This window comes from Onychomys torridus, chromosome 9 (genome assembly GCF_903995425.1).
Source record: "Onychomys torridus chromosome 9, mOncTor1.1, whole genome shotgun sequence".
Taxonomy (NCBI): Eukaryota; Metazoa; Chordata; class Mammalia; order Rodentia; family Cricetidae; genus Onychomys; species Onychomys torridus.
Genome location: NC_050451.1, coordinates 19933151 through 20005239, shown reverse-complemented (window position 1 = coordinate 20005239; position 72089 = coordinate 19933151).

The window sequence follows — 72089 nt, the reverse complement described above, 5'->3', positions numbered from 1 at the left end:
GTCTGTCATGGACTCACTTTATAATGACATGGGCACAACTGACTTTATTCATATCTGGGACAAAATATAATTTAGTATTTCCTTATTTGGAGAAATTTAGTTTATATAACAAAAAATAAAATTACATATTTCTTGTCAGTAATTATACTCTTACTCCCACTGATGCCAAATGATGAGTTTGTTAGGGTTGGCGTTCAAAACAGAGAGCTCCACTCAGATATCGGGTCACAAATGAAGCTTTACTTTAACACGAGCTCGTGGGACACCAGCGCGAGGAGTAGCTGGTGACCCCGAGTTTGAGGCTCACAGGCCTTTTATGAGGCAGTTCTACCAGGGCAGGGGAGTGGGGTCACCCAGAGTGCAGACACCTGGACGCCAGATGTCTCCGCCGGTCTTTCTCAGAGTCTGGGTAGGTAAACGAATTCCAAGCTTATCTAGCAAGGGGTTATTTGGCAAGCATTCTCCTCAAGCAATTTATCTTGCAAACACAACCCCAGGGGTCATCCTGCAAGCATCCTATTAGCATAGCATGATGGGCTAACTTTTCTGGTATGGGGCATGGGGGCAGAGTGCAGTATTTTCCACTGAATCAGCAATTAGCAGAGCTAGTGGGGGGGGGGGGCTTTGTTTCCCTTACAATGGCCCTTTCATTCCACCCTTTCTCTTGTGCTGACCTTTAATCCTAAAGGTCACTGCCAGATACCGGCTGGTACCGTTGTCTCAGGACCATCATCTTAACCCCATTTACTTGGGATCGTACAAAAGCCGAGATTTGATTGAGGATACATGGTCCAATCATGAGGATAAGAATTAATACAACAAGTGGTCCTGTAAGGGCTGACAATAATGGAGTTAGCCATGGGGATTGATTATACCATCCCTCAAACCAGCTTTGAGAGCCTCGTAAGTTCTTTTTTTTTTCTGGCATCTAATCTTTTTTTTTTTAAAGTTTTGTCATTGATTTCCTTATTACACCTGTATTTTTTTCATTATATTTACAAGTTCCCTTTTTATCCTGACAGACGGCTGGCGATCTAGGGTTCCTAGGGTCAGTTGTAGGGATATCCCAGTCATGTGACCCTGCTGCTAGCTGGCAGAGGTCTGGGTGCAAGTCAGGCCATCAGCCCCATAGTGGGTGCTGATTAGAGGTAATTTTTTATACAATTTTCTCTTGGCCTGATATAACCTGCCAAGTCTGAGACATTGGTTGATGTGGGCTACTTGCGGTCGCACTGGCGACGAATCTGAAGCTTAAGAGGATGGTCAGTCCGTTCCGCAGTCCAGGAGTCTTCTGGCACTTTGGCTGGCTCGAGGTGGGAGGCATGGATCCAGGCGGCGATTCTGTCCACCTTGACCGCCGTTGGAGTGGTCAGCAGGACTTGGTATGGTCCCTTCCACCGGGGTTCCAAAGTCTGATGCTGGTGTCTGCGGACGTATACGAAGTCCCCCACGTGGAACTGATGGGCAGCGCTGTCCCCGCCGGGTTGGTACGCAGCGGACAGTTGCTTCTACAGTGTATGCTGGACAGATGCTAAGGCTTGCAGCCTGTCAGACAGAGGGGAAGGCATGATTTCTCTTTGCTGGAGGGTTAGGTTCTTAACTGGGGGTGCACACCCAAGGAGCAGTTCAAAGGGGGTAAGACCCATGAAAGGAGGGGTATTTCTAGCTCTAAAGAGGGCATACGATAGGAACATCATCCAATCTCTAGAGCCAATCTCCATGGTCAATTTGGTTAAGGTCTCCTTAATTGTTCTCCTGTCCTGAGCTCTGGGGTCTATAGACATAATGTAATTTTTAATCAATCCCCAGTATTTTTGTTAGTCCCTGACTTACCTGGGCCACGAACGCTGGTCCATTATCTGACCCAATTACCTCAGGCAGTCCAAATCTTGGGAAGATGTCTTTTAAGATTTTTTTTTTTTTTTTTTTGGCAACCACGATCACCGTTTCTCTCTTGGTGGGGTAGGCTTCTACCCATCCTGTAAAGATATCTACAAACATTAGCAGGTACTTCAGGCCATACTTAGCTGGCTTTACCTCGGTGAAGTCTGCTTCTCAATGCTGGCCAGGGCGGGTTCCTCGTAGCCTTTTTCCGGGGGCCAGTTTCCCAGGATATGTATTTACCTGCTGGCCGGCCCGGCAAGCAGCTACCATCTTTTCTGCCATTTGTTTCTTTTTAGATGGGGAGAGGGTCTTATCTTTTGTAGTCAGCTGGATCAATTTTCTGCTGCCCAGATGGGTTAATTTGTGGATCCTTTCCAGAGTGTCTTTCAGAAGTTCCGGGGGTAGAGCCTCTTCAGGAGCTGAATCCTCCAGAGTCGAGGCGTGAAAGGCCAGGCTCCTTGGATCCCTGAGGGCAGCCTCCTTTGTCTCTTGATCGGCCTTCCTGTTTCCCGCTGCCACTGGGGAGTCTCTTTTTTGGTGCCCAGGGCAATGTACGATGGCCAGCTCTCGGGGTAACATTACAGTCTCTAATAGGGCCTTAATCTCTTTTTTAGTTTTGATTTTTTTTTAAGCCGATGTTAGTAGCCCTTTTTTTCAATATATTGTCCCATGTACACGTGTTGTTGCGAACGCATACCGGCTGTCAGTATAGATTGTGGCCCGTTTCCCTGCAGCCATGGTAAGAGCTCCAGTGAGTGCTATCAGTTCTGCTTTCTGGGCTGAAGTTCCTTCCGGGAGGCTACTAGGCCAAATTACCCGATTTTTGTCCACTATGGCTATTCCCGCTTTTCTCTGCCCCACCCCTCAGGAAGCTGCTGCCATCCGTATACCATATCAGATCAGAGTGGGCTAGAGGCTGGTCTGTTAGGTCCTTTCGGACCCCGGTCTCTTAGGCTAGGATGGCCTCGCAGTTATGGACTAGTTTATTTTTACCCTCCTCCGGGGAGGTTGGGAGGCCAGATTTAAAATGGACGGGGGCCCGAATGTGATGCGGTCTCGGTCTAGTATCCTTGTCTGGTAATAGGTGGCCCAGGCATTGCTCAGCCATCGTTCGAGAGTCTGGCGAACAATGCTCTCTAGCGAATGGGGAGCAATGATGGTCAGGTGCTGCCCCAGAGTCAATTTGTCCGCGTCTCTCACCAGAGTCGCTGCTGTCATTGCCCAGAGGCAAGTGGGCCACCCTCTAGCCACTGGGTGGAGTCGTTTGGATAAGAAGGCGACGGGCCATTTTCAGGGTCCGAGAGCTTGCGCTAGTACACCAACCACCACCCCCTTTTTCTCGTGGAGGTATAGGGTGAAGGGCTTACTCACATCAGGAAGGGCGAGGGCAGGTGCCGACAGGAGTGTCTTCTTCAGCGTCTCGAACACTGTCTGGTGTTTCTCTTGCCAGACAAAAGGTCCCCCCCCCCCCCCCGAGCCGGAACTGTTGTGGGTTTAAAGGTAACCACAACGGGTGGCTGTTCTACTGCCTGTCCAGGTCCCCCCCGTCTCTGCCCAAGCCTCCGGGAACCTGTGGGTCCATTCTTTATTTCCCAGTCCTGTAGGGACCATAGTCAGTTGGGCCACGGGGATGGTGGTCCCATATAGCCAATATTCCTCTGTTGCTGGGAGTTCTTTCCCCAAGTTGACTGTTCTCTGAGTGGTCCAGGGTCTCTCTCTATTCCTGTTGGCCCCTTGGACTAGAGACTTGTGGGAAGATAGTGGCTCGAGTGGTTGTTGTATGGCTGAAAAGACTGCCCCCACATCTACTTTAAAGTCGACTGGGGTCCCCTCCATTTCAAAGGTTACCTAGAGCTCGGGGAGGGTTTCTGAACCCTGACTTTCTCAGTCCTCAAGGGCCAAGACTGACCGGCCTCGTCTTTTTTGTTTGTTTTTTTTTTATAATAAACCTTTTTTGCTTCCTTGACTAAATCTCTCAAACTCAGTTCCTGCAAACCATCTAATCTCTGTAACTTGTGTCTTATGTCTGCAGCTGACTGTCCTATAAAGGCCATCGCTACCGCCCCCTTCTGTTCTTCAGACTGTGGATCGAAAGGCATATACCTCCTGTATGTTTCCATGAGCCTTTCAAGGAAGGCAGAGGGGGTTTCGTCAGGCCCTTGGAAAACCTCACCTACCTTAGCCAAATTAGTGGGCCTTCTGGCCGCCGCATGGAGACCCGCCATTAGAGTCTGGCGATAGAGGGACAGATGATCCCTACCTTCCGGGGTATTTGGGTCCCAGGTTGGTTGTCTCAGTGGGAAGCACTCATCAATCAGGGTGGGGAGTTGAGTCGGTCGCCCATCTGGCCCGGGGACTAGTTTCCTGGCTTCCAGGACAATGCGCTCTCTCTCTTCCATAGTGAAGAGGATCCCCAGGAGCTGCTGGCAATCGTCCCAAGTAGGTTGGTGGGAATACATGATGGAATCTAAGAGACCTGTTAATCTGGAGGGGTCCTCAGAAAATGGAGGGTTATTATTTTTCCAGTTATACAAGTCAGATGAGGAAAAGGGCCAGTATTGGAGAGCGGGCATGTCACCCCCGGCCCCATCATCGACCACTTCCCCAATGGGGCGCAAAGGCAGTGTGATAGCCAGGGGTGTCTCATCCAGGGGCCTTGCTCTCCTCTGGCGAGTTCCCTGTGCTGGACCCGACGGGAAGACCAAGACAGACTCGGGCCCAGTCTCTGCCAGTGGTCGTGGTTCGGGCCAATAGGGAGGCGGCCGCGGTGGTGGCGGGAAATGAGGTCATTCTGAGATTCAGGTACGGGGGGGGGGGGTTGAGGAGGGGGGGGAGTTGGTAATGGAGTCAATTGGGAAGGTTTGGTCACGAGAATTGGAGCAGAAGTTAGTGAAGGCGCTATAGGAGCAGTCAGGAAGGGTCGGACACACTTAGGAGGGTCAGTCACCAGATCTTCCCATACCCAAATGTAGGCCTGCTGGTCTGGGTGTCCATGTGAACCTGGAATGAAAATCTTTTGTTTGACTGCCCTGATTATATTAAGATCAAAAGTACCATCTACTGGCCACCCGACTCTGAAGGTGGGCCATTCAGACGAACAGAAAGTCTGCCATTTTTTTCTTTCTCACCCGAACCGCCAGGTTCAACGCGCGGTCCGTCACTGCCGACCAATGAGAGAGGGTTAGGGACAAAGGGGTGGAGGCAGACTTGGCGGCCTACTGTCCCATTCCAAACAAGTATAAACAGACACAGAAGGTCATAAAAATCGAGACACAACACATAAACAAGACAAGCCGGCAAAATGGTAGGGAAAAATGAAGCCAAAAAAAAATTGTCTATTGGCCTGGGCCACCTGAAAAATCTCCTAGACAAAAGGGAACCAGACGGGGCCCCTGTCTCAGGGTCCCCACACTCCAGAGCGTCCTCCAGAGCTGCAGCCTATGGGTTCAGGACACGTCTGTCCCCCACCGTCCAAGGGTCCTCACTGGCCGCTTGAACAGCTGCTTCCCCGCCGACTCACCACCATCCTTACCAATCTCGGTGGGACCTCCAAAATGTTAGGGTTGGCGTTCAAAAAAGAGAGCTCCACTCAGATATCGGGTCACAAATGAAGCTTTACTTTAGCACGAGCTCGTGGGACACCAGTGCGAGGAGTAGCTGGTGACCCCGAGTTTGAGGCTCACAGGCCTTTTATGAGGCAGTTCTACCAGGGCAGGGGAGTGGGGTCACCCCGAGTGCAGATACCTGGACGCCAGATGTCTCCGCCGGTCTTTCTCAGAGTCTGGGTAGGTAAACAAATTCCAAGCTTATCTAGCAAGGGGTTATTTGGCAAGCATTCTCCTCAAGCAATTTATCTTGCAAACACAACCGCAGGGGTCATCCTGCAAGCATCCTGTTAGCATAGCATGATGGGCTAACTTTCTGGTATGGGGCGTGGGGGCAGAGTGCAGTATTTTCCACTGAATCTGCAATTAGCAGAGCTAGTGGAGAGGGGGGCTTTGTTTCCCTTACAATGGCCCTTTCAAGTTTATATTATATTCCCTACAAGCAAAAAATGCAGACCACCCAAAAGTCATCAAGAAAAAATGGAGCTAGCTTATGGCACAAGCCTCTAATGCAGCTGTGAAAACACACAGTTCTAAACTGTGTTCACATGCAACATGATTTTACACACACAAATTTTTCCAGTATTTTATTAGAACTAAAAAGTTCAGTAAAATGGCAGGACACAAGGTCAATTCACGAAAATTAGTTGCCTTTATTTATAAAAACAAAGAACCTCCAGCAAAGTGATAGGATACAACATTAACATACAAAAATTAGTAGCTTTCTTATCCACCAATAAAAAATATGCTGAGGAAGAAATCCAACAGACAATCTCATTTACAACTGCCCCAAAAGATGAAAGATAAAAATACCTTGTAAGTAGCCTAAGAAGGAAAGGAAACCCCCACAGGAAAGCCTGAACATGCTGAAGAAGGAAGTTGAAGAAGACTCTAGAGGTTGGAAGGACACAGGATTAATGTAGTAAATAACATCTACCAGAACTGGTCAACAGACTCAATGCAGCTCCCAATAAAATTCCAATTATAGTCTTCACAGAAATAGAAAAAATAGTGTGTGTAGAATGATCCCAACAGCCAGAGCAATCCTGAGAAAAAAGAACATGATTTCAAATTGTACTGCAGGAACTACAGGGAGAAAGTGGCGTGGTATTGGCCTGTGAATAGACACCCAGATCAGTGGAGAAAATACAGGGCCCAAATAAAAACCCACGTAATTTTTTACAAAGATGTCCAAAATATTCAAATGTGTGACCAACCTTCCAGCCCTCAATTGCTAAGTGCTGGGAGTGTGGGTATGCACCACCACACCCAGCCTGCCTCCTTCCCTTTCATTAGTATCTATCACTCAACAGTAGTTTTCAAAGACTATGTGGAGCACATTTTGTAAATTCCAAGTCCAGCCCCAGTGGACTACAGAACCCATAGGCACTGAGTACCTGCTGAGTCATCCTTGTCCATGTGCTCTCTCTGGTGGGGTGCTCCTGTAGACCAAAGTTCACACGGGAACCATGTCTGCTCAGCACTTTGACTAACCTGTATGAGCTCTGGATCTTATCCCTTGTGAAGTTGGGTGTGATCCAATCTTAGGATGCTGCACTGGTCCCTAGGACCACCCACACTCATGGCCACCTGTATAAACCCTCTTTTTGTCTGTGTTCAGCAATATAAAGGCTGAACCTGAGGGATCAGTGTACCTTTACATTTGTCAGAACTCTCTGGTCTTTGAACTCTTCTGATCATGCTCACAGCTCCCTCCAGGCTGCTCAAACACAAATTCTACACTGTGGCAGTACAGATCTAGGCCCTATGAAGAACCTGGGAGCTGTAAGGGTGGTTTAAAGTTTTCCTAACCATGGAAAAACCTGTCAAGAGTCTCCTGGTCAGGGCTGAATGAGTGATGCCTCTCTGATGGGAATGTCGTTCTGTATGCTGTGAATGTGTGTTGCTCTGATTTGGCTGATAAATAAAATGCTAACTGTGTTCTAACTGTGTCTACACTGTGTTCACATGCCACACTTTTCCCCAAACAGGAGGCAACTGGAGTATAGCATCTTCATTAGTGAAGGGATCTGAGCTAGAGAGGGGCCAGTCAGAACCCTTCTTTCCGGGTCCTGCCACATCTCCTTTGCACTTGTCCCTAATTCAACTGTTCCTTCTCCTCTGATTATAATATGGCAGCTTTGCCTCGCTGTCCAGCTCATGTGTACCTTGACTGACATCCTGACAGACCTTAAGCTTTGTTCACCAATCCAGCTTTGCCATCACTGGTCCCTATTCAGAGAAACTAGGGAAGGGAGACCATAGACCAGGTAATCCAAACTCCATCAGGGACAACACCCACAGGAAGAGAGCAATTCTGTCATCGATGGATTACTTCCCTTATTGCCTTTAAGGATTAAGGTAAGGAAAGTGGGTAAAGTTCACTTAAAGTTTGCAGAGTTCTTGGTACACAGCTTATACTAAGAGGCATGCAGTTTGGAAACTGTGAACATCAAATGTCCCCCAAATGAAGCAAAAGTTAGGGATACATATAAAAATTTGAAGAGATGAACCACTAAAAAGCTAGTTAATGAATGCCTTGAAAATGCATCCTTTCTTTGAGAGTTCACCTGGGACTCTGTGTCCATTTACCCTCAAGCTGAATGACAGGCTTCAGTGTCACCACAAATGACAATAACAGGACTCACAGCCCACTGTGCAGAGGAAGCTAGTGAAGCACACTGGGCTCAATGGGACAGGAGTCTAACAGTTGGAGAGCAGTACTGTTGTCAAGAGATGGGTGTGAAGCTGGAAGAGCCACCCACATTGAAATGCAATCCACTGGAGTGTGTTATATAACACAAACACTTCACCAGCAACAAGAGTATCCAAGGAAACACTGGAGATCATGCCCATAATTCTATAGCGTCCAAGACATATTCCGCAAGACCTGGTTGTAGTTTGTAATATGAGAAAGAAATGGAAAACTTTAAATATCTCTATTTAGAGGGATTCAAAGAAAATAGAATCTAAAACAAGGTAGGACCCTTAAAGAACAAATGGAAAACTGGATTATAGAATGAGACCAAGTGCAGAATTCTGTATGTGAGTTGAACTGTGTGTTGGGGACTGTGGAGACGATGTAGCTTTGATCGTGGATATTCCAGAGTTGTGTAGCTATTGCTTTGACTTGAGACATTTCCCTCTGGATGAAGGAGGGAGGCTCACAAGACTCGGAGAGACCAGTGGAAGGACCTTGTGGCTAAGTGCTTGTTCTGCAAGCCTGATGACCAGAGTTCCATCCCCAGAACCCAGGGTGGAAGGAGAGAACCAACTCCCAGAAGCTGTCAGCTCACCTCTATGTGCACACTGACACCTGGTGTGTGTGTGTGTGTGTGTGTGTGTGTGTGTGTGTGTGTGTGTGTGACTCAGCGAGCTATGGACTTTTACCAAAGTCTCAGGAAGCTCAGAAAGTTGCAGGATTTACTACCCTCCATCCCCACCCCCGCCTCCCTACAATTATAAAAGCAGTTAGCAGCTGTTGGAGGAGAGGAGACTTTGGTGGAGCTACCTACAAGTTACTCCAGGAAATCCAGGGTTGTCACCATGTGAGTGGGCTTTTTGGAGACAATTATTTTTGAGACAACTATGCTCCTGGAAGTGTTTCTGTGGTTAGCTTTTGAGGTCCTATCTTGGTTGAATAGATGCTCATGTCTCCCCCAAAGTCACACAAGACCCTATCACGACCCATGTAATGCACGGCTTAGTCCCACAGTACCATTATTGGGAAGTGACAGAACAGTCAAAGGTGAAGTCCAGTGAGGAGATCTTTAGAAGATTGGAGAAGTGCCTTACAAAGGCATAACAGGGCCCCACCTCTTCCTCTTCCGGCCTTGTGGCTCCTGATCATGGCTGAATGGTTTTAACGGTCATGCATTCACCAAGATCTGCTACCTTGTCATTGGCCCAAACAGCACATGATAAATCAACCACAGATTGAACCTCCAAGATCAACCTTTTATCCACTGTGACTCTCCAGTGCCTAGTTCCACTGTGATCCCACAACTCAGGAGCACCAGCTCACCCCAGCCTTTCAGTTGACAAAGTGTGACAAAGAAGGAAAGAAAGGCACAGGTAGGCACACATGTGCCAAGAAGGAGTTCAAACTGCACAGGAAGCAGAGCCATGTAGGCCTCTCCCATGATGTGGAATTTTGGTGGAAAATTGTGTGACCAGAAATGAGAAATACCCCCTTGTACCGCCCCAGTCCTTGCACCCAAATTTACTTTTTGATGATCTTCCTGAATTTCTTAGGCTTCTCCACAAGGAATCTTTTCTCCCTCCCTCAAACAAAAAGAATGTTCAAGAAGCTGGGGTTCTGTGCCTTTCAAAATGGAGCTGTTGAAAGCTACTTTAATCTGCAGTGGCTTTCTTCATTGGAAAATGCTTCTCGGGATGCCTTGTCTACACTGGTCTAAGCTACTCTGCCCCCGTCTCAGTATGCATTCAGATTGCCATCAGCCTTTGCCAGGTTGATGCTCAGCTTCCACCCTTGGGCAGCATTCCTTAAGGTTTCGCAATACCCGAAAATAACATCTGAGTGAGCAGAGTTCCCTGGAGCGGAGTTGTAACCAACCATTCACAAGCTGGCTTCTCCATGGACCCAGGAAAAATAGTAAGCTGCTTTTCTTTAACTTTCATCTCCAGTGTCAGTGTCCTGGCTCCTGACACACTGAGTCACATGAAAAGACCCTGTAAAGTACCCAAGGAGTCAACACAAGTTTTTGTGAACCTGTGAATTCCTGAACCTCTGCAAATGATGCAGTAGATTTTATCATCATAGAGAGATTAAAACAGGATCTTAACCTCAATCCATTCTGTTCCCTAGCCTGTGGACTGCTGAGGAAGCTCCCCCTTCACTGTGCTCATGGAAGTGTTTAAAGACATGATGTTTGCAGAGGCCCCAGGGCATTGACTACAGACACTATATTTGTTAAGCCGGTTGCCATTCCAGATGTGTGTTTTTAGTTTATCATCTGCATAGATGAAAAGAAAATAAAGTCAATGGGTTCTCAGAAACTCTGGCACAGAACTATCAATAATTTATAGGAAGCCCCCCGCAAAAAAAAAAAAAAAAAAAAAAAAAAATACAGAGCAGAATTGAGAGGCACAATCCACAAGCTTGCTAATAGCACACAGAGGCCGTGACACCCATACTTTGTTGCAAACGTCTGCAGAAAATTACTAAAGTTGAATTTGTATTGGAACAGCAAGTGATACTATACACAGTGACAGGAAATGAATGAAATGTGACCACTGGTGCTAATCTGAATGAATCTTTAGACAAGAAATAAACTTTGAAAAGCTGGGTGTTCGCATGAAGTTAGACTCTCCATGTGGCTTTGAAGGCATGTAAGGAAATGAGGTAAAGGAGGTGTCCAGAGTTCTGCTCAGTACCTGGGACTTGTTTGATGAGAATTTTCATGTTAGGTTAACTCAAAGTGTGCACCAATGATGCTCCCATAAGTTTATTAGCAACAACAAAACCCTCCAGCGCACCCAGCTAATAAGTGGTAGAGCTGGCATTCCAATCAGGCTGCAGAACCTCTGAACCTGGAGTGTCTGCAGGGCTTCTGTGTCAGGGAAACCATCTCAAGCATTTCTGGGTTTCTCCTTTGTTGAGCTTTCTCCAGAAGGTCTAGGGAGACATATGGCATCATATGGATACCTGTCCCTAAACTTCTCTTTGATTCAAGGTTTGTTTCTTTATGACTTTTTATGAGGATGAGCTATCCCTGTGTTGGTTAGTGTCATCTGTCCACTTGATAGAATCTAGATGGGCCTGGGAGGTGGGCTCTGGAGATGCCTATGTTAACTGATGTAAGAAGCTCCATCTTAATTGTATGGGACTATTTCCTGAGCAGGTAATCCTGGCCTATACAATGGAGAAAGCTAACCAAGTATGCATTTCATTGCTCTCTGTTTCTAGCTGTGGGCATGATGTAACAGTTGCTTCAAGCCCCGCTGTCTTGACTTCCCTCCACGATGGAGTGGACCTTAAACTATGAGCTAAAAAAAGCTGCTTCCCTCCTGAGCCTCACTGTATTTTATCACAGCAAGGGAGGAAAAAACCAAAGTGGTTACCATTGTTTCAGTAGTCTGGAGAGCTGAAAGCTGTCCATGATATGACATATACATAACATAAATGGAGAGCTGGGGCCAGGGAGAGGGTTCAGGAGTCAAAAGCACTTGCTGTTCGTACAAAGGGCCCAGGTTCAGTTCCCAGCACTCACATCTGGTGCCTTACCTATAACTCTCATTCCAGGGTATCCAATGCCCTTCTTTGGCCTTTTCAAGCTCTGCACACATGTGGGACACATACAGACAAACAGGTATACACACATACATTAAAAGTAAATAAATGAACTTAGAAAGTTGAGAGCAGACGTGCCTCGTCTTGCCTACCCAGTTATGTAGGTTTAACACTCAGTTCATTAGCAGTGCTGAGGAGACACGGTGGTGACTTAGCACCAATAAAGTGGAAATAATGATTGTATATGGTCATGGAGACTGCATTAGACAAAAGATGGCATAAAGAACACTGTGCTCAGAACAGTAAGCATGAAACACATCTCTGTCACAGTTATACCTTCCACAACTTAGCCATCTCCATGTATGTGTAAGTGGAAGAGACTGGGCTCTGAACACTAGCACAAAGTGAACAGGAAGAAAAGAAAGGAGATCGTGTTTCTAATTGGACAGCACTTGGAGTTCATGAATGAGGCATATCCCAGTTCACTAACAGCTGACCTTGCTAACAGGCTGGTGGACCCATCCCCCCTCACATCTACAGAAACCACAGTGAGCTAAACTGCCTCTGGTTTCCTAGAGTGCAGAGCTGCTCCAGATGGTAAGTCAAGACAGCCACATGCTGCTCTGAACTCTGAACTCTGAACTATGAGGAGCGCTTTTCAGGAGTGCACTCTTGTGTCTCTGTTAGACCGGAGCCTCTACACCTACACTGCTTAAACCTCCACAGCTGCATCTGTTCAATGCCTTGCCCGACCCCAAGGAGCCTTTGCTTTACACTTTTTTTTTTAAATCTGCAATGCTGGATGGAGTCTTTGTCCTACTAAGCTTCAGAATAATCCTGGCTAGAATTGGAAAGGGCTGCTGCCCTTGCCATTGTGAGGGGCACGGGAGAGGCACTAGACTTTTCTCTCTTTCTGTGGCCATGGAGGCCTCATAAGGATGCTTGTCAGAGTCAGTTTTTGAGGTCAACATTATAATGTAAGTTTTCCAAATAGCAGCCACACACTATTGAAGAGTTTCCTACTCTGTGCACCTGACTCACTAATGCAGAAACAATGTGAACAATCACTTTCTACCTTCTTGTCCACTCCTAGCATAATGCAGAAGGGAATCCTGAAGATGGAACCACACAGACATTAGCAAGCAGTTTTCAGAAAGTGTACATCACAAATACTCCAGACATGGTATTCACATCCACTTCCCCTGTCCTTGCAAACAGTATCGCCACAACCAGCTAGTCATCACTTATTAAAGCTAAAAAGACATGTAGACAGAAGTTTTGCTGTGTCCTACAGCCATTCAGTCCCAAATAAACACACAGAGGCTTATATTAATTACAAGCTGTTTGGTCTGTGGTCCAGGCTTATTATTAACTAGCTCATTCATTTTAAATTATCCCATTTCTGTTAATCCGTGTTTTGCCACATGTCTTGTGGCTTTACTTGAGTTCCATTACATCTTGCTTCTCAGGTGGCAGCTCAAAGCAGCTCCTCTGACCCTACCTTCTTCTCCCTGTATCTCTCTTGGATTTCTCACCTGGCTGTCTCCTGTCTTGTCATAGGTCAAAGCAGCTTCTTTATTAACCAATGGTAGCAACATATATTCACAGCACACTTGTCTCTGCTGCTTTCTGGGAATACTTGCGGTGTCAGCACAGAGCCCCCTTTACAAATTAATGGATGATAGAAAGCATTAGCGCCTAGGAAGGAGGATGATTTTAATATCCTGGGCAGTTTCTCAGGAGTATCACCAGTGATGCTTTCCGGGAGGCTTTTTGTCATTAGCAGCTGCCCTCAATGCTGGAGGTGCTTACAGCATCGCTGGCTGATGCTCAGGTTCCCATTTATGACAACCAAAAATGTTCAGATGCCTCTTAGCATACAGAAATATCCTTAGCTGAGAACTACTGGTCTAAAGAAACAGAAAAGAGAATTTAGGAATCTTCAATATCAAAAAATCAGACAGGAGAATCTCAGACAGAGTGACTAAAATTTAGGCACAGTATCCAGAAAAGAGGATGAACACATCCATCAGGATTCCACTAGTCAAAAGTCAGCCTAAATCAAAGTGATATGAGAAACTGCCAAATGAACAACACATAAGTAGTTTAGAGATGCAAACTTCAGGTCTAGCAGGTGGTAGAAATTCAACCCTGTCATCAGGACTCAGTTTCTCTCCACTGTTGATCACTGCGCTGCTGCATAAAGGTGCCTCCTTGTGGTGGCAAAGTGCTCAGCCCTCTATGTCAGGAAAGAGCATCCTGCAGAATTCTAAAGGAGACAAATTCCCACCATGGAGGTTCTTGGGACCATCCCAGAGCATGTGTCCACCCCGAACTCAGAAGCCCTGAGGGGCTGTCCAGTAGTGAAACGCTGAGTGAACGGGTCTCCTGCAAAGTGGAAACCAGGAATAGACCAGTCCCACGCCCAAAACTGAGATTAATGTTGGGGTGCAGAATGGTCTCCAACACCTCAAGAAAATGCTAGTGATTGGGTGGTGATAGAAACTGGCCGTGGCAGTGCAAACCAGCAGCCTATGCACAGAGAAGCTGGGCACCCAATGGGAGAGCAAAGTCAGAGCCTTGTGCTGCCTCCAGGATACCTGCTGCTCAGGAGGATACTGCTTAGAGCTGTTTTATTTAAATCCTTCTTTGCCAAATCTATGAGTACTTATTAAACATGAAGAGGTTTATGTATTCAAATAGCAGCACTAATCTTCACCCTGCCTGCCTCTATTTGCATGCCTTGGCTTTCCTTCTGCCCTTTCTAAAGCTCCCCTCTGGTAAACTTGGCCTTAGAACAGGCCCTCCCAGCTAGAACACAGTCACTTCCTATTTTCTGCGGCCCCCAGCCCCTTACCTGTGGGTCACAAACTGGGATCTGCTGACCACCATCGCCAGGCTAGGAACAGGAGAGGGATACAGTACCATCTTACCCTGGTCATGGAGGGAGATTTCAGCCTACCATAGCTAATGAACAGGCTGTGCCCAGGAAAACCTCTTCGTGCCCAGTAATGTGTGCAAGCTGAAGCATCTCTGAGAGCCCATGTCTGCTCCAATGAATATGCTGTGTATTTCTCTGTAGACTGTCTTACCCCATCAGCCCCAGGTCTCTTTGGAAACATCTGCCTCTGGTGCTTCTGGTGTGCCAAATGCATGAGTTAGACAAAAATGAAATGAGTCTGGTCAGCACTCATAAAATTAAGTTTGTTTTCATGATTCCTTAAGAATACTGACTTGGGCTTATTTGGGGCAACCTCAGCCAGTGGGAACAGAAAGCAGTCAGCGTCAGGGTCACTGATCTCAGGGTTCTGACGTCTCTTGGGGGTAGGATCCTGGATCCCCTAATAAAGTGACAATAACATCTGTTAGGGAGTCTTCAAATATATACATCCCTAGAGACAAAATAGAGCTACTCATTTCCAAATATAAGAATAATCAGCGAGTCCCAGCACACATGCAGAATGCCCTCATAGGAGACCTCAGCCTCTTCTGTCATTTCCTGGCCTGGTTCTTCCCCTGCACAAGCTTGCTGGCCTTCTTCAGAGCATTAAATAGAGCCTCACCTCCGTTCATGCTCTACACAACAGCGTGCTAAAGGTTGCAGATCTGTGTGTTCACAAACCTAGCTCTGCCTCCTACCAGTTGTGACCCAAAGCCAGTTTCTTATCTCTGTCATCCCTAAAATGTGGTCACACCTGCCAGCCTTTACTGTCATTTACCAGGGAGGCCAATGTGACATGTGGCTCTGTTGCATTGTTTCCGGGTCTTTATTATGTGAAAACTATCTTTGGTTTCTGCATCTGCCACCATCTCATGCCTCTTCCAATGCAAGCTTTGGGGGGACCCAGAGCTCACAGCAGGCTGGCTGCTTTGTGTGTCAGGCAGGGTGAGTGGGCTTTCTGTGTGGTCTTGTAGCCTCATCCAGCATGGCTGCCTCTGTTTTAGTTTCCTGACAGAACAGCACTGCTGTGTGCCACAAGAAGAGCTTGCCACAGGCAGGCTGGCTTGACCCTGTGTGTCTGTGCGGCTTCAGCTGTGTTGATCGCTTTGTGTGACCTCAGCCTCTTCTGTCATTTCCTGGCCTGGTTCGTCCCCTGCACAAGCTTGCTGGCCTTCTTCAGAGCATTAAATAGAGCCTCACCTCCGTTCATGCTCTACACAGCAGCGTGCTAAAGGTTGCAGAGTTTGTGTGCATGTGTGTCTGTGTGTGCGTGCATGTGTGTCTGTGTGTGCGTGCATGTGTGTGTGTGTGTGTGTGTGTGTGTGTGTGTGTGTGTGCATTCATGTGTAGCAGAGTGGGACAATGTTGCTATTCCACAGTACACAGTATTCACCCACATATGTGCTGAGAGCACACACAGTCTAGAACAGATGTTTTCAGAGGAAGGGCAGTCTGCTCTAGGGACTGAACTCGATTAGATTCAAAACATCTCTCTCTACTGAAAACATATCATGGTGACCTCACCCCACTTGTTTTTCTTACTTAGTTCGTCTTTAGCCCACAGGCTGAGAAAATTCTATTTCCTTCCTCAAATAAATAGAGTTAGCTCAGAAACACACGGCTCATAGAAGGGACCTAGACAAACCTTCCAATTCTTTGGGAGATGCTTTCATAGTGCCTTTAAGTGTATTTAGAACATTTAGCATCTGAAGATTTGGCTAATTTTACGAGTATTTAATATCTTTATTCAAGTGAGTTTCAGCTCACTTCTCAGGGGTTCATCCCATATAAAATATCTTATCTGAGTAGATTTTAAGAAATCCATTTAATTAGCAAGCAATGTTGGGCATTTCCTATTAGCTCATCTCTACTCTAAGAGTTGAAGACAACTATATGAATGAGCCATTGCTGAAACATAGAAGAACTGATAAAGTAAGTAAGACCATAGGTGCACGAACTATAAGCCCATAGTATGTGAGCTTACAAGCCCTTTGGCATCAAAGCGGTGCATCTAGCCAGAAGCTGAGCTTGCTGGACCGCATCTCAGCTGTTAACACTAATGCAAACACAGGCACCAGCTCGGATCCCAGTTGCTGCTGTAGACAGGTAAGAAAGTACAGGTAAAATACTCCACTGGTCCGGCGGCCAGCTCGGAAAACAGGGAGTATGGTCTCAAGGATGTGGCTGCCCAAGGAAGGAGAAAGGATCATCATACAGGAGCACAGCTTGCTTACATCTTCACTTATGCAGAGCCCAGTTGCAAGGTTGTCACAGATGATTCTTCATATGTGAAAGGATTTCTGACCTTGGCATTCATGAAAACTACAAGAGAACTCCCGGCCAATAGTCAGTCACAGAGGCAGAAACTCCCCTACACTTCTCACCAGCATCCCTTCCCACCCCCCACTTCATACTACAACCTCTTGACACGGTGGAGATTATTTTCATTAATAGTAATTTTCTGAGAAAATAAGCATTTATTTTCTGTTTACTTTTTTGAAATAGCATATTATTTAGTAGGAGCTAACTGAAATTGATAGAGGAATTGGGACAGGAACTATCTTTCCCAAATTACGTGTTTAGGAATCCTTAGGTGGGTAGGTGTCTAGGGTACCAGGAGGCTCACCACATAAAGCCATGATCCTGAAGCGATGAAGGGGATTTGTTTCATTTCTGCCATGACTATTCTATAAGCATGGGCTATAGATCTATAATCTCCTGTGGTATAAGCATGGCCTTAATGCTGTTTGTCACTGTGTCTGGTGGAAGCACACAATAATTCAGGTCTGAACTGAGAAGCTGATACACCCTGCTGGGCAACCATAAGATCTGTCTTTTTCATTTTCACTGTGGAATGGAAATAAAAGTTTTACTTCTGTTTAAATCTAGAATGTGCTAATTATCATCCACTGACCCCAGTCATCTCTACGCTGCCAACCAAAGTCTAGAAGGTGATATTTTAATGTTCTGGGCCACCATCTGAGCTCCTCAGTGACTCATTATTTTTGTTTGGTTTGCCCAGAAACAGAAGCCCTCAAGACAGGAGTCAGCAGCACAGCACAGGGCCCCACAGGGGAGTGGGAACTAGTTAACAAGAGTGCTTTATGTAGCCAGACAGCTAGAGGGGCATACTGTACACAATCTTGTGAGAACACTCTGGTAAGACACTAAAACTGATACCACAGGATTTCCTAGCTCCATATGTTCTGAATTAATTACTCCTCAGACACAGACTCAAAAACAATGTCCTAACCTTAGCATCTTGGCCTGTGATTGTATTGCAAATAGGTAATTACAGGCATAATCAATTAGGGTGTGGTAGGTTAGATTTTAAATCCAATAAGACTAGTGCCATTACAAAATGACCATGGGATGATGCAAAGAAGAAATCCCCTGAGTATGGAGGTGGAGTTCAGTGAACACTGAGGATGGGAAGCTGTCTCCAAAGATAGAAAGAGGCAGGGAAGGATGTACCCAGAATGGCAGAGCCCAGCATCATGTTAGCCCTCAGAGCTCTGGAAAAGTACATTTCTGTTATCTGTGGAATTTTATTCCATTTTTTAAAAATTAGTTTTTACAAGTTCATACGTGTTACAGTGTACCTTGAGCATACCCATGGCCAATTTTCACTTCCCTCACATTTGCTGAACATGCTGCCCACCCACCTTCATGCCACCCCCTCTTTTATAACACGCCAAATCTACCAGTGATGTCTGCTGGAACTTTGAGTGATCTAGCTGTAGTGACTTTGTATAGATTTTCTGCAGGCAACCATATCCATAGGTAGCTATATCCACAGTGAGACCATGAATACAAGAGTCAGATCATGTCCATTACTTTCACAGCCCTCTGGCTCTTCCCCATTCTCACTATGTTCTCTGAGTATTCCTATTACTTGAAGTCCCTAAATTTTTCATCTCTTGTTACAGAAGTGCTAGAGAATTACTACATGGAAGAGATTGCCTCTCTCTCAGCCATTGGCCAAGGACTGATCCCACTGAGAGGTGATTCCTGCCCACCTTCTTGACTGTCATGTCTACTAAGAACAGAATTTTGAGTTTTCCAGAAAAAAATCTTTAGATATTCAGATGTAGGTCCCAGCAGTTGGGTCTCATTGAGCATACTAACATGGTCTAAGACAGGTGGTGATGTTCTAATTAGGTTTCCTACTGATTTGTTAAAACACTAACCAAAGCAACCCAGGAGAGGAAAGAGATTGTTTGGATTATACGTCCATCATTGACGAAAATCAATGAACTCCTGGTAGAAACCTGGATGCAGCAACTAGATTAGAGACCATGGGAAAATGCTGTTTACAGGGGTTTACCTGCCCAGAAATGGCACAGGAGACTAGGCACTCATCCATCAGATAGCAATTAAAAGAATGCCACAGGCCAGTCTGACAGAAGCAGATCTTCAATTGAGACTCCCAAATCTTAACCAAAGGCATCCACCCTTCTCCTGGGCTTAACCAAAGGCATCCACCCTTCTCCTAAATATTTACATAATTTCACCATTGGCTACATGTCTGACAGATAATTCCACCAACTGCCCTTGCCATGGACTTTACTATATGGCTTTTTCTTCCTAATTGTATCATAATCCTGGTTACACTGTTCTCCTTACCTCTAAGATCTGCCTTATTGCAATCAGGTACACAATCGAGTGTTCACTGATAATGAACTCCTCTGAGGATACTCTGAGAGCTTAAGAGCTGTAAGACCTGCAAAAGTCCATCTTGTGTCCATCCTGTAGGCATCCTGTGCCTAGGGCTGGCCCACTTACTTTTCATTGTAAGTGGAAACTTATTGTCTTAGCAAATGCCTAATGGCCATTGTTGGGTCCTCTCTGAGCTCATGGCAGGGAGCAAATGAAGACCTTGTCTTGCATCTCACTATCTAAGGTTTATCTATTCCAAAGGAATGGAGGAAAAGACCTGCTGAGAGAATCATAAAATTCTGCTGCCCATTTACTTACACAGTTCTTCTGCTATTTGATTTTTCAACCAGCCTACAGTAGGTAATTTGTAAATATCCCAAAAAGTCTCTCTTCTCTTACACAAGACGTCCTCCTTCAACCCCCAGCCTATGTGTGTGAGCTTGAGCCTGTGACCTGTAAAAATGGTTCCAATTAGACTTCAAAATGGGCTTGAATGAGTCCTCAAAGCCTCCAGATTGCCACCAGCCAAACCAAAATTTTGGGTTCAGTCCATCAAAGCCTTAAAGGCAAAGAAGCCAGCCAGGCTCACCTAAACTTCCAAATGGAAGGACAGTAGTAGGATTAAATGAATGCTGCTTTAAGATGCAAGGTCTGTATTTAGTGTCACTCAGTAAAGGAAAATTGATAGATGGTAACTGATCAATGGAATGTGACAGAAACACCATGTGGTGTCTGTGGGCTTGAACTGAAGAAAGAAGAAAAGAAAGGGAAACATAAGAGAAGAGAAGGGAAGGGCGTGGGGAGGGGAGGGAGGGGAGAGCAGCAGGAGGAGGTGGGTGTAAGTTCTTTGGCCTGTTACACAGAGTGAATGGAACAAGGAACCAATATAGACTCAGAAGGGCAGAGAAGAGCTTTTCCCAGGCAGCCTTGCGCAGGACTTGTACTCAGTAGACCACAATGACAGAGAAGCATCTAGTCCAACAGTGGTGGGGTGATTCGTGATCCTGAGTGCTCCAGCATCACCCAGCTTCTAGCTAGAGGCAGCCACCACATGGGTTTCCTGTCTACATCATGTGGAGCAAATCTGTCTGGTTGTCCAGTCTATTTATAGAATCTGAGAAATAGATATATGTTTGTTAAAAATTTTTATACAATGTATTTTGATCATGTCTTTTCTTCTCCTGACTTCTCAGAAGTGTTCCTCACCTCCCTACCCACCCAATTTCATGCCTTTACTTTCTTTCTCTTTTAGAAACAAAAACAAACAAAATCCTACAAAAATGAAAATCAAACTCAACAAGCAAAATACAAAAAAAAAAAAAAAGGAACTTGTCTTGTATTAGCTAATTACTCCTAGGCACGGGACCTATTCTGGAGTGTAGTTAATATGTCCAATGACACTCCAAACTGAGAGAAAACTTTACTAGCAGGTTACAGGGAGTTATTTTCAGGACAAATGTTGAGGGTAGTGTTTAGTGCTCCAGAAACAACAGGAATAAGGCTTTGGTGGTCTTGTTGCACATTCTTCTGCCTTACCCTGCTCTCACAGCAAACTGACAAGTAGATGCTGGATGCTGATTCCCAATTTGCAATGAGGTAAGAATTTTCGAGAATCTGAGCAGCCAGGCTTTGATCACCAATGTCTATAGTATTTCTATTCCTTCCTTTATATGGTGAAACTACATAAACTCAAACCTCTGCTTTTCACAAAGTCATTTCCAAAGTTGTATCCTGAAAAGAAATTCTTCAACAGCCACTGACACAGGCTGAGCCTGTTGGAAGGGGACTGTCAGTACTGTAAAACTTAGACATGTGCCCCCAAATGCTGACCTTGCCAGGAAAGCAGTTGGGAGGAGATGCCCTGGGGAGAAGTGAGGATCCACCTACCACTAACCATATGTCAAGCTGTAATGAGGCATCTTTTTTCCGAGAGGTAAGCATTTTCAGAATTGTCACCTGTGAGCATATGGCCCTTGGGATAGAGGGAAAGACCTCACTATTCTGTCAAGTGTTAAATACCACTTGCTAAAAATACACACTGTCCATGTCAGCTTCCAGTTTCTAGAAGAAGGCAGTGGTAGCTTTTTCCTATGCAGCCTTGTCACACTCTATAAAGTGAGCCACTGTGTTCAGAAAAGTGCCTGGCCCAATGGCGGGGCATCTAAGAGGGTGAGCACATCCTCTTAAAGTTGTGGCCTAGATTTTTGTTTAACATGACCAGCAAACATGGAAAAGAGGAGTTCAGCTTCACTGAACATCTAAGAGCAAATGGAAACCCTATGACATTGCTGGAGCTCACTAAACAAGACTAAGATGGGAAATCATCAAGTATGCACATGGAGAGTGCATACACTGCCACACAACCCAAAGGAAGAAGCATAAATCGGCATTTTCAGAAAGCCTTGACCAATCAAACTGCTTTTTATAACCTGACAGCCCCGCTGTCAGCTTACCTAACATAGATGGCTGCCCATGTTCACCAAAACATACATGAAGAAGAGTACATACCTATGTTAGCCTTCCAGATCCCTAGACCATGGTTCCCAAGACCAGTCATGCTATGACACACTTGGCAATGCAGTGTACAAACAGCCCTGGAGAGTAGCCAAGGGCATTAATTAAAGGACCTGAGACTGATCTTTACTGCTCCGTCATGTAGACAAGCCACCTAAGCACGGGTTTTCATTTCTAACATGAAGGTCATACCATTTCCTGACCTATTTCAGGTAAAGGAAAACTTAACTAAGATTCCCCATCATGGTGCTGAGGATCAAATCCAGGGCAGCAGGAATACCACTCAAGCACTTTACTGCTAAGACACACCCCTGACCCTTGCTATGCTTTTCAAGGAACAAAATTAAAAAGAAAGAAAGAAAAGAAAAGAAAAACTGGGCTCTAAGGGTAGAGTTGGCTTTCACTTGTGATTGTTGAAGCAGATGGCATCCCAGTCAGCCAGCAGATCTATCTGAGCGGGCATGGGGGGCTTTGCAGGCAGAAAAAGCAGAAATGAAGAGCACGCAGTTGACTGGCCATGTCTAAGTTACTTCTTCCTGTAACCAAAGCAGAGGGGATTTCTGCCATGGTGCCTCAGGCTGATGGGGCCTCTGCTGGTCAGCTCTTATCATCTGCCCATTTGTGTAAACACTAGACTACAGTGTTAGACTTTAGCTTCATCCTGATATAAAGAAGCAAGGAAGATTTTCACATGGTGACACTGAATCTTACCATGAGTGCTGCCATATTGGATTGTTCAGATGGGGCTAATGCAGCAGAGACCAAGACATTTGACCAGAGACCAGTTAATCAAGTGAGGCAGTTAAAGCCATATCAAACACAGAGTCAGTGTTCCACAGTGGAGGTGCCTATCAAGCCATCCCCCTCCCTTTATATTTATACTCCGGGGCTCAGGTACATTCCAGGCAGACTTAGTTCAGGTGAATTCTATATAAATATCTCAAGTCAATGGACAAGTGCACATTCATGGAAACTGTGAAAATCAAATCCACTGGTTTATAAATGCTGATGTTAACTGGTGATGGAGATAACTTCCTTCTGACTGCTGTCATGGACTGTTTAATAGCAGCAAAACATTCTCAGAAATGAACTAGCTGATGTCATCATGCTATGAATGCCATAAGCACACAAACCTCAATGGCATCCTTTTTCTACAGCAGCTGTGTGGTGTAGACTCCTGGGCTACAAGCCTACACAGCATGTTATTGTACTGAAGACTATCTAATATTGTGGCATAGTGACAAGCATTTGTGAAGAAAAGAGTAAACAGATGTAATAACTGGTGAAGAATGGTAGTGATATGTTGAGACCTTGCCACAGATAGAGCCTGAAGAACTAGAGTTCGGGCTGTGTCCATGTGGCAGTGAACAGGAAGGCTTCAGTCTTGACTGTACACTGCAGCTCACTCATATTGAGAGCTGCTGGTAGCAAAAGGCCATGCGAGTGTGCAGAGGTGACAACTAGTATTCAGGAGGTCAGTCTATCAGAACCAAAGATTCAGGTGGAGGAAACCATCATGCAAGGCATTTTGGAATTATTGCCTTTTAAATGAATGGGCTGCTTCTTATTATAAACTTCTTGTGCAATAACAGCTATGATATCTCCCTATTACCATGCATTTTCATAAAATGTATATAAGTAATCTCATTATTACATCTCAGTCTTATGGGCACATATATCTGTGGGTGGTCAGGAAGATGACTTTTCATTTAGCTGTGTAATTTTGGTATATAGAAAATATACTAGGATGTGCTTCATAGTCAGACTCATTTTTTTCACAAGACTTGTAGACACTTAAAGCCTGTTTTGTTCCTTTTGCTCAGACTAACACAGAAAATAATAATCTCTCCTCAGTCTAACACAACTGCACACATTTAGCTCATTTTTATCCCAGAGCAAGTTCAAACTAGACTAAAGGCCTTTGCAACTAGATCAAAAGTTTAAAAGTTTGCAGTTATGCACAAGCTCATGGTTGCAGATACCTACCAAGGCTACTAACACAAAGCACCCTAAGGAAAGCCTGCCAAGTCTGCTGATAAAAAGCTATGTCTCAGAGTTTGTGGCACTGGGCACTGCGCCTCCTCCCTCTGGACCTGAGAACTTGGAACCTTGCGTTATTATGGTAAAGGCTCTGCTCCTTATCATCTGTTCTAGGATGTGCTAGGACCTTGAGGGTTTTGAAACTTTCCTCAGGTTTTCAAAGAGTCTCCTGTTAGAAATGTAAGGAGTCAGGCAATGGAGGAGCTAAGACAGAGAGCTGAAAAGGAGCTGTAGGTTTGGAGAAGCAGTAGAACAAAGAGAGAAGAGCAGAGAGATCTAAGGCAGAGTTGAAGCTTACTTAGAACAATAAATTGATGGACTGAAAGAGCATAATGTGAGTAGATTTACTGATATACCCTCGGATAGGTAGATTCATTTGATATCCTTAAGATTAGATACTTGCTTCTTGTAAGCACTTTCCCTGGATTCTGGGAGAAAGTTTTTTGGGGGCAGACACCTGAAAAGCTTTTGATACACAGAGTTTTCTTCACCAAGGCTATGCTGACTTTGAAAATGGCATCTTTCTTTCGTAAGTAATAAATTAATTTTATTTCACTGCAACCTTTTCTTCATAATTTTTATTTCCTTTTCGTTTTGGACTTTTTCTACTCACACAGCTTCATACACAAATGCATCTTACAGCTATGGGAAACTATTATCTCTTTTTATGCATTTCTTCTGAGTTTTTTTTTCTATTTTTAATTTGTTTGATTTTTAAACATGTATTTAAAAAAATAACTAAGACACATATTAACCACAGTTATATGGTACCAACATGTCCATATCACTGTTTCTCTGCTTCAATTTCTCAAGCCCTGGAAGGTCCCCAGAGGTTTTAAAAGGCATATACTTGTAACCTATTATAACAACAAAATCTTCTAGATTTTTTTTTTTTTTTTTTTTTTTTTTTTTTTTTGGTTTTTCGAGACAGGGTCTCTCTGTGTAGCTTTGCACCTTTCCTGGAACTCACTTGGTAGCCCAGGCTGGCCTCGAACTCACAGAGATCTACCTGCCTCTGCCTCCTGAGTGCTGGGATTAAAGGCATATGCCACCACCACCCAGCCTAGATCCTTCTTGAGGAACCTGTCTGAGGCTGTCCTCAGGGAAGGGTAGGTTTTCAGATGTTTGCCTCAGAGGCAGCTTGGGTCTGTTTCTTTGCCCACCCTGGCTTTCTTGGTAACTGGATCATGCACCTGACCACCCCTCCATCACCAGGTCTCTCTGTGCAGGGGCCCCTATTCTCAGAGTTCGTAAGAAGCTCATAGACATCAACACATCCTCTGTTGAACCCTCACTGAGGGCTTTCCTGGGGTTTGCCCCTTCTCCTGTAGTTACCTGTCTCTCGCCTTTTTTTTTTAGTTGTGGACTTCTTTTGAGATTCCACCAGTCTTTAATTAGCAAGCCTCTGGAAGTGACTCTGAGCTCCTGAAGGCCATTCCTATCCTTTATCTAGATCTGAAGGGTAAAGTCATTTCCATATTAACCACACCTTTTTGAGTTTTGCAACCTCTCCATCAAATCCTCTAAGCTACTGATGAGCATCTCTGTCTTCAGGTGCCATGAATGAACTTAAAGACCTCATGCCAAGGCCAAACAAGGTTCATGCTGCAGTAACAGAGGATGTATGTTCATTTAATGCCTGCTGTGCAGCAGTAGCCTGGGCAAGGAGCAAGCATGTGGGCAATAGGCCATAAACACTGCTATAAGTCCTGAATGCTTGGAGGCAAGCATCACTCCTTTGATAGAGGGGGAAACATCATAAAAGGAGAATTGTGAGAGCTTGATTGGTAGGAAGCAAAACCTCAAAAATGGCATCATTCTGTAGCCAGTCCCCATTTCCCTGGCCTAACAGTTCATGCACCTCAGAAAGCACCAGGATCGTATTGCTCCTATAGTGTGCTGGCAGTGTGTGCTAACTGCCGTGTAGGAAGGCTCCTATCATGCCAGGTCCCTAAGGGTTTCCAATCTGTCACTGATTGAAACACCATTACTCAGCATATGGCTGAATGCATTTCTGAACACCTCCCTTCCTAATTTGTTTAAATTAAACTTGGGATGTATAATGTGCTTAGGCAAGCAAGTCGTATTTTGAATTCAATATATTACATACATTATTAACTGTATGCATATCCAAACATTTGTTTGCTCAAGCTTTTCATTTATTTTGAGCTTGGCTAATCTAGGGAAAGGTAAAAAGTTAGCATATAAGACTAAACTACTGCAGAAGAAAAAAAGTCATAATTTTGTATCATATCTCCAGAGTCATGATTGACATTTCTATAGCAAAAGGAACAAGAAACTCATCACAAATGTATTTAACTGAAGTTTTGTAAGATATGCAGTTTATTTTCATTGTTTACTTGATGAAGGAAGTGGATAGCCATGGAGAACTGCCAGACAGTAAAGAGTATAATAAGCTAATGGTAATGACTTGGAGGCCTCAGCAAGGCTTAGTTGTTTACACTCCCTGCCTCTATGTACATCCCTTTTCCTGCAAATGGAAGCCCCTGTCAGAAAGATCTCAAAGAAAAAGGGTTGGGGTTCAGCGCCCCTCCTAGGTTTTATGGCTTTATTTAGGAAGAGAAATTCTACTTTTTGTGTGTGTGCAGTGCTGGAGGCCAAACTGAGGACCATGTGTGTGCTAGACAAGTACTCTACCTCTGAGCTACATCCCAAGATCAAAATCAACATTCCTTTGATTTGGAGGAGAAAGGAGATGGAGAGACAGTCAGAGAGAGTGTTTGTTCCTTCATTTGTTTGTTTGTTTCTTTGTTTTTAGCTAACCTTTCTACTTTCTTTCTGCTCAAGAAGAACTATACATGCCATGGAGCACATAAGAGGTATCTTATTAGTGGCATTAACACTGCCCATTTGCCTCGAGGTCTTAGTAGGGAACAAAAGTGCACTGTATTTAAGTCTCATTTCCCCCAGCAATACATGCCCTTGATAGCTCTAGGTATTCAGCCTTTCTACCAAGTGGCAGAACAGATCTTTTGTAATTGATTCCATTCCTTCAAGGTAACATTAATATTTTTCACACTTGGAAATCCTGGCATTGGGGATTGGATGTTTTAGGCCATAGCTACATGTCAGCCTCAGAAACTCCCTGTATTGGGCAAAGTGAGAAGATGAGGATTCACTGAGAACTTTCCCTGAAAAAAATGAAACTGATGGCTGCCCCAGGGCTGAACTCTGTTGAGAAGAACTTGACAGCCAAGGCAGAAAGATGGGGCTGAGGGTCCCCAGTAGTGTCAGCTAAAGAATAAACTAAGTTGTACACAAGTTGGAAAAATTATGAAAACTCTAGGGGAAGTAATGGGGCTTATTAAAAAAAAAAGAAATACTACCATATTACAGAACTTGGCTTTGCTGAAAGTATTTCCATTGCCATGATCAGGAAAACTCTATACTAATGAGACACAACATGACAGAGCTATACTGTGTAAGAAGTAAACAGGGAGATAAAAAGAAAATCCACATGCTCCGCATCTCAGCAAGGAAAAGTGGTCAAAAGACAAAAACAAAAACAAAAACAAAAACAAAAACCCAAACTGTCTTAGAATTCTATTTGCTATGGAGATAAAGACAGCTAAAATCTAAAAGAGATAATAGCTGATAGGATTAAGAATTCAGATCAGGGACCGTGCCAGCTCCAACTGGACCGAGAGGTGAGTGACTATTCTCCCAGCCAATCAGCCCAGTCTCTAGGCCCTAGCTCCCAACCCACCATTGCAGCCCCAGTTGCAGGCCAGCAGGTCTGCTCACCACCAGCCCCACTGGGCCCTGTAATCTACAAGCCACACTCTGTCCCTCAAACACCCCTTCTAGCTCCCTGAGACACAGACTGCCAGCTCAGATTGGACCAAGGGGTGAGTGGCTGTTCTCTCATCCAGTCAGCCCAGTCTCTAGGCCCTAGGCCCCTGAGCACAACCTATGTTCCTCCACCCCTACCTTTGTAGCCCCAGTTGTAGGCTAGCAGGCAAGACTCCTGCTGGCAGGCCTGGCCACCATCATCCCCATCAGATCCTGTAAATCCCACTCAGTCCCCCAAACCCACCCATCCCCTGAGACACCAGTGGCTCCTTGAGATAGAAACACCACCATCATCAATTGGACCAAGAGAGGCTCCGAGACACAGACACATCTTGTGTTGCTTGGATGCTAACGGCTCCCTTGGAGGAGGGGGTGAAAAGGCATGGCATCAACGACATAGACACTGGGAGTGTGTTGAAGGCAAACAGTGAACTCATTTATGCAATAACAGGGAAGGTCTTATATACCCTCCTCCCAGCACCCAGTCTGTGTGGCCATCCCTCATTGGCTGGGCATGATCAGGAACTCTGACATTAATTGAGAACTCTAACAGTGACCAGGAACTCTGACAGCTCCTGTGGCTAGGCCCTCAGGCAGACTCCTGTTTGGCTCATAAAGAGTACATTATGTGCATGCCTTGGCAACTGGTCTGAGCTAATTTCCTCAACCCTATGGGCCTGTCCTACTACATATCCAGCCTTTTATTTTATTACATGGGTACTCTGAGGGAGTCAGAGTTCTTTGCTCCAGCCTTGTTGACCCTGCCTCAGGGGGACTCAGCAACTGGACTGTGCCTGTATTAGGTTGGTTCGCCAAACAAGCTCTTACCCATCTTTGACTACAAGCCCTTGAAGAGCATTCATCCCTGGGAAGTCACCCCAGGTGGGGAATGCCAGGCAGTAGTAGCCTTTAGAATTTCAGAAAGCCAGGCATGCAAAATGGATAAAAACATTTCTTAAGTAAATAAAAAGAAGAATTAATAATGAAATAAATCAGGATCATAGACATGAACACCTCTCTTTGAATAAATTATATTGTCATGAGACCATGAAAAAAAAAAAAGAATTCAGATTACAGTTCTTGAAGGTAGCATTTTCATTATTAGATTTGAAATAAAATTTTACTGTAAGACTGTATACATGTATTATTCTGATTAAAATACTAGCTTAAAAATGAGTTCATGATTGGCCTTGTTGGGTCTTGGTAGTAAAACAAGGGGTGGGGCAAGATGGCTAAGAGCATTTATATAAATTAAAATGTTGTCATTTATGGATAATCATTTGAGTCCTCTGGATAGTTTACATTCTGCCCCTAAAACCTTGGTCACCAATCCAATTTACCCACTATGGTGAAGCCTGCCTGACTTAAGACACTAGAAAAAAGGTACAGAATCTTTTCAAGCTATGGTTTTTGTTTAAGAACAAACACTGCATTTAAATTCTAAGAATGTATCTGACGATAACATAATCTGATGGCATTGTTGCATCCCATCTGCTTTCCTAGGGAAGCCAGGAGTTCTTGGCTACTTGAAACTGCTTCACGTGACTTGTAATAGTTGATGGGAGGAGATCACTCCCCCAGACACCTGAGTTCTAGTTGTTCTATTACACCTGCAGCTCTTTGGTCTTGCTAATGGAATGCCCCTGACTAGGAAAGGTGAAACCAGTTCCTTGAGATGGCAAGCTGCTAGAATAATCACATCACATCTCCTTCTGCTCTCGTTGGCGGGGTCAGAGGGTGGTGGGTGGGGGAGGGGGCATGAGGGCTGCTTTCCTCTTCTCACTTCGTCTATGCTCCTTTGGTCGGAAGAGATGAACCTTCTTTCAGAAGAAACTAGGCACGGGTGATGACCAGAACGAAAAGGGAGCAGTCATGCCAGCAGGTCATCACCCCGACTGGAACAAAGAAATCTAAGCTAGAACACTCATGCACTGCTAGTGCTACTGACAGCTTGTACAGCCACTATGAAATCCATGTGGGGTTCCTCAGGAAAATGAGAATCAATTACCCCAAGATCCAGCTTTATCACTCTTGGGTATATACCCAAAAAATATTTCATCCTAAAGACATTTGCTCAAGCACGTTCATTGCTGCTCTATTCATATATTGCAATACCCATAAACCGGAAACAACTTAGATGTTTCTCAACAGAATAATGGATAAAGAAAATACGTTATTTTTACACAATGAAGTATTACTCAGCTGTTAAAAAAATGAAATACATAGGTACATGTATGGAACTTAGAAAAAAATCATCCTGAGTAAGGTATCCCAGGCCCAGTAAGATAAATGTAGAATGGATTTATACTTTTTTAAAATAAATTTATACCATTTATCCACTTATAAATGGATATTAGCTGCTAAATTAATGATAACCAAGCTACAATCCATAGAACTACAGAGGTTAGGTATGGAGCAAGGGACTGGATGGAACTGGTAGATTTTGTTAGGGAAGGGAAATAGAATAGAGAGTTGTGGAGGGATGGGGTGCTGAAACAGGATCAAATGGAAAGAGGAGAGGAATGAAAGGAAAAGGTTTAGGGAAAAAATATGGTGAAAGAGAGATAAAATTAAGGGCCATTTGAGGGTAGTATTGAAAATAAATACCATAGAAACCTCCTAAAATATACTTGTATCTGTGGTGATATTTTATTTGTGCACCCCAATAAAGCTTGCCTGGGGATCAGAGGGAAAAGCCAGCCACTATATTAAACATAGGGACCAGGCAGAGGTAGCACATGCCTTTAATCCTTTAAGCATTTGGGAGGCAGAGATTCATCTGGATCTCTGTGAGTTCAAGGCCACACGGGGAACAGAGCCAGGCATGGTGTCACATACCTTTAATCTCAGCACGAGTTAACCATAGAGGTCTGGAGGTCTGTAAAGACAGACAGGAAGTAATAAAGCTGGGCTGAAAGAGGAAGTGATGTAGCTAGGTGGAGAGAGGAAGTAAGATGGCAGGACACAGAAAGGTATATAAGGCATGGGTATACAGGAAGTAGCTCTCTCTTGGACTGAGGATTTCCTAGGGGTAAGAACTTGTTGCTTGGTTTGTTCTATTCCTCTGATCTCTCAGTTTTTACCACAATATCTGGCTTCAGTTTTTTCATTAATAAGACCATTTAGCAATTCATCTTCCATGTATATGAAGGCAATCTAAAGGAAACAGCTAAATAATGAGGGAAACAGAGTTCCAACTGGCCAGCTCTTGTCACCAAATTAAGCTCACAGTATCAGGATCAGGTTATATCTAATTGAGTTGTTGGCCAAAGGGCTACCTTGTGAATCCCCAAATAACCAAGTTATTGCCAAGTCTATAGGTTGCTCTCCACAAACTGAGAGCAAGTCCCCATTGTTGAAAACAACACCTGAACAACCCAAAAGAAAAACAAACACCAGTCAAGCCACAAACTCTGGTGTCCTGCCTTCAAAACATGCTAGGACAATGGTGACACAAAGTGGCAATAAAATGATATTCTGCTCTACTCACTCAGACACTCAGATCAGTGTCTTGCTCAGTCATCCTCAGGGAAGCTTCCTGCTGCAATAGACAGGAACAAATACAGAGACCCACAGCCAGACATTACACAGAGAGTGAGAGACCTTGGAACATCCAGCCCCAAATGAGAGATCTCCATCAAATTTCTTCCCTCAGAGCTCTGGAAACCCCAGTGAAGAGGAGTCAGAAAGTCAGTAAGAGAGGATGGAGGACTCCAGGAAACACGGCCTTTTAAATCAACATGATCGATGAACATGTGAACTGAGAAAGACTGAGTCAGCATGCACACGGCCTGTGTGGATCTGCACCAGGTCCTCTGCAAATACATTAGGGCTTCTACTTTAGTGTTTCTTATGGGATTCCTGAGTGTGAGAATGAATGGGTCTCTAAGTCTTGTGCCTTCTCTTGGTCTCTTTTCTGTCTACTGGTTTGTCTTGTTCAAATCTGGTATCTTAGGTTTTTTTCATCTTATTTTATTATATTATATTTCATTTTATTTATTCCTTAGAAACCTTCTCAATTTCTAATGAAAAACAGAAAGGAAGTGGATCCAGACAGCAGTGGAATGGAGAGAAGATAAGAAGAGTAGAGGAAGAAAAATACATAACCAGGATATATTATGTGAGATAAAAAAAATCAATTTTCCATAAAAGGAAAAATAAGTAAGATACTCTGCACCCTTACAAGAGCCAAAGACAAGAAATTTAAAGCAAGAAAACTGACAAAAACTTTAAGGAGTTAACTATTGGTGAAATTATTAAGGCCACTCCACGTAGTTAAAAGGGAGGTTTATTTTGTGGGGTAACTTACAAATGAAGGGATAGGTTGCAGGGTCTGGCAAAGGTATAGCACAGTCCGGCGGTGTTCTCTGGAGAACTCTGCTCGGTCTACCTCCAGCGTCCAGCATCCCCGAACCAAGAGAGCGACCTCCTCTTGATCCTAGGTCTTCTGCTCCCTCCTCTGCCCCGCCTTGTGGGCGTGATCATTACTGAAGCCTCAATGGGGATTGGAACTTCCAGGCCAATGCTGGAATGGCTATCCACTACATCTCCCCCTTTTGTCTAAATAAGAAAGTTCTAACCTAATACAAGACTATATACAAAGAGATGGTTATCAAATATTGTCCAGGAGTAATGAGGAATAATGACTTAGATAAGTTGGAATTACAATAAGTGCAAACAATATCAAGCAAAAAACACATAGTAAAATCCAGGGCATGGGTCTAGGTGGCATGTTACAAGGATCATTCCAAAAGGTGTACTATCCTAAAGAACCTGAGTCTAATACTTAATATATTCTATCTAAGATATTATATATGTATATATACTAAGTTGTAACTATAACTGCTAATCTCCAAACTCATCAAAGACCTGAGAAGGAATATAATAATACCTGAGAAAAGGGAGAAGGACGCAAGCAACTTTGGGGAGTCTTGCAAGAGTAGACAGAGACAGCTGGCAGCCTGCACAGTCACCTAATGTTTCTCAGTATTGTTGGTGCATTCAAATTGGCTACAGGCCTAGAGTATCTGACAGACCATTTTCAGAAGCAGGAATTCTGAAAGACCATCTTACCCTGTCTTGGCAAAGTATGGTGGTCGCTTTCCTTGTGTCACGCTTGTCCAGAAAGTACTGTCAGCAGTTGAGGCAAGGGCAGTTCTTTGCCCAGTAGGCCATTTTGTGCCAAGAAGACAAAGACGAATTTCCAAATGGAAATGTCTTAGAAGCCCAACATTCTCTCGGGATCAAATTGGTGCTGCCAGGAGCAATTGTGTCTCACGTCAACAGAATTCTAAATTATTTAAATGCCATATTCTCTAGGTCCATGAAGTATTTGAAGATTACCTGTCCATCTGACTTATGTATTTATAAATCTGGATAACCTAACTAACATAATTATAGAGATGACAAGCATAGGTGACAATAACTCTGTAAGTCTCATCTACCTAAACAACCTAAGGACTAAGGCTTCCTATAAATAAGGCAAACAGTCTGTAAGCAAATGTACAGTAAAAGGACAATGACTTCAAATTGTGACAATACACAAAATATCTTTAACAGAGGTAGGAATGTATAGTGCAATATGCAATATGATAATAATCCTAAATATATATCAGTAGACAGAATATCTTAAACAGAAGTAGAACATACATACAGTATGACAGGCATAAATTCACATTTGTATCAATATACAAATATTTCAAATAACAGTAAAAATATGTGTACAATATAACAAACATAGTTCTGTATTTGTATCAATATACAAATTATCTTAAATAGGAATATAAAAAGTTTATATTTGTATCAACATATAAGAATTCATAACAGTGCAAAGGCTGCTATATTACTAAATTTGTTTACTAATGTATGTGATAGTCTACCATAATATCTTATACGTATCCATTCCATTTTTTCTTTTCCCTTTTTTTTGAGACATATTTTCTTTCCTTAAGGAGAGTACTGAGTTTAACCATTTCTTCCACTCCCAACCCTAGAACCATTATCCATAACCCTGAGAAATATGAAACCTAAGGGATAAGGGATGTCGTTTTCTTATAATTGTTTCCTGCTGTTTAGGGGGCGATGGTATCTCTGTTAGGTATTGTGAGAAAGCTCAGATAGTTAAATCTCAGTTAGACTAACTGTAGATTCTGCAGCAACTCTTAGAGTAATGGGTAAGATTGTCTGAAATTCTGGCAAGAAGTGTAGTATGATGATGATTACCATGGCATCATTCTGGATTGGGTAGAGTTGTTGTTGTTGTTGGGGCCCCATCTTCCTTCTGGAGACTTCAGAGATTGCTATTGGAAAAAAACTTATTTTTCATCAGAATGGAAGGTTTGGATTTAAAGATGTCATGACATGTAAGAAAGTATTCCAAGAAATCAAGAATAAGCATGGAGAGAATTAGAATCTTGAAGATAATGGTCCCTTATAATTGGTTTCCTTCTGTCTCACACCAGAGGGCTCTTCTGATATGGGACTGAAGAATCTCTCAACCTTTTTTTTTTATCAATATGCTTGGGTTTAGAGAAGGAGTGAGCCAGATCCATCTCCAAAGTCAGCTTGGTTTATAATTAAATTGGAATCACAACTATTCTAGATTGATAGAGATATAGATGTTAGACAGTGATATCTTACCCTGTGTAGATTGGTACCAATAGATTCTTTCTTTCTGCTGTAAACATCTGGATATCCAAGGCCTTATGATTTCTGGAAGATGGGTATTTCCATTATCCTGGAAAGACAAAAACAGAACCCTACCCCAACCTTTGATTGTTTAATTTTTCTTACAACCTGAAGAGATGTCACATTGGTGGGTGATCTTTTACTTCTCCTCATCAAGGGGTCTGCCTTAATTTGTACAGGTATTCCCATGATGTCCATAACTTCTAATAGGTGTGTAATCACAGAATCAGCCTTTTCAGAACTCATAGGAGTTGCCCACTGAAGTCCTGAATAGGTGTCAATGTTGTGGTGTACATACTTTAATCTTCCAAATTCTGCAAAATGAAACACATCCATCTGCCAAATTTCACTTCTTTGTATACCTATTGGATTGCTCCCTGCAGGCAATGGAGTTTGGTTATAGAAGGAACAAGTAGGACATTTTTTTCTCAATATCCTTAGCTTGTTGCCAAGTAATGGAGAAATCCTTCTTCAAACCTTTGCTATTTCCATGGTGTTTCTTATGAAATACTGAGGCTTCTAGAACATTACCTATTAGAAACTTATCAATCTCATCATTACCTTGTGTTAGAGGTCCTGGCAGACCTGTATGGGATCTGATATGTGTTATATGATATATATATAGGATGTTCCCTTTTTCTGATGATTTCCTGCAATTGTATGAATAATGAAGTTAATTCTGTATTATCAGGAATAAATTCAGCAGTTTCAATGTGTAAAACAACTCTCTCTGCATATTGAGAGTCAGTGACTATATTGAGGGGTTCTGTGAAGTCCATCAGTACCATAAGAAGGGCATACAATTCTGCCTTTTGTACAGAGCTGTATGGACTTTGTACCACTTTACTTAAGTCTCCTGATTTGTATCCTGCTTTCCCGGATTTGATTTATTTGCATCTGTATAGAATGTGAGGACTCCAGAAATTGGCTTGTGCCGTACAATGTGAGGAAGGACCCATTCAGTATTCCTTATGAATTCTATCCTCTTGCTTTTGGGATAATGGTTGTTAATCTCTCCCAAAAAGTTACTGCAGGCTCTCTGCCAGTATTCATTATCTTTCCATAGTGATGAAATTTCCTCATTAGTTAAAGGTACTACAATTTCTGCTGGGTCCATTCCTGTCAACTGACGAAGTCTTAATTTACCTTTTTGAATCAAATCAGAGATCTTTTCTATATAAGTCTTTAATTTCTTATTTGGTTTATGTGGTAGGAATATCCATTCCAGTATAATATCTTCCCTCTGCATCAAAATACCTGTGGGGGAATATCTGGAGGGGAATAGGACAAGAATGCATTTAAGTTCTGGATCTACACAATCCACATGTGCTTCTTGAATTGTCTTTTCTACTAGAGCCAATTCCTTCTCAGCTTTGGCTGATAATTCTCTAGGACTATTTAATTCTTTGTCCCCTTCTAGAGTATTAGCCAAATTTTGTAGTTCATCTTTTGTACTCCCATGATACCCAAATAAGTTGGAAATGCTTCCTAACAACTTTTGAAAGTCATTAAGAGTCTTTAATCGATCTCTCCTCAATTGTACCATTTGGGGGCTAATTTTTTGTAACTCTATCTTATATCCTAAGTAATTATAGAATCTCCTCTTTGTATTTTTTCAGGAGCAATTTGCAGTCCCCAGCGAGGCAATACTTTTTTTTTACCTCTTTAAACATGCTTTCTAATGTGTCTAACTTTGGATCAGCTAATAGGATATCATCCATACAGTGATAAATTATGGATTGTGGAAACTTTACATGAATTATCTCTAATGGTTTTTGCACATAGTATTGGCATAAGGTAGGGCTGTTTAACATTCCCTGTGGGAGAACCTTCCATTGATATCTCTTGACTGGATGAGAATTGTTATAATTAGGAACTGTGAAGGCAAATTTTTCTCTATCATTTTCTTGTAAAGGTATGGTAAAGAAACAGTCTTTTAAGTCAATAACTATTATAGGCCATTCTTTGGGTAGCAGAGAGGGCAAGGGCATCCCAGTCTGTAGGGAGCCCATTGGCTGAATTACTTTATTAATAGCTCTCAGATCTGTCAGCATTCTCCAATTACCAGACTTTTTTTTTTAATAACAAATACAGGAGAATTCCAAGGGCTGGTAGATTCTTCAATGTGTTGAGCATTTAACTGCTCTTGAACCAGCTGTTCTAAAGCTTGTAACTTCTCTTTTGTCAAAGGCCATTGTCCAACCCAGACAGGTTTATTAGTTAGCCATTTTAAAGGTAAGGCAGTTGGTACTTCTGAGAGTTCAACAGCAGTTGTGCTCTGTTTGTGTACAGCCTGAATGGTTGGTGACTGGTTTTTATAGCATGTTATGATATTATTCCTAGAAACATGTATTGGCCTGTATTCCTTTTCTGAGAGTGTAGGAATTTTAATCTGGGTATTCCACTGTTGTAACAGATCTCGGCCCCATAGATTTACTGCTACATTCGCTACATATGGCTTCAGCCTTCCTCTCTGTCCTTCTGGCCCTATGCATTCAACCCATCTCGAACTCTGTTTTATCTGAGATAGGGTGCCAATTCCTAAAAGTTGGACATCTACCTCTTGAAGAGGCCAATTTGGATGCCATGATTTTGGTGTAATTATAGTCACATCTGCATCTGTGTCTACCAGGCCCTCCAGAACCAAGCCATTAATTCGAATTCTAAGCTTTGGTCTTTGTTCATTTATGGAAGTTTGTCAAAATATTTGTTTTATTGTGTTCTTTGTAAACTGTGATTCATCTGTCAGAGCTGTTTTATCATCCATTGCAGTATTGGTTTTTACAATAGGCATTGGTTTATTCAGTTGTCCTGGAGAGGAATGTCTTCCACAGTGGCTGGGAATGTTCTTACCACATTTGATTTGGTGGCCTGCAAGAGGCCCCCTGAGGCGTTTCCCACCAGTAAAGGGTTGCCTCGTATATCTATTTTTGATCTGTACTCACTGGTCCAATGTCGGCCTTTGCCACATCTTCTACATAACCTAGGAGGTGGTTGGGGTCTCCTGTTTAGGCTATTCCTAGAAGGAGTATTACTTCTAGGATTACCCCATGTACAGTTTTTACTTATATGACCTGGTGTACCACATTTAAAACATTTGGTACCACGGGGCCTTCTTTCACCTCTGGGATTTGTCTCTCCTATCCAAGCCTCATTACTGTAGTTAAGAGATTCAACACCATTAGTATACTGAATCCATTCTTCCAAAGGGGCTGATCTGATCTTTAATGGTGTAAGTATTCTTTTGTATTCTGCATTAGCATTGTCAAATGCCAAGGACTCAGTTAATACTTTTCTTAATTCTTTATCTGATACAGCTTTTGTTATAGCTGTGTTCAGCCTTTGTAAAAAATCAGTGAAGGGTTCATGTAGTCCCTGAAATATCTTTGTGTATCCCTCAGTTGCTTTTCCAGGTTCTGGAATTTTTTCCCAAGCATTTAGAGCTGCTGTACGGCATAGGGATATTGTATACTCATCATAAATGGCTTGTACATTACTGTCAGCAAAACATCCCTCACCAAGTATTTGATCTTGGGAGATCTCAAAACCTCTGAGTTTACCTTGTTGTTCTAAATTTCTTGTCTCTTCTCTCAACCAGCTTTTCCATTGTAACTGCTGGCTATATTCTAGAACAGCTGAAATTAACTGATGCCAGTCATCTGGAATGATTCTTTGTGAGGTAGACCACGAATTTAACATCTGTTTTACATATGTGGAGTGTATCCCATATGTAACTACTGCTTCCTTTATATTTTTAAAGTCCTTTGTTGAAATTGGTTGTAATGTATATGTCGTATATGGCTCGGGGTATGTGTCATCTGCTGGCTTCTCATGGATGATAACAGGATAAGCCATTGTATGAGAGCCATTTGGAGATGTTACAACCTGTATGGTCTTGCCCTTCTGCTTATTAGGTCCCTTGTCATGTTTATTGAGAGTTTTCTCCAGGGCTTGTAAACGAGCACCTAGGGTCTGTTTCAGGGAGTAAACCTCCTCTCTTGTAAGGGATTCCAGATTTTTCATGGAATCATGGAAGTTTTTATGTTCTTCTGAAACACATGATTCCATGGACCTTATCTTATCAAGTAATGATAATTTTTCTTCCTTATATAGTGTCTGAGTAGCTACAACTTCACTCTGGAGAGTTAGTGTTCTATCCATTAAATACTCATATTTATTATCAATAAAAGCAATTTTGGGTACAAGCTTGTTTTGTAAATTCTGGTTAGCAGATTCCAGAGAGAGAATATTTTTATGTAAGTCCTGGCATGCAGATTCCAGAGAAAGAATCTTTTTCTGTAAGCCTTCATTGCTATCTTTTAAAACCTATAAATCCTGGTTAGCAGATTCCAGAGAGAGAATCTTTTTATGTAAGTCCTGGTCAGCAGATTCCATAGACAGAATCTTTTTCTGTAAGCCTTTATTGCTAACTTTTAAAGCCTGTAAATCCTGGTTAGCAGATTCCAGAAAGAGAATCTTTTTCTGTAAGCCTTCATTGTTATCTTTTAAAACCTGTAAATCTTGGTTAGCAGATTCCAGAGAGAAAATCTTTTTATGCAAGTCCTGGTCAGCAGATTCCATAGACAGAATCTTTTTCTGTAAGCCTTCATTGCTATCTTTTCAAGCCTGTATCAGTCCCAATAATGACTCATCTTTGTTCTTATTATTAAACCAGTGTTTGAACACTATGTGAATTATTACAATGAATGTCAAAATGGTACAGGCCAGATATGTCTTAGGGAGGTCGTATATTTCCAGGAAAATGTCATTCATCATACAAGCAAAAAGGTTTTTAAATTCTTGTGAGGTAATGTTGTCAGCCATATTACAAGAATTACTCAAAATTTGTTAGTCAGTTTTTAGGTGTAAAATTATCAAGTACTTTTACTTGAAAGAAGCTTACCTTTCTGTGGTTTTGGGGGGTGCAGTAGCACTTTTCAGCCAGCAGGAGGTGTTGGTATAGCTCCAAAGCAGGGCCTGCGGGCAACCTTGGCTGGCGGCAGCTGAAAGCAGGAGCCAAGGTGGCGGGGAGCTGGCACTCAGGGAGGAGTGGGAATGCCTCACTCACAGCGGTTTTCGCTGGTCTAGGGGCTAAGCTAAGGAACTGAGACCAGACTAGCTGTTCCCTTTTTCGGGAATGGAACCGTGTAGGCGTCCCCTGGTTAAATGGAACTTTGCAGGCAGGTTTAGGTACCCACCAGCCGGGGAGGAGGCTGAGGGAGTGAGCCGCCTAGGCCTTTGGAATTTGCCCCACGTGAGCGCCAGATATTGGTGAAATTATTAAGGCCACTCCACGTAGTTAAAAGGGAAGTTTATTTTGTGGGGTAACTTACAAATGAAGGGATAGGTTGTAGGGTCTGGCAAAGGTATGGTGCAGTCTAGCGGTGTTCTCTGGAGAACTCTGCTCGGTCTACCTCCAGCGTCCAGCATCCCCGAACCAAGAGAGCCACCTCCTCTTGATCCTAGGTCTTCTGCTCCCTCCTCTGCCCCGCCTTGTGGGCGTGACCATTACTGAAGCCTCAATGGGGGTTGGAACTTCCAGGCCAATGCTGGGATGGCTACCCACTACAGTTAACTGCATGGGGAAAACATTGCAGACTTGCCAGTTGGAATGAAAGTGTTGTACTCAACTCCCTAAAGCCTGTGCTGCCTCACAGCTACAGCCTGACCCTGGGGTTGGCTAAGGTAAAACAATCATGAAAACTCCAGCTTTTCAAAGGCCATTTTCCAGGCCACCAGCCATGTGTTTCCTTACCTCACAAACAGGGATTCACTCTGTGATGGTCAAGCATGCATAGGACTCAAAAACATTGCCCCTTTTTTGGGAAACTCTATGGTCATAGCTGGCATTCTGTGCCATGGGGGATAGAAATCTAACATAAAGAGTAAAATGAAAATGATCACAGACAAAGAACAGAATCCAGCATAAGCTGTGCAAACCATGCCTGAGGCCCGCCCTGCTCCTGTCGTTTTGACAGGTGTCAATGAATCCCCTTCATTGTTGGAGCTGGTTGAGTCTTTTTTTTTTTTTAACCTATAATGAAAAGGCTCTGGCAGTGCACTTGAATCAGTTGAGGTCATGAAGAAGTAAAAGCTGATGAAATTTTGGGCAGCAGGATGGAGGACTCAATGTCTGAAAAGAATCTCCTTTGAGCAGAGTCCAGAAGACAATGAAGAAAACATCCAGTTCTGGAAATGAGGAGATAATTGCCTCATCACTGCTTGGGCACAGTATGCAGGAAGGGCGATGCTTCATCCCAGTAGAGCTGTAGGGAAGAAAATTGCTCATTGTCCAAGTTAGTAAAAGCTGAAATCCCTCATCAATGTGTTAATTTGTTTATACTTGAAAAGAAACACATTTTTCTACCACCCTAGAGAGGGTGATTTAGGATGGTAAGAAATGAAGAGCTGCACTTTAATAAAAGAAATACAAAATGTGTTTATTCATAAACGATTCAGGTGGTGCAGAATCTTGTATTTGTCAATCATTGGACTACTTTATTTTCATTCTTTGTGTGTGTGTGTGTGTGTGTGTGTGTGTGTGTGTGTGTGTGTACATGCATTTGTCATGGCGTTCCTGTGTAGGTCAGAGGACAACTCGGGGGAATCTCCTTGTACCATGCGAGTCAAGTCATTAGGTTTGGTGGCAAGCACCTAGTTCTTAGCACTTTAAGTACTAAAGTCTGGACATCTGGATAAAGTGACACAATGTAAGTAGCTACTGTACACTTCTGAACAGAAGCTTTCAGCCCCAACTCCCACCCCTACCCCACTTTCTCTTTAGGTGTTTGTGGAAAACCAAAACCAAAACAATTTTTGTTGGATCAGAACTAGGATCAATCCCTGGCCTGAGCCTTTGCCCTTTATCTCTTCCCTTAACCACAGTTGGCACCATTATAATTCATTTGCTTGTAGGCTAATTTATTCTATGGTAAGAAGCCTCTTGATTTGTACATTGAAATTGCAACTACTTGATGGCTGCTTCTAATTTGCAATTCAATACCAAATTATCCATTTCTTCCTATGTGGATTCCTGAGTCAGTGCCTTGAGATTCACACCTGTGATCCCTGAGTTGGAAGCTGAAAGGAGGATCAGGAGTTCAAAATATCCTGGCTTGTTTTTTGTCAAATTGCCACAATCTGAAGTTATCTGAGAAGAAGGAACCTCAGCTGAGAAAATGTCTTCAGCAGACTGGTCTGTGGGCAAGCCTGCAGGGCATTTTCTTGTTTAATAATTCATGTGGGAGGGCCCAATCATTGAAATTGGTACCACCCCGAGGTAGGTGGTCCTGAGTTATACAAAAGGCAGACTGAACAAATTTTGAAGAGCAAGCCAGTGAGCAGTGTTCCTCCATGACTTCTGCTTCAGTTCCTAACTCTGGCTTCCTGCCTTGAGTTCCTGCCCTAACTTCCTTCAATAATGAGCAGTGATGTGGAACTATAAGCTAAATTAAACCCTTTCCTCTGAAGATGCTTTCAGTCACTCTGTTCTATCACTGCAGGAGAAATCCTAAGACATGAGATCACCATTGGCTACATAGGGAATTTAAGGCCATCCTGCACAACCTGAGATTCCGTCTCAATACAAAGCAAAGTAACTTTCTTAGGGTCACCAGAACAAAATACCACAGACTGAATGGTTTACCCCATACAATTTTTCCCCACAATTTTAAGTTCCAAAAGTCTAAGATTAAGATGATGACAGGCCTAAATCCTCTGAGGCTTCTGTGTTTTTGTTGCATGTGGCAAACATCAGTATGTTTCTTTGCCCTTTGTATTAAGTGTGACCAAATTCCTTCTTATAACTATGCCAGTCAGAGTAGGCTGGGCTCCATTTAAGGAACTCACTGTAAGTCAGTCATTTATTTAAAGGCCATCTCCAAACAGAAATACAATGTGTCAGAGTGGGAATCAAGGCTTCAAAATGTTGGGTAGGAGACATGACTCAGCTCCTAAAACTAGTTGTTACCTAAAAACCATCAGTGACCATCAGGGAAAATAATGAAAGCACCAGTAACAGCTAAAGAATCCAGAAAACCCAAGAGACAAAACAAAGCACATTAAATATTGCTTACCAATCTTAGGCAAAAAGCAATGCTGGAGATACCACAACACCCAATCTCAAATTATACTACAGTGCCACAGTGGCAGTGACTGTGTGGTGCTGGTACAAAGTTAAACATGTAGACCAGTAGAACACATAGAAGACCTAGAAGTCATCCACACAGCCACAGTCTACCATCACCAGAGTTTCTGAAGGTGCCAACAATGCACTCTGGAGGAAAAACAGTATCTTTAGCAAGTGGAGCTGGAGACACTAAATTCACATGTAGAAAAAAATGAAACTAGACTCTATCTCTCACACTGCACAAAATCATCTCAAAATGGATCAAATACTTTGATATAAGCCCTAAAATGTTGAAACTGCTATAAAAAAGCATAAGTCAAGTGCATCAAGCTACAGTCATAGGAAGTACTTTCTGAAAGGGACTAACACAGCATGGGAAGTGCAGCAGTAACACATGCTTTACCACCGTTCACCATGTCCAAGCAAGGGGCTGAGGATTAAAGAACAGAGACAAGACAGTGGGTCATTCATCTCGGCAGAATGCTAAATGCCTTTTATTAAAGGAGGGAGGAAACCTTAAATACAGGCTTACAGCACAGTGGGAGAACCCTGGAGAGCAGAAGTTTGCTATAGATGTTTTACACTCTTGCATCCTAGCTGTTTACACCAAATGCAGGATACACAAACAAAGAATCTCCAGTAAGTGTTCAGGAGGAAGGAACCTGGCAGGGAATCAGTATAGAGAGAACATCTGGTCAAGGTCAGCAAGCAAAGCCACAGCTACTCAAGTAAAGAGGGTGGGGGCAGGGCCCAACAGAGAAGAAACCAAAAACTGATCAACGGAATGGCATGCATAAAATGGAAATGCATCTGCACAGCAAAAGAAATAAAAGAAAAAAGAGACCACCTGCAGGATAAGACAAAAGCTTTGCCAACTCTACATGTGACAGATTAACATCTCTAGGATTTATAAAAACAAAACTTTCAATATGAGAGCACAGCACCATATCATCCAGTCAATATGTGAATAGCTGAATTAAATTCACAGTTCTCAAAACAAGAAATATAATAGCTAGTAGACATTTGAAAGAAAGGTCAACATCTTCAGCAAGAAAATGCAAATTAACACTACCCTGAGATTCCATCTCAGAGCAATGAGAAGATAACCATAAAAAAAAAAAAAAGCAGTAAACATTGGCTAGAATGTAGGCACACAGGGGCCCTTTACATTGCACCCAGAATAAACCAGTGCAGCACTATGAAAATCAGTGTGGAAAGGTCTCAAAAAACTAAAGCTAGAACAACCATATGACCCAGATGTATTATTCCTGGGTAGATAACCTAAAGTAGTCTAAATCCACATACCACAGAGATATTTACACATCTATGTGGCTTGCTGAACTTCATACAATAGCCAGGGTATGGAATCTGCTTAACTATCCATCAACACATGACTGGGTAAGTATAGATAGATAGATAGATAGATAGATAGATAGATAGATAGATAGATAGATAGATAGATAGATAGATAGGGATAGATAGATAGATAGATAGATAGGGATAGATAGGTATGTATATATGTATATTATAGTTATATATAATTTAATAATATAATATATTATATATATAATAATGTTTTGTTCAGACACAAAAAAGAATAAAATTGTGTCATTTTTAGATAAATAGATGGGGTTGTAGATCCTGTTAAGTGAAATAAGCCAGACTCAAAGGAACAAATATCTCATGTTTTTCTCTTATATACAGAACCTATATTTATCTATAAACATGTATATGCGTGTGTATGTGTATATGTGTGTGTATGTGTATATATGTGTGTGTATGTGTGTATGCGCATGTGGGTGTATATGTGTGTATGTGTATATATGTGTGTGTATGTGTATATGTGTGTGTATGTGTATATATGTGTGTGTATGTGTGTATGTGTATATATGTGTGTGTATGTGTGTATGCGCATGTGTATGTGTGTGTGTGTGGGGGTGGGTGGGTGGGTGGTGTGTGTGTGTGTATGTGTGTGTGTATATATGTGTGTGTATCGATTCTGAAAGTTACCCTTATATTATTATCAAGACTTCTCTTCACTAGAGCATGCCTCTACAGAAAGATGGCCACCCATGCCTACATGCATTTCATTGTATTCCTCCAAGGATAGAGAGCACCAGGTTCATAGGACCAAGCTTCCTGGCTCTGCATTCTTTTATTTCTTATGTGGTGCTACAGTTAAGTCTCAAACCCAGGAATGAAAGGCTGAAGTACCTATTTAACATATCAAAGTGAACCTGGCCACAAGGTTCTCCCAGCATCCCTCATTCCCTACCTGTTACAGGGTCCTCCTGGCTGCCATACCCTGCCCCCTACTCTGAGTTCTCCAGCCCAGGGGGCTGGGCTGTTCTTCCCTATATACTGTAACCATTTTGGTTACTCATCCCTTTTGTACCTTTGGGTCTCCTGGCTGCTGCACCTGGTCCCCCTCTCTCCCATTTGACCCGCTGCACCCTGACCCCCGACATAACCCAGCACAGTGTGGCCATGTCCACTCTGGATTCTCCCAGATGTCTCTGCCTCTGGCTATGCTCTGCCACAAATCAATAATAAACTTTCTCCCGCACCATACACAGAAGCTGTCATGTCTTTTCTTTCCCTTTTTCTTTCCTTTATTTTTTCACATAATAATTACCATTTGCTGGGCATCTCAGCATCGATTTTTTTCTACTTGTGGCCTTGCAACAATTCTTGGTGGCTTCTGTTTAACTGCCTCGTTGTTTAAATGCCTGGCATAGGTGATGTTTTCCCAGATGGATGGACTTTCTAACTAATGCAGGACCCTAAAACAGATTAACTACAGCACTGCAGTGCAATTTAAGAACCTTTAAGTGATCTGTGTACTTTTGAATAAGGATTTCTACCCCTTCTGGAAGATACTTTACCTCAATTATCCACTTCTAAAACCCATGTAAATTTTTCTTTCTTTTCAAGCATATCAGGGCAGAGAAAGTTAACAAGGGTAGCTGCTGGCTGGCAGAAGAGACCTTGAAGTTATCACAGTGAAGAACTTGGCTTAGGAAGGAAGAGAGGGGGAGTGGTAAGCGTAGAGTGTGTCCTTTGCAGCCAGTGTTCCAGCTGGTTAGGAACCCCTCGGATTGGGGTCTGGAGGTTGCAGGGAATCTAGGACGAGCCCCCAAATATTGTGGCCATGTCACGAGACCCCTGAGCAAGACCACCACAGTGAAGCTGGTGATTGGGGCCCTGGGGGGGGGGGGGGGCCTGGATACTTTGGCTGGTTCATCACGCTTTCCTCGTAGGCGACCAGCAATTGGGGAGGGAGCCGGAGTCTCCTCCTCCCGCTGTCTCTGTAGGATGTTCGAGGGCCGCCGGTCCCTCTGGTGTCACCGCGGGGGGGGCCGCTGTGGCATCTGTGAGCGCGGGCTGAGGGCGGTGGAGGTGGGTGGGGAGGTGGATCTAGGGGGAGCCGGGGCCGGGGCCAGGGTGGAGCGCTTCTGAGCCGCAGTGCCGCCGCCATGTCCGCTGCCTCCCGCGCGTGCCTGCCCGGCTCGCATTCCCTCAGTGGCGGCGGCGGCGGCGGCGGTGACGCGCGGGTGGCGCGCGGCGGGGCCGGGACGGGGGCCTCAAGGGGGGGACCGGAGGGGGGGCTCTCTGCGAGGTGCGGCACGAGTGCGCAGAGCCCGAACAGACAGGCGTAGAGGGTCGCGGGCACTCGCGGCATGGTGCGCGCCGTTTGGCGGGGGCGCGCAGCGGGGACGGAGCGGGGCCGAGGCCGGGGACCGCAGCTGCATGCCGGGCGCTTGCACTCGGGCTCACGGTGCCCGCGCCCGGGCTGGCCCGCGCCCCGCCGCCATCATCCTTCTTGCTGGCTGGTTGGGATGCCCGGAATTGTCGCCTCTCGGGATGCACCCTCGCTGAGTCCCCGCGCGCCTGCTCCCGGGCGGGCGCCCCCTCCCTTCTCCCTCGGCCGCAGGGCCCCATTCTCCTCGGCTTTCTCCTCTCCTCTCTGTCAGGAGGTCAATAAGAGGTGAATTGGGGTCCGGGGGAAGGACAGGGGTCTTGGGAGAACAGGGTAAAGGGAGGAGGTAGGAGGGGCGAGAGGGGGACTACAACTCCCTCGTTGTTGGCTCGTACTTTCATGTCTGACCGGTGGTCAAGCGTGAGGCTCAAGGGGGTGGTGACAGTCTGTCCCATGGTTGCTTCTAGGAGGAGAACGGTTAAACAAGGAACGACAGACAAACACAAGTAAGACTGACACGTGCTGCGCGGCTTCGGCTCCAAACCGAAAGCAAAAACTCAGACAGAGACTGCGAGGGTCCGGATCCCTCATCTCCAACCAACACCATGTATCCCTCGGATACGTGAGTGGCCCTGAAAAACCGTGCCCCTGAGGGGACTTCAGACACCCGTGGAACGTCTTCCAGGGTTACAGTGGGCGAAGTCCGAGCTCGTCAGCTCCTTCTGGCCCCCACTGCCACAGACAGATTATCAGATGCGTGCAGACAGACAGACAACACTCAGACAGGAGAGGGATGACAGACAGACAACACTCAACACTCAGACAGGAGAGGGATGACATATACCAAGGCCGGCCGGCTTACCTCCTGATGATGGGTCGGTGGTCCCAGGGGAGGGGTCTCAATCTCGGTGGAATCTCCATATGAAAGATTCCCGGGGGGGGATCTTCCCTCAGGAGAGACCCCGAACCCAAGGAACACACCGAAACCATCCATCAGATGCAAACAGCAAGAGGGTTTATTTGAATACACAGGTACCTGGGGCGACAAGTCTCTCGGAGGACTTGTGCGCCTTCCTAGGGGAAGGGGGATTTTTTATAGGATCCCAGGAGCAGAAGCGCGGTTACAGAAGCAAGAAGCATAGTTACAGGGTTCCCATTGGTTGATTCAAATAAGACTAGGGTGAACTTGGGGACATATGCTTAATTCTCGGAAATTTGCTGTGTGTGGCTGACTTGGCCTTGTCTAGGGCACAGTGAGTGTTTTCCTAGCCCAACTGTCTATTCCCCAAGGCCAGGTGGCCCATCATAGATATCCTGTTTTGACTCAACGGTTTCTCTCCCAAGGCCGGGTGGCCGACCATAGTTATGAACTCCTGTTTGGCCTTCTTCCCCTGAACCGCAGATATCCTGTTCTTTATGTTTAAGCCTTGCAAAATGGCGTTACAGCAGTCAAGCTACTGGAGGGGGTCTTTCAGTTCATTATTATGTTCTTCAGCCTCTGAAATACCTCCTGGGAAATTCTTTTGCATTTTTAACTCAGCTCTATTCTCCCATATAAATTCCATACTTTATGTCAGAAAAATAGCTGCTTTAACAATACTTGCCATTAACTATACATATCAGGCACCAATATGGAATAGAGCCAAATGAACATCCACGTCAGTTTCCTTGAGAATTAGTTTGCTGGTCCCTCTCACAAAGTATAAGGCCATCAAGTGACTACATTTATTCCAACAAAAGTCAATAGTGTGTTGAAGCTAAAGTCTAGTTAATTCATTAAGGTTAATCTTGTTTCTTTTTCTGAAATCAGCACACACAGCACTAGGCTTTGCAGTCTGTTTTAGTCTGTCCCCTCACTCTCTCCTCCCCCATTTCCTTGTCCTCTTTATTTCTCCCCCGGACCACATCCTGCTTCCTTGTCACGTGTGTCCTTCAGTCCTGCCCTCCCTGCCTCAAAACACCTTTTTCTTTTTTCATAGTCTCCTTTCAAGTTTCATAGTCTACACCCCTGTTCACGTGCATTTTCATACAAACGTGTACACATTAAAAGTGAGGATCTGCAGATGAGAGTGAATATGTGATGTTTGTCTGAATCTGGGTCACCTCACTTACTTTTTTTTTTTTTTTTTTTTTTGGTTTTTCGAGACATGGTTTCTCTGTGTAGTTTTGTGCCTTTCCTGGAACTCGCTTTAGAGACCAGGCTGGCCTCGAACTCACAGAGATCCACCTGCCTCTGCCTCCCAAGTGGTGGGATTAAAAGCATGCGCCACCACCGCCCAGCTTACCTCACTTAGTTTTACACTTTCCAGATACATTCATTTTCCTACAGATTTCATGTTTCTTTATTGCCCAGTAAAATTCTGTTGTGTTGGGAACTACATTCTTATTACCTGCTCACCTATTGCTGATCATCTAGACTTTTCATTTCTTAATGATCATGAATTGAGCAGCAGTAAATATGGATATACAAGTACAACTGTGGTAGGATATAGATTTCTTTGGATATATGCCCACGAGTGGTATAGCTGGTTTATATGGAATGTCCATTTCTAATTTTTGGAGGAAACTCTACACTGGTTTCCACAATGGCTATACTAGTTCACACTCATGAGCAGTGAATGGGAGTCCCTGCTTCCCCACATCCTTTCCAGGGTTTCTGGTGAGTTTTCTTTTCTTTTTTTCTTCTTTTTTATTTATTCTTATTTTATTTATTTATTCTTTATTTATTCCATCTCAACCACAGTTTCTCCTTCCCCCTTCCCATGCCCAGCCCCCCACATGACGTTTTCTCCAGATCTACCCCACTCCACCTCCGCTCAGAAAAGAACAGGCCTCCCAGCAACAGCAACCAAATATGGCATAACAAGTTACAATCACACCAGGTACATACTCTTATATCAAGGTTGAACGAGGCAACCCAGTAGCAGGAAGTCCCAAAGGCAGGCAAAAGAGTCAGAGACTACCCCTACTCCCAAGGTTAGGAATCCTACAAGAACACCAAGCTAATCATAACACATATGCAGAGGACTTAGGTCAGACCCCTCCAGGCTCCCTGATCTCTGTGAGCCCTCCTGAGTTCCCTCAGCTGATTCTGTGCACTATGTTCTTGTGGTATCCTTGACCCCTTTAGCTCCTCCAGTCCTTCCTTCCCATCTTCCACAGGACTCTCCTAATATTTGACTGTGGAACTCTGCATCTGCTCCCATCAGCTGCTAGATGAAGGCTCTCTTGTCTCTCTGATGAGGACTCTGCTAGGCTCCGGTCTCAGGACACTCTGCAGGCAGGACTGTAGTGGGTAGCCATCCCAGCCTTGGCCTGGAAGTTCCAACCCCTATTGAGGCTTCGGTAATGGTCACGCCCACAAGGCAGGGCTGAGGGAGGAAGCTGAAGACCCAGGATCAAGAGGAGAGGTATAGCTTGGTTCTGGGACCCTAGACGCTGGAGGTAGACCCAGAGTTCTCCAGAGAACACTGCCGGATTGCGCCATACCTTTGCCAGACCCTACAACCTATCCCTTCATTTGTAAGTTACCCCACAAAATAAACCTCCCTTTAACTACGTGGAGTAGCCTTAATAATTTTACCAATACAGGACAAACTGTAGGTCTGAGGATTTGTGACTGGGTTGGTGTCCCAATTCCTCCACTAGAAACCTTGCCTGTTTACAGAGGATGGCCAGTTCAAGCTCCATTGCCCCCATTACTAGGAGTCTTGGCTTGTATCACCCTCCTGGTTCCATGGAGTTTCCACTGTTCTAGGTTTCTACTTCCTATGATAACCATTCTGACTGGGGTGAGATGGAGTCCCAATGTAGTTATAATTTACATTTTCCTGATAGGTAGGGATACTGACTTTTTAAAATACTTTTTGTACATTTTTGTTTCTTTAGACAACTGTCTATTCATTTCATTAGTACATTTTTAATGGTAGTGTTTTCTTGATGTTTGTTTTTGCATTTCATTATAAATTCTAGATACTAGAATTCCAAAGCATAATGGACAAAGGTTTTCTCCAATTCTGTAGATTATCCCTGTACTCTGATTATCATTTTCTTCACTGAACAGAAACGTCTCAGCTTCATGCAGTCTCATTTGTTAATGCTTGGAATTTTTGAGTCATTTCTTGGTTTTGGAGTTCTATTCAGGAAATTCTTGTCCATACCTATATCTTGAAACACATTCCCTATATTTTCCTTTAGAAGTTTCAAAGTTTCAGGTTTTAAATGGAAGGTCTTTGACCCATTTCAAGTTTGTTTGTATACAGTAAAGTATGTGAATCTAATTTCATTCTTCTGCAGATGGATATCTAGTTTTGCCAGCACCAGCACCAAATGTTGAATAGGCCTTTTTTTCCTACTGTGTTTTATATCATTAACAAAAAATGAGTGGTCATAGCTGTGGATCCTCTCATTTGCTGTTGATTTCTTCTTCTTCTTTTTTTCAGTGTGGTCTAAAATGATAGAAAACGTAGCCTTGAACTCTTTGGCACAGAAGAAGACTTTCTGAACAGAACAAAGTATACAGTCATTTAGACAAATTCTGTAGCAGCAACCTCCAGAATGGGAAAATACTTTTTATCAACTCTGTTGCTGGATCTTAACAGATCTTGGAGGAGGGAGTGAGAAGGCGAGGTGTCAATGACATAGAAACCAGGAGTCAGTTGAAAGCAAGTGGCAGACCTATTTATTCAATAATGGAGAAGGCCTTATAAACCCTCCTCCCAGCACCCAAGCTATGTCCCAATCTGGTGGCATTGTGTGGTCGTCCCTCATTGGCTGGGCATGATCAGAAATTCTGACAGTGATCAGGAACTCTGATGGTATCTATTGCTAGGCCCTCAGTCAGACTTTACACAATCAGGAACTCTGACAATGCCTTGCTAGGCCCTTAGGCCAATTCCAGGTTGGCTCATAAGTAAGTACATTATATGCATGCCTTGGCAACTAGTATGAGACAATTTCCTCGACCCTATGGGCCTGTCCTACTATACAACTCCACATCTGATAAGTGACTAGTACTCAAAATATACAAAGAAGTCAAGAAACTAGATATCAAAAAGCAAATAATCATATTTAAAAAATGAGGTACAGACTTAAACAGAGAGTTCTCAATAGAGGAATCTCAAATGGCCAAGAAATGCTTAAGGAAATGCTCACCATCTTTAAACATAAAAAATGCAGATCAACTATTTAAATATCCCATCTTACATCTTTCAGAATGGCTAAGATCAATAACACAAGTAATGGCTCATACTGGCAAGGATGTGGAGCAATGGAAACACTCCTCCATTGCTGGTGGGAATACACATTTGTAAAGCCACTGTGGAAATTAGTATGGGGTTTAGAATCAATCTACTTCAAAATCCAGCTATACTACTCTTGGGCATATACCTAATGGATGCTCCATTCTAACACAAGGATACTTGCTCAACCATGTTCACTGTGGTTCTATTCATAGTAACCAGAAACTGGAAACAACCTAGATGCCCTCAACAGATAAATGGATAAAGAAATTGTGGAAATTTACAAAACGGAGTAATACTCAGCTGTTAAAAAATGACATCATGAAATTTGCAAGCAAATGGGTAGAACTAGAAAAAAAAAACACTATTGGTCTAAAAAAAGAAAGTATCTATAAAATGACTCCTACTAATGTTCTGATATACTCATAGACCAGGGCCTTATTCAGCCATCATCAGAGAAGTTTCCTCCTGCATCAGATGGGAACAGATGCAGAGAATCATAGCCAGACATTTCATGGAGATAGAGTCTAAATCAGATGTCTCCATCAAATTCCTTCCTTAGAGATGAGGGAACCCTGTGGAAGAGGATGTAGAAAGATTATAAGAGACAGAGGGGGTGGAGGACACTGGGAAAACAAGGCCCTCCGCATCAACTGATCAAAGCTCATGTGAATTCAGAGACTGAAGGAGCAAGCTAAGGGCCTACAAGGATCTGAACCAGGTCTTTCATGTACATATATAATATATAAGTATATATAATAGCTTAGTATTTTATGGGATTCTCAAGTGTGTGAATGAGTGGGTTTCTGATTCTTGGGACTCTATTCTTTCTGTTGGGTTGTCTTGTCCAGCCCCCATGTGGTGGATTTTGCTTTATTTTATTTTATTTTATCTCTCTTAGAAGCCTATCCTTTTCTGATGAAAGACAGAGTGGACCCAGAGGGAAAAGGAGGTGGGGGGTAACTGAGAGGAGTAGAGGGAGGGGAAATTGTAATCAGAACATACTGTATGAGAAAAGAATCTATTTTCAATAAAAGGGAAAAATACTTGAAAGGAAAAAAAGAGAATCTGAATTTTTAGTATTTGTTAAGTTTTCCTTTGAGACCTATATTGTGATCAATTTTGGAGAAGATTCCATATGCTCCAGAGAATAATGTGAAATCCCTATCAACTGAGTAGAATATTCCATATGTCTCTGTTAAATCAATTTGATCTGTAGTATAATTTAGCTCTGAACTATCTTCACTGATTTTCAGTTTGGAAATCCTACCCAAACATGAGAGTAAAGTATTGAAATCCAGTGTGGAGCCAAGGAAGACTTGAGTGCACATGTAAGGAGTGGATGAAGTGAATAAGGTGCTGTAAGGACCAACCTTCAGAAGCTCAGGAATTGAGGGGGAGCCATGGAGTCGACAAACTAGTCACTCAATTTGACTTTTCTATCTGAGGGAGTAAAACATAATTCTCTGGGGCCAGTGAGCATGGCAAAACTTGACTATCTGAAGCTGGTGAAAAGGGGAATCACACAAACTCTCTTCTCTCTCTCTCTCTCTCTCTCTCTCTCTCTCTCTCTCTCTCCTCTCTCTCTCTCAGGATAGTTCTATCATCTATTTCATCCCTTTATTTCTTTTTTTTTCCCTCTATCCAGATGTTTCCCTTCTGTGCATTCTTAATTTTTTTCTTACAAGTTATATACTCCAGCAAGATCTTTCAAGCAGTATAAAAATTGCAATGTGGTTACATTCTATATTTTAAGTGGATGACTACAATGAATACAAATAAAAAACATAATTCTCATCCCTCTTACATGATTAAACATTTTATGTATCACATGTGAAAAACAAATTATTCCTGAGAATCCACATACATTCATGTCTAAGCAACTTGTTATAGATTAACAGAGTGTAAGCAGGCAAGGTGTTTTTCTCAGCCAGTTCTTTTACTGGCAGGCTACATTTTTCAGTTACAAAGAAGAGATCAGTCACTTTATTATTTATCTTAAAAGCTAATATTATAAAAACAATCTTTAAAGAATCACAAATTTAAACTTTTATATATGAAAAGCAATCAGTTCTTTTTTAATCCTTAGGATGCATACATACTTATCAACAGTTTTTTATTAAATCATATCAGGGAGCTGAGGGTAGAAATGGGTACAGAGAATTAATCATCACCCTTGATCACCAACCCATCCTAGCAATAAAGGCATGTCAGCTAGTAATAACCAGGCTATCTTTGTTCTTCTTTCTTGACCTCAGAGTCTCCCTTACTCAACTATTCACCTTTCTAAACATTAAATTGTACTTCAAGATTTTCTACCTCAAAGCCATTAACAAAAGCATTTCAACCTAACCTTAAGTCATTATTTAAACTTTGTTTTAGCTATGATGCACACTGAAATCTATGAACACATCTCCCAATATTAAGATTAAAAGAACTTGAGATAACCTAGCTTCTGGGACACAATTGTTTTTCTTAATCATTAACCTAAGTCACAGTCTATATGGCTCCTCAAGAGAAACTCATAAATCCTAACTGTGTGACACTTCCCTTGTTCTTATTTTCTATCCTCTGCATCCCCTGCGTTATCAGGGTTGGGAGCAACTCCATATCCTGCCTTTACCTATATTAATCCTTCCACTAAATTAACCTCTATCACAACCCCTTACTATATTTATTAAAAACCTCCAATCCTCAAAATTTTATTTAAACTATTTTTGTATAAAATCATGGCTTCAATTAAATAGGACAGCTTAAGAGGAAATAATCTTCATAATAATCCATAGGTAAAAATTCTCAGCAAATCATCAGAACAGGGTATCTCCATGAGACAATCACACTACATTAAAGGCAGTGGAGATCCCCCTCACACTCATTCACACTATGCCAGATACCAGAGAAAAATGGCAGCATCAAACATGGAAAGGCATAGCAGTAGCAAAAGACATTCTGGAGCCAAAGCCCTCTGGGCCTTACCTATCTGAGATTCGCCATCAGTGCCTTGCTTCCTGGTGGGCTGAACTCCTGGATTCAAGTGCCACTTGCTGTTCCTCTGACCTGGTCACCAGCATGAATGTGTATTTTTTTGACATGGGCATAGCCATGTCAAAGATCAATGCCTCAGACCCATGGGAGTAACAAAGACTTCCTCCAGAGGTAATGCTCAGAGGAATAGCAAAGCCTTCCTCTGGTCTGAGTGTGAATGTTTACACTATGTACAAAAACTCACAACCATGTCTTCCTTCTCCCAGATGTTTATAGCCTGAGATGGCTCACCTACAAAGACATAATGAGGTTCCAGAATGTGGCCTGCCTGATGTCACTCCATCAAAGTGTGCATGCCCATCTGACTCTAGCTTGTCTATACATGTGTCTGTGTGTCTGTCCTTTCTTCATTCCCTCACTGCCTCTACTCTGGTCCAGTCTCAGTCCTTCTGCTATTGTACCAGGACATATACATAATTTTATGCCTGTGTTTATTTTATGAAACCAAAAGCTCCAATAGTTTATGCACAGTGCCTATAACTTTTATCAGTGTGTAGAGGTCTTCATTACTTCTTATGACTGGTTTTGGCTTAAATTCCACTTCATCAGAAATAAAATGTGTGCTTCTTTGAGGCTTTTCTGTTCTTGATAGATTCATTTCTATTGTTTGGCACTCAGGTCTTAGCCGATCTTTCTAATGAAGTGTGTTTCTTAGAAACAACAGTCAATCGGTCCATGTCCCTTCCTTCCTACTCAGGAAGAATTTGGATTTTAGACTCCTTGCTACATTCTCCATTACTCTGCAGTCCTTTGGTTGTGAACAGTGGTCCCAGTTGTGCAGCTGCCTGCTTGTTTGGGGAAATGGACCTTTTTGGTCTGAGTAGGTGCTGGGCACAGGTGAGTTCCTGTCCTCAGTGGGGTTCACTGGGATCCTATGCCCATCCTTAAAACTGCACACAGTTGCAAGTATCCAAGGCTGTGCCTTGCTGCTTGCATTGTTAATAGGCTTCTTGGGAACACCCTACACTCCTTTAACAGCCTTGGAAGTTAAATGCACCCTCACTCCTGAAGGGATAAGCCTCAAGAAACTGAAAATCCCTCCAAAAGTGCTAAGCAGGGAACACCAAAGTAGACTGACCTGAGGGGGATTTCTGCCTTGTCTAAGGTTCTATTGGAAGCCTTGCTCATGGTGCCTTCAGCACACTGGTCAAAGCTGCCAAGTTACAGAGGGTCACCTGCTGTACTCAGGGCCTCAGTATGTTAGCCTGAGCTACAGCACGCTGCCAGAGCAATATCCAAACATTGGTGGGCCTGAATCATGGTTGATGTGATGTATGCCATGAACTATCACTCAGCAATTGGATGGGGGACCCTGACACTATGGTTCTTTCTTTTTAAGCCAGTCAGTTACTCTGTGTCTTTTTATTGATGAACTGAAGTCATTTACACTTAAAGTTATTACTGAAAGTGACTTGTTATTTCCTAAGATTTTGTTCAATGATTCTGGCAGGCTGTGCTATTAGTATTTCTTTGGAGGAGTTTACTGTATTATATACAATTGATTAACTCACAGTTCTTTATTGTTTATCAATCAGTTCTTTCATGAAATGCATCCTTTCCTGTGTTCTCCTGGAGGAAGCTGCCTTCCTTCTTCTTCTACTATGTATACCACTCCTTGAAGAATTTTCTGCAGTGCTGGCTTGTGTGTTAGAATTGGCCTTGATTGGTGTTTATCATGAAACAACCATCAGTTTTGAAAGAAAACGTTCCTAGCCATGACAATATTGTTAACTTGATAAGATTTAGGATAACCATGGAAGCAAATCTTTAAATTTGTCTGTAAAAGAATATATTAGGTTTTTTGAGTGGGTAAGACCCACCCTAAATATAGGTGGTACAGTTTGATGGACTGGGGTCCTAGATTCAATAAGAAGGAAAAAGCAAGTTGAACATCATCCTCTGTCAATCTCTGCTTCCTGACTAGGGATGCAAAGCAACCTGCCTCTCTGAGCTTCTGTCATCCATGATGGATGCACCTCAGAACTGTGAGCCAAAGTCAATCCTTCCTTTATTAAGCTAATTTTGCAAGGTAAATGCCTCAGCAATAGGAGAAGAAACTAATACATTATTTGTGTCCAGCTTGGTTGGCAGTCACCTGTTTTCTGTGCTTGAGATATATTGCTCTATGCTTTTCTTGCTATTAAGGGTGCTGATAAAAGGATCTGAAGTTACTCTGGTATTCCTGCATTTGTGTGTGGGTTGAAATGCTTTTGTTTGTATGTTTGTTTTCTAGCTTTTAGTGTGTGTCTTTGCTTTGTGCCTTTGAGAACTTGATACATGTCACAAAGCATGTTCTAGTCTAGCTTGTTTGCTGTTCCTAATCTCTCCTGTGTTTGAATGCCAACTTCATTCTCAGGTTTGGGAAATTTTCTGTTAAATTTTCATTAAACATTTGTCTTTCCCTTCAGTTTTTATCCCTGCTCAGTCTTCTACCTGTGAATTCTGGGGTTATATCCCGGACTTCTTTGATGTATTAATAATATGCATTATTATTTTTCTGTGTATTTGCTGAGTTTATTGTTGTCTTCCATCACTGGAAAAAACCCTTTTTCTGCATGGCCCTGTCCCTTAGCAATGCTTTGTGCCAAGGCTCTTATTTGGTTCATTATTTTTATTTTCATTTCTATGCTTCTGTTTGTTTGTTTTCAGTGCTTCAATTTCTTTACCTAATTTTTCATTCATATTTATGATTTTCTCCTCAAATTTACTGCTTTGTTCATTTTTGAAACTGTCTTGTCCAGTTCTTGTACATATTTCCTTAATTCTGTTTTTATTTGGGGTTTCTATGTTGCCTTTAATTCTTTTTAAAGGTAGGGTTTTGAATTGTTTCTCAAACATTTCCACTGTCTCAGTGCTTGTGGTTTCCAGTGTCGGAAGTGACAAGGGCAGGAGAGAGTGTCGCAGGCTGCAGTCTCACATTCCCTGTGTTCCTGTGCACACCTGTGCAGGGGGTCTCCAGGTGTAACTCCCTTTTTTTCTAACTCTACTTGTCTGTGTCATTTTTTTGTGAGTCTTGCTAGAGGATTGTTTCCACTAGAAATTACATTTGCTTCAACTATTTAGGGAAGAAACACAGCAGTGCCCATCCCCACTAACTTATCAACGATTCTGGTTTTGCCCAGCTCCAGGAGACTCCTTTGCAATTGTACTCATTTCCCCAGGGAGACCCAGAGACTGCAGCATTGCGGGAATAAAAGAACAGCATGAAAGATGGCAGCAAAGTGGGGGGGAGCTTTTCCAGTGTGATCCCAGAGCAACCCCAACAACAAAGAAGATCTGACGCTTTTATAAGCTTTTAGGGAGTGGTAGGAACCTCTGTACCACATGATTTTGTTCAACACAACATACTTGACAAAGTGCATGCAAAAACCAGGTTGGGCTATAAATTAGACTGTTGAGCCACAAAAAAAGACAGCTTTTTAATTCTTTGACCCAGGATGAGATCTGCAGGAGGCGTGGCCTGATTTCCTCAGACTGTGGGATCTGGCATCTTCAGAATGACAGCTGTCTTAATACTTCCAACACTGCTCCAGTGTACACTTAATGTTTACTTTTTGCTAGTCAGGCTCTTCCAAGAGTCCTGGAGCCTCATCTTCATGAAGTTGACTCCTAGAAACAATTAATGTGGTCTGCGGGTTAGAGTGGGGTAGTTGAGATAATCCTAGTCAGTACCAGAGTGTCAGGGTCAGTTGCAGGAGCAGTAGTGGCTGTGGTGCCTTGGGATGGCTATCACACAGTGGAGAGACACAGAGGTAGTGTTGCCAGGCATTTTTTGTTGTGCAAGGTCACTGGTGATGTAGTTTCTACAGGCAGTTCACTGGGGACACATTTGGGGCTAGTCGGCTGATATGACCCCCCTGTCCCAAAGGGATATTAGCCTCCTGTTACCCTAGAGGATGCAGAGTCCCATCACCAAGGAAAAGTGCTATCACCCTATCCATCATGAAATACTAGTGAACTTGGTGGAGTGGTCAAGCTGCCCTGGTACTTCTTTCTATCTTAGTAACTGTAACCTTCACTCCTCGACCATGGTCTCTACTCCACTGTTTGTGCTGCAGGCCAGTCTTCCCTCTTCAGCCATGTGGAACTCCCCATTGCTTGCCTTTTGTTGCCTCCAGCTGCCTTTCCCTATGAATTTCTAAGGCTCCTGAGCATTTTCATTGTGATAAGGAGTGTTATCTTAGCTCCAGAGGCTGTGGAGTGCCTGGTGAAGCTGGGATGGCCTGGTGTGTGTCAAGATAAAGTTTTTAGATTTCATAATTTATATAGTCACAGTATTGAAAGGAACTTCAATTAATTAATCCCAATGGACCCTTAATATTCAGTCTTTCCTTTCCATGCTTCTGGCTAACAATTGCTTAAACCATGCTTGAATAAATTAAATCAGCAGTAGTGTTCATTATCCACCCATGCAGATAACCGTACCCAAACATTTCCATTGCCTGAGGCCCAGGGCAGGTGTCCACCTCATGCTCCACCACCAGCACTGAGAACATAGTCATTAAGTGCTGTCTACAGTTTCCAGAAGCTCAGGTCTACTCTCTGAAGCTAACTGCCCAGTTCTGCTTTCATTCCTCTGTGTAAGATAGAAATCATCACACCCTGGATTTATCTGCACAAGCCCAGGAAATGAGGCAGAGCAGCCACCTACTTATTCCAGGTCAATGGTGAAAGGGACGCCAGGGATTCTGAACCAGCTAGAACAGAGTTTATTTTGGCCAAACTGAAATCACTGTTCACTCCTTGTACACGCATTCCCATGCCTATATGCCTCACTCATCTTGAACATTTTGCTTCTTTTGGATGGTTTTTCCTCTTTCTCAATTTATATTTTTAGAAAGGATTTGTACTGCCCATTATTCAACTAATTATCAGTTTCTAGCAAACTTGTTGATTTTCTTAATTAAATAGAGCTAACAAATCATTTAAAAAAACATACAACCATTTGTCCTCAGCCAGTTAATTAACGATTTGTTATTTTACTGTGTGCACCCCACGTCCCAATGCAAACTGGGAAATGAAGTGTGCATACACCACTTCTGACTTTACCATTCTCATCCTGGGCCCCAGTTATCCAGAAAGATTCCTTCGGTGTGCTGTTATTTTCTGAGAGCATCAAAGCTCACTTGTACCTTACTGGAGATGATAAAGAGGAAAACATAAAAGCCAAACGACTTTGGAACCTCACAAAAGAGAAACACAGCTTTCAGAGACATCTTATATTATTTTGTGGAAGTGAAATGGAAATTTTTGTATCTCATCATGGTACCGTGAAATTGAATACTTTCAACGGTTAAAATAAATTGTCTCTCTCTTATCAGATATTTTTATATGACCAAGAGTTATTTTCTTAAGCAAGTAATTTTTCTCATGTAACTTTTCTCAAAAACAAAAAACAAAAAACAAAAAACAAAACCTATTTGGTTTGATTTCACAGATAAATTCTAATGTGGCCCCTTCTTACTGACCTGTGGTGACTGACACAAACCCACACTGTGACCACCTCACCTTGTAGAGCTCAGTCAGTGCTATGGGTGATGAAAAATGTTCAGCTGGGATGCAATCTCACCCAGTAGGTGACCTTAGGGAAGTCAGTTTACCCTTCTTTTCCTGGAGGGCTTTCCTCTCAAAAACGGTTTGGAAGATGACAGACAGAAGTTGTTACCTCAATCTGTAACAATAGGAGCGGCAAGGACAGGATAATGGAGAAGCTTGGGTCCCCGTCCACCTCAGATAGGCTTCCCCTGTCGGAATGTTCTGAGAAGAGTCTGCCCTGGTCCTAACCTTAACCCTGCGTGGGATTTCTGCACTGCCTCCTCCCTTTGTCTCCAGAACAAGAGGCTGCTGCTATGAGGGTCTTCTCCCCACCCCCACCAGTAATCACCAGATACATCTTATCTTGCTCTAAACCTTCTCTGATTGATTGACTGATGGTTGGTTGGATTCTTATAAGGGTATGCATGCATATAAGCCAGCACCTAACCTTAGCTGATGTTCTGTGGCCACAGAGCCTGGGATCTGCCTTTCCCTGCTTCCAACACTGGAATCCAGATGGGCACCACCAAGCATGGCTTTCATTCATGGTGCTGGGGGTCAAACTCATATCCTCACACTTGCACAGCAAGAACTTTGCCAGCTGAGCTAGCCCCAGTCCCTCCCTTTTTCAAAGTAAAGGTTCTGTTGTCTGACTCAGTCTGGCTGCATGTATCTCATGGAGTGATCAAGAGATCTCAACAGTCAAGATTGTAAAAACTCCAAGGACAGCACTTTCAGCTAAACAAACATAAGTGACTATCAAATGTGTTTTCCATATTTTGTTCCTTTAAAAATGTGGAAATTCTGTGACCTTTACAGAGTTACTTTTCCACGAGCTCACTTTCATCCTCAAATTCTACAATTTTAATTACTTTATGTGATGGATTCACCCTCAGTGTCTGATGCTTCCAAGGCTGACTCACATATACCAACTCCAGATTTACCCTGAGATACCCACCTTAACATGGTGGCTAACATGGAGGTTGTAGTGGCTCCCAAGGCTGAGATAACTATGTTACAAGCTGAATGAAGCCACCATGGACAGTCTTCTCTCACGGTTCTGGAAGTTCAGAGTTTAACGTACCCATGTTGGCAGAACCCTGCTCCCTCTTGAAGGCTGACCATCTCTGGCCTCTTCTGGCTTCCTGTCACTGCTGCGCCCTCGCCCACCCCCCCCCCCCCCCAGCAGCCATTACTTCACAGCTCCATCACTCCAGTCTCCATTATCCCAGCCTTCCTCACCATGTGCATCCAAATGTTTCTCTAAATTAGGAGGGCACTAGTCAGTGGATAGGGATTACCTAATCTTACCAGAAGCGATCCTCATGTCACATTCACAGGAACAGGGATTAAGACTTGTTTGGATATGCAGCTCACAACGTGAGGATTTTCTTTAGACAAGTATCTTCCCTGTGTGGAACTAACTAGTTATCCTAATATGATAGATGAAAAATAGTTAAGTCCATTTCAGAAACATAGAAACCAAAGAAATGTTTAAGAAGCTAGCTGAAGTAACACAGTTTCTGCAAAGTCAGAACTCATAGTGGGTTTTCTGGATCCCAGCCTGAAATCTCTTAAATTTTATTACTTGAATTCAATGAAAACAGCTAAGTTTAGAAGGCTAGTATTGAGGTTAAAGTTATTGAGGACTCCATCTCACACAATTCTGCAATCTAGAGTCAATAAAGCAGCCAACTGAGAGTGAAGAAGGTAGATACAGCCTGCACAAGTTAGTTGTTGCTGTGTAACAGCTACAAACTTCAGGATCATTTGGCAAGAAACCTTTTAGAGCTCATTTACCTGATATGAGCGGAGTGATCATGGTGGTTGAAATGGCTTTCTTTTCTGAACCTGGAATCTGTAGCATATACTAAGCTGGACTCAACCATCTCAGCTCACCACCATTCGGTAAGTCCTTCCTATGTCCTGTGAGACCAGCAAGACAACCTGGGCTTGTGTTCAGGTGGTAGCTGTGGTTCAAGGTTCTAAAGAGAAGTCAGTCTGGATGTGATATGAAAGTCTGTCAGAGCTCTGTCTGCTTGCATTTGCTACTAATATCTCATAGACTAAAGCAACTTGCACAGTGGACCTTAGGTCAAGAGCAGGGCACTCCACGTTGCTCACCTTGGGAGTCAACTGAAAATTAACATGGATCCCCTTACAATATAGTTTTATACCTTGATAAATAGTTTCCTTCCCCTGCAAGCTGTGAATATGCCTGTGTGTGTGTGTGTGTGTGTGTGTGTGTGTGTGTGTGTGTGTGTCTGTTGTCTGTCTGTACGTATTCCTGTGTGACTGTGTGCCCATGTGTCTGTAGATTGCTGGAGAATTTAACTGGAGGCCTTATATAAGCTGGGCAAGTGTCCTATCATTGAACTGCACACTGAACCATGCAGTCAGGTTTGTTTCGCAAATCCTAGGGGTGTTACCAGAAAAACCACAGACCCACTGAAAACTGAGGTTCATTCCCCCTTTCACCAGTAAATAAGCTCTCTGTAGTCCCCAATAAATTTAGAGACTTCTTGCAATTCTGCCACTGGCTTTCACATAAGGTCTGATTCTACTCAGAAGGAAAGGGTCATCACTTTAGAAATACAGCAGTACTTCTGGAATGGAGAAATAAATAATTTTTTACTACAGCAGGTTGAATCACTTACATTGAGCCGTATTTCCCATTCTTTCCTCAAGTTCCAATATTCTTCTTCATGTGTTAGCAGAAGTATTAATTTGTCATTGGGGTACTGTGTGTCAATGTCTTCAATAGTTTATATCTTTAAAAGCCTATTTTGGAAATGTGATTAAGAGTGTCCTTTTCATTTAGTTAAGAAGATATTAACTATTTTACAAAGCGTATATTCATATGTTGTTTTTCTCAGTGTTTATAAGACTTCACTTATATCCATGTAGAGTCATGTTAAATTTCCCGCATTTGGGTTATAGAATGGGTTCTCAATAAATGTTTGTTCAGCAAGTTCGCAGGTATATCCATTAATTCAAAATCACTAAGACCCACTCCATGAAAGCTGGCGGTTCTCTTCCACACTGGCCATGGACTTGGCCGTATGGCTTGGTGACCTTGTCTTTAGCCCCTTCTCTAAGGCGTGATCTGGGTGGTCTCCTGGGTGGATGTTTCTTATTCGAAGGCATCCTTACTTACAATTTAAACAAATGCAGCATGAACAAATGTAATACATCTTTACCTAGTTAAAATAATAGTCCACATACAAAGCTGTGTTACCTTGACCTCTGCAACACTGAACCACACTGGAAGACACATGGCATTCACAACTGTGTTCCCTTGTCTACCAAAGGACTAAAGAATGTGCTTTAAAAAGATGGGAAAGACACAAGAAATCATCAGCCCTGTCAAAACTCAGAGTGTTTGTCAAGGTGCACACAGAACTTTCCAAAGGACAAAACACTCTCTTGTAAGGAACTCCAAACAAAACTCATGAAATATTTTATTTTTATGGCTATCCTCAGACCTTAATATATCTTGTATTGTGTCCCTATCACAGGGCTTTACAAAAACAATCCAGATTTCCTCTTTCTTGGGAATTAAAAAGTGTGTTATGACTCATCACACAAGAGAGATGGGGAAATAACAACAGTAACCTTGAACTTCAGTCCAAAGTTCTTGCTCTTGGACTATTTTTTTCCTTCCCCTCAAGGATAATTTTGTTAGAGTATAAAAGAAAATAACCAGGGTTGGGGATGTAGCTGAGTGGTAGAGTGCTTGCCTAGCAAGCACAAGGCCCTGGGTTCGGTCCTCAGCTCTGGGGAAAAACAAAAAAGAAAATAACCTAGAGCAGACAAGCTGTAAATCTCAGCAGCTGCCTGGAGGAGGAGAACAGGGAAGAAAAGGCTAAAAATCATGCCCGTGTTTCTACCAGCAAGAAAGTCAGCCCATGGCCACAGTGGGGAAGGGGAACTTTAGAGAAAGAGTGGGGAAACCCAAGGTGCAAGGGAAAGCAAGCTTGGAAGCAGAGAGAAGAAATGGAGAGGTACTAAGAATCTCCTTTAACAGTGACAACTAGGAAGAAGACATATGGGCTGGGTTGCCTAAAGACCTACAATCGGTCAGCAAGGCATACTCTGAACCAAGAGCAAAGCCTGATGCCCCAACTAGTTTGTACACAATGACTAAGCTCTATTTTCAAAATCCACTTACCTAAGAGTGGAGAGTTACTGCAGGACCACTAACTCAGGTTAACTTTTAGTGACAGCTGAGTATGCCTGAAGTCCCTGGACCTGGCTCCATGAAAAAAAGAAGCCATAATTCTACTCCACTTCCTGCTCCTTCTCACTAATATGACATGAATGGACATTGGGTCAAAAGGAACCTTATGCTTAAAACTATGAAGTCTGGGATTTAGGGAAATGGCTCTGCCAATAAATGTGCTAGCTATATAAACCTGATGACGGGCTTTGATTTGGAAACAGGCAGAAAACCACAGATTGATGGCCAGCCAGCTAAGTCTAAACAGTGAGTTTCCCATTCAGTGAGAAAGCCTGTCTAGACAGTAAAACAGTGAGTGATGGAAGACACAGGCAGCCTATTCTTGTGGCTACATGCACACAAGCAGGTGTGCACACCCACACACTCATCTGCATGCACCACACACAAAATTTAAAACAACAGAAACACAACCACCACAAAAACAACAACAAAAAACAAACAAACAAACAAAAACCTGAAACACTGGGAATAAAAACATAAAAAAGGTTTGCAGCTGGTGGTGAGACATCCAAGCTGATAAGAAGATGGAATATTCTGGGAGCTTGCGATGCACAGTCATCTTGGTGAATTTTCATTGAAAGAAGGAAAATAAAGTAAGATTTAACAAAAGTTAAAGACATTTTACCCAATGTAACATTGTGTTGTTTAATGCTCAAGTGTGTATGTGTGTGTTTATGTATAGAAAATCTAGCTGCACAAGACTCACAACCTATTGATTAAATTGTATATGATCATGTGCTAGAGGCCAGGCTTTTTTCTACCAGACACTGAGTGATAGAAGTAACTTTGAGTTTCAAAACTGAAGTGCCTCAAGAAAGCAAAACTTTACTATTGATCAAGAGAGTATGCTCTGAAGGGCAAGCAAGACAAGAAGTGTACTTATACCAAGTGGTGACTACGTCTTTCTGAATTGGCTGGGGTCCAATCTCAGTCTTTCTCAGTTGGCCAGTCTTTTTGGTTGGTTGGTTGGTTGGTTGGTTGGTTGGTTGGTTGGTTGGTTGGTTTTCCAAGGCAGAGTTTGGCTGTCTTGAAACTGGCTCTATAGATCAGGCTGGCATCAAACTCACAGAGATCCATCTGCTTGCTGGGATTAAAGGCAGGCCTGTGCCACCACCCAGCTTAGTTGGCTGTCTTAAGAAAAACCGGTGTGTAAGAATGGAAGGGAAAGGGTCAGCCACTTTAATCTGAGAATGTAGTGTAGAATTGCTGCACCAAAGGTTTTATGAGTGTGTGGTGGTGGGGGGGGGGCTGTAAAATATTTGCATACAAAGTGGATGAGATAAAAAAGATGTGAATTCCTTGTTAAAAACACAGGTTTTTTGTGTTTGTTTTTTTTTATAAGTGTTGTGTGGAAAATCTATATTTAATGTTTTTTACACTGTGGATGGTGTGATAAAGCATTGTAACTTTCAGAACTTGACTCAAGAGAGGAACCTGCGCAGTGGACAGCCTACTAGTTCCCTCCCCCATACTCTGCAGAATGCACTAAAGAAGAAAAACGGGTAAATACAGTAAAACATGTTCTTCAATACGTATCTACCATGGTGCTAGATGCTGGGTTTGTTTTTGGGGTTTCTGTGTGTGTTTGTTTTGAGAGCTAGGATGAAACCCAGGCAGGTGTTATTTTTGTGTTTGACCATTAGCTTCTTACTCTGTATTCTCTGTCTATTGTTATTTTTTTAATCATTTTAGGAATTCGTTTTTGTCTTTTTCTTTAACTGACCAAATGTCAACAGTGACTAATTTATTCCAATGTGGACTGTCTCACCCTGGAGAGTCCCAGTATTTTATAACCAGTACTTTTATTCTGGAGCTGGTGAGAGTTTCAGGGTCAATGACTCAATCATTACAGAAACTAGAGCACAGCCTTTTCTAAATAACATCACTCAGAACATCCTGCAAGCCTATTAATGTGATCAATACAATACTTCTAATATATGTCGTATATAGTAATAATTAGAATACTCTGTACCAAGTCACAGAAATGTGACATAGTGTGGTGATATATTGTGTCCCCCTTGTGCATTCTAACAAACTTATCTAGGATAAGAGGACAGAACAGCCACTAGATAGACATAGAGACCAGAAAATGGCAACACACACATGCCTTTAATCCTAGCATTCCAAAGGGAGAGATCCATCTGGATCTCTGAGTTCAAAGCCACGCTAGAAACAGCCAGGCAGGTAAAGTATATAAGGCTTGAGGACCAGGAACTCTAGAGCTGGTCAAGCTTTTAGGCTTTTAGTAGCAGTTCAGTTGAGATCCATTCAGATGATGACTCAGAGGCTTCCAGTCTGAGGAAACAGGATCAGCTGAGGAATTGGCAAGGTGAGGTGGCTGTGGCTTGTTCTGTCTCTCTGATCTTCCAGTATTCACCCTGATACCCGGCCCTGGGTTTGTTTTTATTAATAAGACCTTCTAACAATTCATACTACAACATGGTTGCTGAGAAAGAGACGGGGGTCCTCACTCAAGAACGAGTTTAGATGTGAACATTTCAAAAGGGAAGGTATCTCCGAATAATGACAGATCCTATTCTTTATAATAAGTATTTTGTATGCAGACACAACTCTTTAAGTTCTTTGGTCATTTTATTTATTAAATGTAACTCTGTTATTCCCACTAATGAGAACAGGGAATTCTAGGGAGAGAAAATTCATTCATAACCCACACATCTAAATTCAGCTGAAATTGCTTCACTACCAGCATTTTAACCAGAGCTGAAAGTGGGGGCAGGGCATGAATACACAATCTGCTTTGCTTTGATTTTCACAATGAACATACTTCTGTGTGAAACAGCCTAGAGGCAGACAAGAAAACAAGTGAAGAAAGTCTCTACATGAATGCACTGAGTAAACAACCAAAATGCAGATGAAGTTCTCAGAAATGAGCAGGACCTCACCAGGGATGCTGAAACTCTCAGAGGTGAACAGGACCACATCAGGGATGCTGGAACTCTCAAAGATGAGCAGGACCTCACTGGAAATGCGGGAGTTCTCAGAGGTCAGTAGGACCTAATTTGGATAATGCATCTCCACTTGGTGACATTGTCTGAGAAGGCTTGGGAGATGTGGACTTGCTGGAGAAAGTGTGTCACTGTGGTCAGGTTTTGAGCATTTAAACACTCTTACCCTTTTCAGATCACTTTGTCTGCTTCAGATCATGGTCTGAGATGTGAGCCTTTGGCTCTCAGCTTTAAGCTCCAGTTGCCATGTCTGTTTCTGTGATATTCTCTAACATGATGGTGATGGACTCCTTGATGTCTAGAACCATAAGCACCAAATGAAACCTTCCTTCTGTAAGTGTTTTATCACAGGAGTGGAAAAATAACTAAACCACCATCATGTAAGTCCACCCCAGCATGCCCAATGATTTGCCAAAGCGTCATCCCTACATATCCCTGCCCAGTTTGTAAGCAGCTGCACTGAAAAGTCTCCTCTCCCTAGCAATGGCCTCCTGCTTTTATAACCTTGGGGAGGGGCCTAGTGAATCGTGTAACTTCCTGAGCTTCCTGAGCCTTACAAGCTTCTTTAGCATCTTCAGTCTTGAGATCGTCCCTTCTCCTATTTCCTCCTGCTGGAGGACCTAGCTGAACAGCACCACCCTTGGAATTTCCATAACACTGATCAGTGTTTGAACCTTAATGGGAAACACTTGATTAAGATAAAGAAGTAAGCATGGAGGCTTGTGGTATAACTCAGTGGCAGTGTCTGCCTAACATGAATGAGGTTCTGGGCTTGATGTCCGGAAAGCCCCCACCTACAAAAATGAGTAAACATAGCATGATACCTGCTGCTGCGGTGTCATGTGGTTCCCAGGCCTGGTCTGCCACACCAGAGTCTGGGTGTGTGGCAGGGAGGATACCTTTGTAGAAGTGACACTCATTGTTGTGGACAGACAGCTGACTGTGACAAATTGTATTTCCACAGTAGCTGCATCTGTGTTTTGGATTTCAAGCATTCTTCAATTGCCTCATCACTTCCCCACAAATGTTCTAACCAACAGACCCAGGGGAAAGTCTCAGCCATCAGTCAGCTTTAAACACCAATCATATGAATGATGGAGTCTACAAACGGTTCTAGATCCCAGCTGTCAATCAGTGACCCTTCATGGTCTGCCATGAATATCCAGCCATTGGGGAACAACGGCAAATGATAACATTTCTCCAATGTCTATGAAGCTCTGAATATAAGCAGATTCTCCATAGACCATTAGGTTCTGGGATCATTGGTCCTGCAGTAGTAAAGAAGCAAACATCCACAAAGGATGTACATGTCAATGGCATAACCCTCCTTGTTTTCCAGCTTACACAAGAGTTGAAATGAAGATCCAGAGCAACTTTGAAGAGTAAAATCTGCATCAGCTGAGCATCCAGGTGGCATGGATGCATTCCTAAGAGCTGCTGCAGCATAATCCAGAGCCTCTGCCTTCCACAACATCAGATGTGCTGACCACAGGAACATCACTTTGTTTTTCCCAGTACAGGCTGGGAAACCCTGGGGGCACCTCTCACCATCCCCCCAAGAAGCTCCCAACATCTGCTCAGGCAAGAAGCTCTACTCACCAAGACTCACCTCTTTCACCCACAAGTGCGTCCATCAGGGACTTTCACAAACAATATGTGAGACAAATGATAAGTGGTACCATCATGTCACTGAAGATATTTGTTTGCCTTATGTCATAACTCTTCTGGATACTGTTAGAACTTAGAAAAGAATGAGCTGACATGGAATCAACCTTCAGAGGAGCCTTTATTAGGAGCGATGGCATCACAGGCAGCATGGTGGGCCTTGAATGGAGAGAGAGGGTCTCTGATTCTAGAAAGGACTGGATGAAGGACCACCATGTGTAGCATAACAGATATGGAGGGAAAGAGCCTTTAATTCCAGAGTAACCAGAGAGGTAGAGCACCATGGCCACAGGCAGCCATGAAGGGATCTTGAATGTAAAGAGACAGATTTCCCTTCAACTCCAGAAGACATAGGAGGTTTCTGGTTCCCATAAATTGGGGGGTGTGGGGTGGATCTAAATACCATGTGATGGGACATGGCCTAGCCTCCAAGCTAGGAGGCAGGAAGTTATAAAAACAAGCTGTAATTCAAGGTTGTCCTGGACTTGCTCACAGCTGCAGGAGTAGAGGAAGAGACTGCAGGGCCACAGCACACTTTATCAACTCTGTCCCAGAGAGAGCTGCAAGAGAAGTGTGGCCTGATTCCTTAGAGAGAAAGAAGCAGCTAGACAGTCTCTTTATTTAATGGATATTACCTCTCCAAATTCCCTCAGGTCAGCCTTGTGGAAGATGAAAGGATCTGCTCCACCCATATCCACACCTTTTCTCATGTCATTTTACTGAACCCCATGTTATAAGCAACAATATTTTACAGCCCCACTGTTATTGGACTTGGCAGGTGATTTGCCCTGCCAACTGAATATGACTGGATAAGTCAGACGCCACTCCAGCTTAGGTTTTTAGAAACAGTGCCTGTTCCTCCTCCTGCATTTTGTCTTCATCACCACTAGTGTTATGCTTAGTAATGTGTCATAGTTAGCTTCAGCTATTGACTTGACACAAGCCTGGACAAACCTGGGAAGAGGGTACTTCAGCTGAGGAATCACCTCTAGTTGATGTAGGAGGGCCCAGCCCACTGTGGATGGTGCAGTCCTTAGGCAGATAGGTCTGAACTTTATGAGAAAGGTAGCTGAAGTCAGAGGCAGCAAGACAGTAAGCAGCACTCCTCCATAACCTCTGCTTCAGTTCCTGCCTGCCGTGGCTTCCTTCCTTGATGTAATAGAAGCTATAACCTGAAACAAACCCTTTTCTTCCCAAGTTTCATTTGCTTGGGTTGTTTATCACACCAAAAAAACCCAAACTCAGGCAGGAGCTGAGCAGAGTTAAGTAGAGGAAACAGCTCACAAGTCAGTTGGTGCTCAAACCCTGTCTGTGGCACCCAGAAAGGAGAGCTGGTTTTGACTAACACACATCCAGAAGAACTCTAGCTCCTGTCTGATGCCCTGCTGTCTTTGAATCCTGTAGAACTCTAGGAACTCTCCCAGTGAGTACTTGCTTTGCTCAAGTTGACCAGTGTCAGTGTCTCTTACTGCTGCCCAAAGTGTTGTTCTGTACAACGGAAAGAACACAACCATAAACCAAGGCTATTTGGGGCATTCTTTCTTTCTACTGAAAGGAATCTACACCTAGCTGTCTTTAACCAGTGCAGCCTAGTTCAAAGGGGTATAAAGGGAAGGAAAACAGAAGAAGGAACAGTGAGAAGGAGGGATGAGGAGAGAGAGCTGGTAACTCAAAGTCAACCTGTATAGAGCACTCTGGGAAATGGGAACTAGGGTACTGAGCAAAATTTGACCTTAACCAAAAGATCTATTGTACCTGTATGTGAACATTTGGCAAATGACTGCATTCACAAAATGGAATCTACACGATGGCTGGGCAGCTTGGACAAAGAAAATTTTTCATTTCTAGTCTCTAGCTTTCTGCTTGCCAACCAAAGTAGTCAGATCTGTAACAAATTCACTGGACATGGCTGGAGGGTGGGGGACGTAGGTGACGTGGAATAGGGTCAAGGGTGAAGAGACACTGACTTCTAGTAAATAAAGACAGAGAAAATATTAACCTGGGCCCCACAGAGTCTGTCTGCGCTGTTATATGTTATTTTTATAGTACTTTCCACAGCCTTGGTATATTTTCCTGTGTAATCAATCACATCTCACTCTCTCCCTGGCTCTGTGGAAGCATGTGGAACCTCACAGCCCGAGTACACACTGGCCACTTGGCAAGTTTATTTCTCAGTCTGTGGAAAGGGGTCAGAGGCCACATCCCATCATCCATCCTGCAGGAGAAGCGTTCTCATCTGGAGCTCTTTTCCCATTTGCCAGAAACCCTTCCTGTCGTTCTTCCCTGAATTTTAATACTAATACAAACACTCAACACTGACCTCATATTCTCATTTCTCAAAATGAATTCTTATTATGTTCACCTCAAAATACCTCTACCTATGGGTTTCAGTATTCTAAAAAATATGCTAAATATCCAAAGCTACAAAGAAAGAAAAAAGCCTGTCTATAGTAGAAAGCTCGCTAAAGACTTGTATTTAACAATGGGGAGGGGCTAGGCTCTCCTTCAACTTGGTATGCCAGATTTTGTTGACTGCCATGGGAGGCCTTACCCACTCTGAGGAGTGGATAGGGGTAGAGTGGGAGGGAGGTGAGGAGGCAGGAGAAGGGGAGGGAGGGAGAACTGGGGTTGGTATGTAAAATGAAAAAAAAAATTATTTATTTAAAAAATAAATATATTTTTTAAAAAGACTTATATTTAAGACCTTGTATATAAATGCTTGCCCCCAGTCCCCACTACCCTCCACCTTGACACCCCCCCACTCCTCCACCTCCCCACTCCCCCACCCCACCCCATACACACACATGCTGTGAAAGGCATAGCAACCTCTCTTTACAATAATCAAGAAACAGCAATTTCAAATCTACGTTTCTCTATTGGGAATCTAGAAACCCGTGAACTGGTAAATGCATGCAGACCTGAGGGAGTCTGCCTGAATCATTGTCCTACAGAGAATTCCTGCTTAGCAGGGGGCATTCCCAGGAGAAGGGCATCAAAAGCAAGTTCTGAACTCTGGTGTGCCAGAAATTGCTAAGGGTCTGCACATCCATCACCCAACCATGTTCAAATTTATTAAATTTGTCCCACAGTAAAAACGTGGGCAACAGAAACTGATGAAAGCAAGTAGATTTATTAACATAGGAAAGCAGAGAAGAGACTAGACTTTCTGTCTCA